At 42.6% G+C, this 72089-nt stretch overlaps 1 protein-coding gene across 1 annotated transcript; it reads right to left on the reverse strand.

Moving 5' to 3' along the window:
* Positions 1-19304: 19304 nt before the first annotated feature.
* On the reverse strand, positions 19305-56868 carry LOC115778029 (NACHT, LRR and PYD domains-containing protein 3-like). Its single transcript, XM_030726048.1, has 8 exons — positions 56744-56868; positions 51061-51236; positions 49074-50940; positions 44301-44474; positions 41287-41460; positions 21474-21647; positions 20288-20461; positions 19305-19445 (listed from the first exon to the last, which is right to left on the reverse strand). Exons 1-8 carry the CDS (start codon positions 56863-56865, stop codon positions 19436-19438), a joined length of 2871 nt encoding a protein of 956 aa, XP_030581908.1. The 5' UTR covers positions 56866-56868; the 3' UTR covers positions 19305-19435.
* Between the last annotated feature and the right edge of the window lie 15221 nt (positions 56869-72089).

A 72089-nucleotide genomic window follows, 5' to 3' on the forward strand; every position in this document is an offset into this window, starting at 1 on the left:
TTCTATTGGGTTGCTTACAAACAACATCAGTTTATATTTTGTTATTGACTGGTTACATTTTGTTTATATTATTTGAGTTTATATTGAATTGTAGTCCATATTATTTTGATTTTTGGTAATAGATGAAGACAGACGTGTTTACAAAACATTTAGGACACATGAATGTGTAAAACAAATAAAGACTCAGCAGAAGCGGGAGAAGGAAACACACTGATGTCGTCCGTCTCATGATTTTCCTGTTCTTTTCAGGACAAAATATAATCTGTTGGCAGCCCACTCGCCAGGGGCCTGTTACAGATTCTTGGGGGCTCGGCCGGGATTGGCTCTTGATGTTGGTTACGAGCTAATCCCACAATCTACATTACCTGTGACTGGTAAAGCTGGTGGCTCGATGCTCATTGCCTGAAGGTGAGCTGGTGACGAAGCGAAGGAAGAGCTGTTCCTGAGAGTCATCTGCTGCAGGAGGTTGTGGAAGACGTTAACATGGCAGACCACGAGAGGAAGAGCCTGGTGTGGGACATCAGGAAGATCCTGCTCTCGCTGTCATCCAACGAACTTTTCAAGATTGCCTCTGCTGTTGGCCCTGTTCCAGGCAAGGATGCTGCAGAGCTCTCCAGTGGAGACGCAGAAGGATGCTTTGAGTACATCCACGCCTTCATGTACAGTAAGAACTTGCTAGATTCTGAGGATAGGGGCATGGGAGAACTGCTAGCCCTGAAAGATATTGTTGATGACGTTTTTCAGTCGCAAAGTAGTGTGATTCTACCTGTTGAGCCAAATGTACATCTAAAGCCAGTGTCAACATTTGGCACCGCTCCACCTATTGAGTCAGCACAATCAGCTACAACTGATGTGCCATTAACCGATGTAATGAATGCTGCCACTTCTGTGACAACAAATGCTCAGTTAGCCACTGACATGAATGATGTTACTTGTAATGTGTCACCAGAGAATGTCCAAAGAATGCTGTTAGATTATGAGGATTTAAGCAAAAAACTGTCCCAACTTGTGCACATCCACACACCACAAGCCACAGCCCAGCTTACATCTATACGGCCTGTTCTGCCAAACAGAACCCTACCTCACTTTGAAACACAGACAGACACTTCCAGACCCTCAGGACCTGAACAAGTAGTGTCCCTAAAGGATCTTGCCTATATTCACCGTCGTGAATTTAAAGTACAGGGAGGCCAAATTGGGGACCACTCTTCTGACATTAGCTATAACAGTGTGTGCAGACAGATAGACGAGGGGTTAAAGGACAACTTTACCGACTCAGAGATTGTAAGAGGTGTGTTAAGGATAATAAAACCAGGGGACTTCAAGGACATGCTGGTTAATAAGGAAGACATGACTGTAGTTGAGCTCAGGGGGTTCCTCCAGTCACACTTGGGGGAGAGGAATAGCACAGAACTATTTCAAGAACTAATGTGCACAAAGCAAAAAGAGCACGAGACCCCTCAACAGTTCCTTTACCGAGTTATTGGGCTGAAACAAAGAATCTTGTTTGAATCAAGGCAACCAGGGACTGATATTAGATATAGCCCAGACACAGTGCAAGGTGTCTTTCTACACACAGTGTACCAGGGAATAGGACACAAGCACAATGATATTCGTCGGGAGCTGAAGCCCTTCCTTTCAGACCAAACAGTTACAGACGAGACAATCCTTAAACATGTGATGAGAGTGACCAGTGATGAGAGTGAGCGACAAAGGCGTCTGGGATCAACACAACGCTCAAAACAAACTACCGCACATAGTGTGCAGGTCGAGGGAGAGAGTGTGCAGCGACCAAGTGCAAAGAAAGAGATGGCAGAGCATAAAACTATGCCCAATGAAGTACAGAAACTTGCAGAAAAAATAGATGTGCTCACCAAATTAGTAGACTCACTGGCAGAGAAAGTGGAGAAAAAGCAGATGTGCAGCGGTCCACCTGGCAAGCCACAAGTAGTCAGGAGAGAGAACCGCTTCGGCTGTCCACAGTGTGTGCAGGGGGGTTTACAAGATTGTAAACACTGTTTTTCTTGTGGTGAACTGGGACACAGGGCTGTAGGTTGTCTAAAACACCCTAAGCATCAGGGAAACATGAACCGGTTGCTGTGGGGGGACAAACAGTAACCGGAGCTCTTCCAGAGTCCCAATGCACACACAGGGAAACTGCACCTGGTAGCACCCACAATAAAACTAGGAACAGCAAGACAAAAATAACCACTGAAACAGCTGTTGTTAACAAAAGGTCTGGCTACGAGAAAACTACTGATAACTCTTCAAAAGACATAATGGAATCTACCAATGAGCCTGTTGCTAAATTAATAGGCAGGAAGGCTTTGACCAAGTGCATTCTCAATGGCCTTGCTGTTGACGCTCTCCTGGACACAGGAGCCCAAGTCAGCATAATAGACCGACCTTGGAAAGAAAAATACTTACCTGATCTTGACATTCGTCCACTGGCTGAGTTAATTGAACTCATGGAGGACAAAAAGACATTAGAAGTGTATGCAGTGAGTGGAGAACAAATTCCCTTTGATGGCTGGGTCATCATAACTGTGAACTTACCAGGGAATGAAGACCCAGACTTATCGATCAGTGTGCCCTTCCTGGTGAGCTCATTACCATTAGAGGTGCCACTTTTGGGATTCAATGTGATAGAAGTGGTGATTCAGGGAAAACCAGAAAGGTTAGCTCCCACATTAACTCGCTTACTTGGTGGAGCAATGTCCATCCCTAGTGACACAGCTCAGACCATTGTACATTTTGTACAGACCAAAAAAACAGTTTCAGCTCAGGGACGCTTGAGGATAGGTCACCAAGAAAAAGTCATCCCAGCTGGGAGCGTAACCTGGATAAAATGTAAAGTACCACCGCAGCTTGACCCTTGTGGTTCGCTAGTATTGTTTGAACCTGAGGAAAGCTGCCCACAGCTACAACAGCTAGACATAGGTGAGGGTCTCTTAGAAATTCAGATGGGGAAAACCCCCCATGTGAACCTACCTCTGGGAAACCAGACAAAACATGACATCATTCTACCTCGAAAATCTTTGATTGGCAGTATCCAACCCATTAAAAAAATTGTCCAAACTGACTCACTCCCAAACAGAGACACAAAGATCCAGAGTGTTACCACCCCCCCACCCAATTCAAACTGCTCACCGCTACTTTGGCATCCACCAGTTGATGTAAAACACCTTACAGAGGAGCAGCAAGGAGTTGTGAAAAAGTTGTTGTATGAGGAGTCAGCTGCTTTTGCAAAGGATGCCAATGATATTGGCTGCATTCCAAGTCTACAGATGTCACTAAACCTTAAAGATGACATTCCTGTACAAAAAGCCTACAGCTCAGTCCCAAAGCCATTGTTTAATGAAGTAAAAGAGTACATTCAGGACCTTTTGGCGAAAGGCTGGATCATCAAATCAAAGTCTCCTTACGCTGCCCCTGTTGTGTGTGTCCGCAAAAAAGACGGCACATTACGCCTTTGCATTGACTATCGTCTACTGAACCAAAAAACCATCCCTGATAGGCACCCACTGCCTCGAATCCAAGATCTGATCGACACACTGGGGGGCCATTCCTGGTTCAGTATTCTTGATCAAGGAAAGGCATACCACCAGGGATATATGGCAGAAGGTTCAAGGCACCTCACAGCCTTTGTAACCCCCTGGGGGTTATATGAGTGGGTTAGAATACCCTTTGGCCTCTCAAATGCTCCTGCAGCCTTTCAAAGGAGTATGGAAGAGATGTTGCATTCATTCAGGGATGAATGCTGCATCCCCTACTTGGATGACATTCTCTGCTACACTAAGACTTTTGAGGACCATGTTGAGGGTGTCCGCAAAGTCTTAAAAGCACTCCAACATCATGGCGTGAAACTGAGACCTGAGAAGTGCGAACTGTTTCGCAGGCAGGTGAGATATTTGGGCCGCCTTGTTTCTGCAGAGGGCGTGCAGATTGATCCAAAGGACCTGGAGGCTGTGCAGTCACTCACGGCCAAAACACCTCGGACTGTTGGTGATGTGAGACGGCTCCTGGGCTTTCTCAGCTATTATCGTAGCTACATCCAGGACTTCTCACGCATAGCAAAGCCTGTGTATGAACTTCTCCAAGCTAAGCCTGGCATGACACTAGCACAGTCTCACCAAAAGAAACCCAAAAGTAACCAGTTACCTTCCAGTACACCTGTGGATTGGACTGGTGAACACCAGGGGGTGCTGGAGCAGCTTGTTGACATGCTCACCCAGCCTCCAGTCTTGGCCTACCCAGACTTCAACTTACCTTTCTTGCTACACACAGATGCCTCTGAACAGGGCCTTGGTGCTGTACTTTATCAACTACAGGATGGTAGGTTGAGGGTTATTGGGTATGGCTCCCGGACATTGTCACAGGCTGAGAGAAACTATCGCCTGCACAGTGGAAAATTAGAATTCCTGGCTCTTAAATGGGCAGTGTGCGAGAAGTTTAGAGACTATTTGTACTATGCGCCACACTTCACCATTTACACTGACAATAACCCGCTCACTTATGTGATGAGCACTGCTAAGCTCAATGCTGTCGGGCATCGTTGGGTTGGGGAGTTGTCAGACTTTCGGTTTGAGATCAAATATAGACCAGGAAAAGCAAACTCAGATGCTGACACGTTGTCCCGCATGCCCCTTGACATTAGCAAGTATGTGACAGAGTGCACTGAGGAGCTGTCTCCTGATGTGGTGCAAGCCACATGGGGTGGTGCTAAGGCAGCCCAGGAACAGGATGTAGCTTGGGTTGCTGCCCTTGCTCTCGCCACTAACACAAGCCAAGGGCCCCCAACGTCACTCCCAACCATCAGCAGTGAGGAGTTGGCCAAGGCCCAAAGGGAAGATCCAGCAGTGGGAGAAGTCATCCAGCTAAAAGAGACCAATGCTGTAATGACAAATAAGATACGACAAACAGTAAGTAGAGCAGCCAGGAGACTTCTCCATGAATGGAGCAAACTATATCTTGACAACGGACTTTTGTACAGACTGACCAGTGAAAGGCAACAACTAGTCCTCCCAGCTAGATACAAGGCCATAGTATTAAAGTACCTCCATGACGACATGGGACACATTGGCACAGAACGAGTACTGTCCCTAGTTAGGGAGAGGTTTTACTGGCCATTTATGAAGCAGGAAGTTGAGGAATATGTCACAAAGAAATGTCCCTGCATAAAGCAGAAAAAACCCGCTGTACATGTCCGTGCCCCAATGGGCACAATCAGTTCAAACTCACCTTTAGACCTTGTATGCATAGACTATCTCCACCTAGAACCCAGCCAAGGTGGATATGAATATATCCTGGTTGTAGTGGATCATTTCACAAGGTTTGCTCAGGCATACCCAACCAAAAATAAGTCAGGAAGGACAGCAGCTGAGCGCATCTTTGGTGACTTTATTCAGCGTTTTGGATACCCTGGCAGGCTGCATCATGACCAGGGTCGTGAATTTGAAAATCAGCTCTTTAAGACTCTAAGAGAGAAAGCTGGTATTGGACATTCGAGGACCACACCATATCATCCCCAGTGTAATCCTGCTGAGAGATTTAACCGAACTCTCTTGCAGATGCTTAGAACACTTGGTGACAAAGAAAAAGAACGCTGGAAAGATCACCTCCAACAAACAGTGCATGCCTATAACTGTACGCGACATGAGTCAACTGGGTATTGTCCTTATTTTTTGATGTATGGTCATCACCCCCGTCTACCAATAGATTTGTTGTTTGGCCTGATTGGGGAGAAAAAAACTTTGTCTCACAGAAGCTATGCTGAAAAATGGGCAGAAAAGATGACTGAAGCATACAAGATTGCTTGTGAGAACAGTAGACTATCCAGTGAACGGGGCAAATCTTATTATGACAAGAAACTCAGGGGTGTTATCTTGCATCCTGGGGACAGGGTCCTCGTTAGAAATTTCAGTGAGAGAGGGGGGCCCGGAAAACTCAGATCATACTGGGAAAGAAGCATCTATGTAGTCAAAGAACGGGTAGCTGACAACCCTGTGTATGTAGTGTACCGAGAGGCAGGAGATAGACAGAAGACCCGAGTGCTCCACCGTAACTTGTTACTACTTGTGAACGACTTACCAGTTGAGACTCCACCAAACATCCCTGAGCCTACACCAAGGGGACGAACAAAAAGAAAGGACCAGTCACATGACAGAGAAATGAGGGGACAGTCAGAAGCAAGCGAATCAGACTCTGAAGGCAGTAGTGAAACATTTTGGTTGAGGATTCCTGTGAGAGAGAGGGAGTCTACTCGGAGAAAGGCTTACCAGAGTACGCCTACTCCATCTCAGATAAACCCTGCAGAAGCAAACAGACATGTACCTGTATGGGAAAGAAATCACACTAATACGCTGGTCGGCCAGGAACAAGTCAGTCTGGGAGACAACCTTTCCGAAGCACTTTCATTACATGACTCAGTCCCATCAGAATGCGCAGAGGATGAAACTTTAGTCCCAAGCGAAGGAGAAGGACCTACACATCCACCTCCACTACACCCACCCGGAGGCATAAGAAGGTCGACTAGGGAGAGGAAGCCTAGACAGATGCTCACATATCAAACTTTGGGTGAACCTTCTTTTCAGCCTCACCCCACTGTTGCAATGCTTTCCCCACCCTACATGCCACCAGGGATGGTTTCCCCTTATATTCCAGGACTCTCTGGCTTCACACCTTACCTCCCATACACTTACGCACCTCACGCATACAACACACCCTTGCTTTATTAAATGTTGTTGTTGTTTGTAAAATCTTTTGGAGAAAAAAAATTAAGGTTTCAAATGTCAGGAGCCATTCTTATTTTGTCAGGGACCGTGTGACACACCGTAATGTGTGGTCACATTATGTGGTTTGACTTTGTGGTATTGTGTGAATTTTGTTTGTAATTTTGTTAAATTAGGATCTTAGTTTTCTGATTTCTGTTACAAGATAAATGGAGTGCTATCCTGAGTTACGCCACAAGGGGGCACCTTCACCCCAGTGAGATGGCTTAGTGTGGCTTCCGCTTCCGTCTTCAGACTCAGCAGAAGCGGGAGAAGGAAACACACTGATGTCGTCCGTCTCATGATTTTCCTGTTCTTTTCAGGTTAGTAAGTAGCAAAATCACATATGTGATCCTTATATTTGACATACCGAGTAACAGTAGCGCCTGAGCAGTAGCTCATCAGAGCAGAATGTGTATTTGATTACGTTGTACTTTAAAAAGTGACGTGTTGCTGCTAAGACAAGAGACGAGGAGCTAGCTTAGCTCACCACACACCCTGTAGCTGTGCGTGGGAGTTATGATTGTGTTCTTTTCTAAACCTAAGGTTTCCTTTTTTTTTGTAATGATTGAATAGCACTGCTCCTGTACATGTATCAAAGTTGATGCGTTGATAGCGATTGTTCTGTGTGCCTGTGAAATGATTGTTAATGATTAGTGTAATGTTAATCCTCTTTGCATTGCTGAGTCCATTGAAGTGTACCACTACACTAATGTACCCTTGCTGTGGTACAACCCAGGAATGTTTGTCCTGTAAACCTATGTGAGAGTAACTATGCACTTATTGTATGTAACAAACAAAGTATGTATTACAACAAGCATGTATTCTATTGGGTTGCTTACAAACAACATCAGTTTATATTTTGTTATTGACTGGTTACATTTTGTTTATATTATTTGAGTTTATATTGAATTGTAGTCCATATTATTTTGATTTTTGGTAATAGATGAAGACAGACGTGTTTACAAAACATTTAGGACACATGAATGTGTAAAACAAATAAAGACTCAGCAGAAGCGGGAGAAGGAAACACACTGATGTCGTCCGTCTCATGATTTTCCTGTTCTTTTCAGGACAAAATATAATCTGTTGGCAGCCCACTCGCCAGGGGCCTGTTACAATAACAAAAAAAAAAGCATCTACAAATGACTACAAGTCTCATCAGCTTTCTAGTCTTACCAGTTTGAGAAGAGGTTTGGCCTCTGTTTCCTCCAGATCCTCCAGTTTAAACTCCCAGAGCCTTCAAAGGAAACAAAACAGGTTTTATCTCAGCATTTACACTTCATTACAACACTGCAAAACCGCATAACAGTACATCTTAATAAAAGAAGCAAGTTCATTTAACTTAATCTGCTGAAACAGTTGGAGCCTCTCGGTCCCATAAATTAAAAAGAATTCAAAATGAATTGTTGAAGTTCTAAGTCAGTTGTTTTGAATACACTTAAATTTGTTGAGTATTTTAAGTTGTGGTAATATATTTCCACTTAGCTCCCCGGACTCATTTTCTTGGCGTTTACCTTATATCATTACAAAACATGTGAACACCACTTCATCTTTCATCGTTCAGTTGTTGTTTCTATTTCAGCTGTCAAATAATCACATACCAAATATGTATGCAGATAATTGTTAACGATCCCCCAAAGTGTAAAGCTTTGATGATGGTCATATCAAAAAGATAGAATCATTAATTCAATCAGTAACTGTGAAATAGGTTGATTTACAGAATATTCACTATTTTAACAAATGTTTGTATAGGTACATTTGTAGATTGAATTAAAAAAAAGAGGCACTCATGAGCGGCTGGGTGGCTCGGGTTTGCATCCCATCCCACGTGACTTCCCTGTCTGGAAAATAACCCCCCCTCAAAAAAATGTTATGTTTCCTTTTAATAAAACCACAACGTTTTTGGCTTTATTCATCCAAGCTGCTTTAACACAAAATCTCTGAGTTACTTTTACTCACAATGAGTCATTTTTCATGCTTTAAATGTTTGAGTTAAAGAGCTTAAATGATTCAAGGCAATCGGTTTCCTCAAATAATTTGAGTTGAGCTAAGTCATCGGGTTTTACAGTGAAAGAGACTTTGAGGTGTGAGCTGGATGGTCTGCAGGTGTCTCAGTAACTCACTGCTCTCTGACTGTTTTGTTGCTCTCCTGCACCAAAAGGTCTCTCATGTCCTCAGCAGTGATGTTAGGTGGAATCCGATTTTCCTGCTGAAGCCTGAGGAATTCCCTCATTATGGCAATCTAAAAATAAAAGTAGATATTTTATCATGACCACACAGTTTTTCAGAAATGAACATATTTGATGTCAGTTTTTGGCTTGCATGGACAGTGGATCTTACCTGAGTCTTGTAGCCTTTGAGATGCCAGCAGGTGCTCACAGCTGTCTCATATATGGCAGTGCCAAACAACACCTGCCATAGAAATGACAAGTTATTCATCATTAGTTAATTTGATTCTCAGTTTCTTAGCTTTTAAAAAACACATCAATCTCTTTAAATGGTTTAAATGCAGTACAAACAAAACCTCTCTCATACCCTGATGGGTTTGTAGATTCCTCTACTTCGTTCCATTGAGATTTTGCTGTTTTGTATCTCAGTAGGAAACAGAAATGCTCAAATACACTGTGGAAAGTTTGTGAAAATAAAGCTATACTCCAAAATACTCCGAACTCGATGGTTTCTCTCGCACAAATGAATTGTTTTTGATCTTTGAAGCAGAATTCTAGAACTGCAGGCAGTTTATAAAGTTCTCTCTTTACGACACAGCAGGTCACCATGGAAGCACTTCATGCACGTTTCATGTTGTTACATAAAAAAATCTTTATTTATTTTGCACTGCACTTTATTTCTTTCATAAATAAATACATTTATTGTATGAATAAATAAAGTGTAGGCTAGAGCCGTACTTTGGTCACTACTGTGAAAAGTTGGATAAAAATGGCAGCTGCTCAGCACCTTTTTCTTATTGTAGATGTAAGCATGAGCAGTAAAACAGTGGCTTACAAGATTTCATTGAAACACTGGGCTGTGGAGGGGAATGATGGATATATATCTGAAGCCGGACAGCATCTGCTATATATGCAGCTTTGGTCATTTGGATAAACCGGCCCCTTAAGCAGCCCAGACGTAGAGACCTCTGTGTATTCTGTAAATCCCACAGCCCCACAGCACAATATTAATACCCCAAATAATTAATTACTAATTCCAGGCTACCTGTTGCCACATAAACACACGTTTATGATACCATAATCGTACAGCAGATACTGACTTTAGGGGGGAACAGGACACATAAACCTTAAAAAAAATCACTAACAAGTTATCCACCATATTCATGATGTAGCTTCTCTAACTGAGTGTCATAGTGAACCAGCATGTGCAACGTTTGGATCAGTTGGTTTTCATTTTCTTATATACCTGTATGAAGAAACATAGGTTGATATAAGTCAATATTTTTTTACTTTGTCTGTGTGAGACTCACACTTGTGCATTTCAAATGATGCATGCTTACAGCTGCCCCCATCACATCCTCCTAGTGGGTCTGTGTTTATTCAAAAAAAAAAAAAAAGGATTTTCATCAGCTTTTCTTTCAAAACATCAGTTACACCTCATGTCCATTTTTTCTTAAGCAAAACTATTCTGTGACAGTCCCCCTTACTAACATGGTTCCACTCTCCTCACATCTGCAGAAAGAACATAGATGTGAACTCACAGAAAAAGTCCTGCATTACTTCATCATCAAGGCCCGATTCTCTCCCCCTCCTCACAGGCAAAAAAAAAACATGGATAGTTTCTTGATCGGGTATTGCCACAAACAAAGTATCCAACATTTTCCTGATGGAGTTTCTCTCATCGTTTGTGTTTTTAAAAAACTCCAAAGTTGCTACATAAGCAGTGTGTTCATCAAATCACAGCCTGCATCTTTTACTGTTTTGTACTCACTCCAAGCTTGACACACAGAACTCGTGACTTTGTAGTCACACGGCGTATTTTGTTAAGCTACACAAGTTATATAACACTCCTATTGGCTTTTGTTTAACCTCTGGATAAAAATGCTTAAACTATGTTCTAACTAAGCAACTCAGCTGAAAGGATGATCAAACCTCTGCACCTGACGATCAAAGCATCAAAGTTTTTCTATGAAATGATGAACAACAGATCGAATGGGTCAGTTTTTTCTTTATGAGTAACTGATCATAATGAACTGCAACATTTAAACGTATTAGCTGGAATTAACAGTGTCACAGTGAAACTCCTGAATACTCTGCTGTTTTATTGGAACAGAATAAAGCCTGTCGGCTCTGTGAAAGCTTTTCTTCTGCTGACTCTTAAGATCCTTTTCTAGCCACATTATGAGTTCGACTCAATAAAGTCAGAACATAAAGTAAAATCCCTTTGAAATATTGTAGGTTAAGAATAGTATTACCTAGCTTGTGCACACCCTAATAATCACTGCCATGAAGTCTGTCTTACACTGAATATGGCTTTGATTAAATTTTGCATTTTTATTATATGCTTATTTACCTTAAGTGCTTTGCTCTTGTGTTTGAGTCTGTCTCATGTAGTGAGCTCTGCAGGTGAGGATGCTTTGTTTGGCAGATTGTTTAAGATTGGTGAAGGAGATTTCTGGAGTGGGGGAATTAATGTTTGCATCCTATACTGACGCCACACCACGTGCATGTGAGAATTTCATCTTAAATTCCCACGATCTGAGCAGCATTCAATGCTTGATCAAAATATGTGTCAGTATCACTGACGTTACTTCAGATACAGCTTTTTGGGTCTAATAAAATCTCTACTGACATTGCCTGTGCAGATATCACTGTTCTCATGATGTTCAAGCTCATGTATTTGGGCATAAAAACCTCATCTCAGTTTATTTGTCAAGAAATTTCAATATGTTTGTTGTTTTTATGACAGGTAGTCTAAGAAATTAGTTGAGCACTGTACATACATGTACTGTCCATGTAGCTGGGTAGCTTTATCTATGACAACACAGCAGAATATATCAGTAGGTTCATATTTGGAAAATCCCCAAAATAACAAGCAACTAAAGAAGTTAAAGGTGCTGGTGCTGGTCATAAAATTAGAATATCATGAATCATGAATATCTGCCCACTGAAGAAGAGAAGTCGGAGAAAAAAAAAAGAGTGGGAAAAAAGAACATCAAGCAGCAAAGAAAAGGAAAGAACCAAGGAAAACAGAAGGAGAGTGGCTATAAGAGCAGGATGAGGATGAGGGAGACTGAAGATTCATCACCACGCAACCTGGAAAACCACCCAATCAGGTGGGAAGCCAGCTAAGAGCGGAGGCAGAGGAGTTCCAGCCAAGGTCAGCTAACGAAAAGCTGTCACATGCTGTTGTAAGCAGTGAATGTCCAGAGGAGGGCGATGAAGTCAGACAAGAACCGGGTACAGGGAGGGAGGACATCACTGAAGTGAGGCAAAGTGAGTCATCTGAGGAAGCAAATGAAGGAAATCAAGAACAGGTGTCCTCATCTGATGAAGCAGATGAGAGAGCCCCTGAACCCCCAGCAGCTCTCACAAGAAAGGATCCTTTTTCAATGCAGAAACCCACCAAAGACACTTTCATATAACACCTTAGGTCAGCCATCAGTCATACAAAGAATCAAATAATGTCCACAGCTAAGAGTAAAGGACAAGTTCACAGTCACATGTTAAGTTTATGGTTGTGGCAGTTTATAGTGTTGATAGTCGCAAAAGTTAAGAGCAAAAAGTTGATTATTAAATACATGCAGCATTTAAGTGGAATGGTTCATGTGAATCAGACTGTGAATACCAGAACTCAGAATATTTACACAAAGACACTGGGATGTACGGAAGGCCTACAGTAGCAGATGTGTATCAGTGTATTAGTTTACGGGGTAGAGAGTAGGTGACTTTACAGACATTGCCTGGCCAGTAATGTCTGCTGCTGGAATGCGGCATAAAGCGGGAGTGTATGTTATGCCAAAGACTGTTACTGTACAGAAAGAACATCTTCAGAGACTGACTCCCAAATAAGCTGCTGCTGTAACCTTTCTGTCAAAGACATGTGTACACTGGCAAATCTGTAATGTTGGAGGGGAGGGTGTGGGACCCACAGTATTGTTTTTGCTTATTGTTACTGTGTTCATTTATCCTCACACTGACATATACTATTTTAGTAGGGTAATTATGATTCCGAAGAGTGAAACTCACACAGGCACTGGGTGGGCCAGCTTGAGGTCCCTTCAGTAAGGTGCAGGGGTCTGGTGTCGTTTAGTGCAAGAACAGCCTGTAGAGTGCAGCTTCTCACTGAGCCCAAGTGCTTGTGTTTCTGTGTTCACAGCACAAATGACAATAAAGTGGAACTGTTACAAACTCATGCACGCCTGGAAGTGTCTTCTGTCCAAGTGTGCAACAAAGTAAAAGATCAAAAAGCATTTTTTTTTTTCAGTATTTTCAGATCTTTCAGGTTTCCAATATGTGTCCCCTCCAGGGTTATAATAGTTTTGGATTTTACATTATAGTTTAGTTTTAGTTAGTTTTTACTTTTTTTTCTCTAATTCAGTTAGTTTTAATTAGTTTTCAGAGTGGTTTTGCTCGTTTTTATTAGTTTTTATTTTTGGTTTTATGCTTAGTTTTAGTTAGTTTCAGTATTAGTTTTAGTATTTTCATACTTAATCAGGTACCCTTTAAAGATACCCTTTAAAGAAATATATTCAGCAACCAACTGTTCACAGACAGCAGAACTACATGCTAAATGTGTGTAATATTAAGGACACACATGAACATCAACAGGGAGAAACAAAGAACAATATGAACTCCAAAACTCGATAAATTCTACAATAAACTCCCAATAAAGTTCAGCCTCAGTGCAGCAGATTAACAACAGCTACATATGGTGTTTGACAAAAACAAACTCCTTGAAGGAGTCAAAGCTCAAATCCAGCTGCATCCTGATGTTCTCTCCACCTGATGCTGCTTCTGTTTTGGAGCTAGCTTGGTTAGATGCTCGCTGATTAGACTTGCAGGGTCTTTGCGGCCTATGTAGCCTACGGAAGTGTCCGACCTCATGTCCGCATTTATGCTTGCGTAGCTGGATTGCGTGTGTTAATTACCTTGTGGTTGTGTGCTGGGGTTTTTTGGTCCTTGCTCTTTGTGCTCAGTTTTTAGGGTGCAAACATATTTGTCCCTGTTTTTTCACTTTCTTCATTTCTTCACGTCCATTCCCATAGTTTCAGCAGCTCCCTCCAGGAATTTGCTGACATTTGTGAGTCCTTATATTGATGCTTTGATTATTAGTCCTGATTGTTATTATCTGACTGATAAAGTAGCCGGAAACGCACAAGGACTAAACACAACGTTGTGGCTGCGTTGACCCGACGAGTAGTCACGTTTCTCTGGAGGTGGAGGCCAGGTTGCCTTGTAGGATGAGAGCGGTTTCCGTAGCTGCCTTGTGTGCGCTTCTCAGGTCTACTTTGATGTTGGTGTTTTTTTTCCTGACTAAGAAGTGTTCCGTACATCATCCACAACATCATCCACAACAAGACACTCGCTGCTATCTGTGCTATCATAGTTAAAAAAAAACAAAAAAAAAAAAACACCACATGGGACTCTCTGAGGAGCAGCGCGGTGTGCGCACGCACGCACATGCGCACCCATTTGCCCGACGGCGTTCCGAGCTTAAACTCGGAGAGAGGAAAAAAATGATTTCATATTAATCCACAAGACTTTTGAAAAAATAACAATATCTATAATTTCAGTTAGTTTTAGTTAGTTTTGTAAACTCACAATTCAGTTTTAGTTAGTTGTCGTTTCTTCCTTTTAATTTTAGTTTTTATTTATTTCAGTTAACGACAATGTTTTTTCAATTTCAGTTTTCGTTATTTCGTTCGTTTTCGTTAACTATAATAACCCTGGTCCCCTCCAATAGTAAACTCATTCCTGCACCCCTTGCCTTCAGGCACAGCGAGGATGAGTATGGAGGAGACTCCTGCAATCAGAAGGGCTGCTATCAATAATAGTTTTCTCCTAAAAATCTCCAACAGCCATATGGAGAGTAAAACTGACAGTATTTCAAAAACACAGAAAAGGAGCCGAGTCAAGAAGATGTTCAGGTTTTCCATATCTAAATACATGCTGTAGATGGAGAGGCTCAGTGAAACCTTCAAAACGGGAGAAACACACATTTGATCAGAGAGACAAAGTCCTGCATCACGCAACCATCATTTACACCATGGCAACAGTTTTTATAAAGATCTGTGCCAACATAAAATTATTACAAATATACTTTAATTCCATTTTAATTAACTTATCCAGAGATGTTGAACTTACCATGAAGGTATTAAATACAGAAATACTTGGTCAGCAGTGATGATCTGAAGATGATTTTTATTCCTTCTTTGTTCACAGTGTCATTCATGTCAATCTGTGGCAGAAGTAATGCTTAATGTAATTTCATTTGAATATAATTAATATTAATGGGTCTTTCAAGCAATTTATTACACCTGCTGGCTTTGAATCCAAGGTAGAAAATTGTTTAGCGAAATAAAATTTTGTTTAAAATTGTGTTTTTAACTGTTTGTGTGTAAATGGGAATGAAAGCATGTTGGTTTATGTGGATAAATCTGCAGTTTTTTTCATGCGTCTGTTTAATCAAGATGCATTCAAAGCCCCTGTAAGAGCCACTTTCCTTCTTTCTTTGTATTTTATGCATTTGGACACTAGGGGGCAATTATCGTGAGTTACTGCGTTTATACAAGAACGGGTTCATTCATTTAGGTGCATTAATGTGGAAGCACAACAGTTTCTGATCGTGGTCTGTCTCAGGTATGTCTAGTGATGGTAGGATGAGGCCCCGTGAATGTGTCCAATCTTTCCAGCCAATTGGTTCACCAAAAGCCTGATCACATGATGCCCCTCATTAAGTAGTGCTGACATCTGCTGGACATTTGATGTACAGCATTCCTGCTGTTCTGTTACATGTTGGCTGGTGGATCTTTAAGCATAATTGTGCAGTCATTATGTCAAAATCTCCATCTGAGTTATTATAAAACCAGAATCAATAAATCTGTGCTGATCGTGTTATATCAAAGTATCAATAGATCACTTGTGGTATATCAATAAAAAAATGACAGTGTTGGGGGCTCAGGTAATTCCTTCTTCTTGGCATAAGTTCCCCACCCTTATGAAACTCTCTGTCACAGAGGACTGAAGAAGCAGGCGCGCTGAAAGTGAAGTTCAAATGTGTACAGGTGAGGATCCAGGTGTTTCTGATTATGCACAGTGGATAACAGTGGATCGGACAACTGATGGGTCGGTCGTGAACTATCCGGGACTTTGATTCCTTTGATTGCCTGTCACTTCTTTTGTCTTACACTTTTTAAGAAGACACTGCACACCAGCTAGTAGCTCTTTGGGAATCACATTGTTGGTGCAAAAATACTATTTTATTCCTTTCAAACTGTGTTATCTTCATAGATTCAACAAAAGTATCGAGACAGATTGAAGCTTTTTTTCCTTCAGCTATTTGCCTGCAACAATGTTAACAAGCAAGCAGTCCAAGGTCAAGCAGATAGCTGTAAGTTACCTACACTACATGAATCCAGTCATGGTTAGTCTGATTTATCAGCCAGATCAGCCCCAGAGGGTAGTTAACCTTACTCATTAGACAGCTCACAATAATATGAATTACAGTAATCAAGTTTGTTTTCATATCACAGAAAATCAGTGTCGAAAATGCTTTACAAAAACACACGATACACATAATAAAATACAAACTGGAAAAATGTTAAAATAATGAAAAGCACAACTGGGCTGGCCTTCTTTTCTTATTGCTGGTGTCTACCTTTTTCAGGTAGCTAGTAGGTGGAGCTCACCCAATTTCAGATGTAGCACAACTGAGCATGTCAAGCTCAGGTGTGCTATCAAGCAGTCCTGCCTGAACCTACTGCAGACTCCTATTTGATCCTCTTGGCGGCTGCTTGGCTGACAGTGTTTTGGCACATTCTCACACATACATCATCTGTGCATTCAAACGTGGGATGCACACTGATATGCTGACAGTTGTTCTTTATCATTTTTATTTTTTTAAAAACTGTCAAATTAATGTTTCCAGAAGCTGTAATTGTTCAAATAACATTTTGTTTAAAAATGGCAGCAAATTGTAACTTTAAAGTCTTGTTGGTGGCGCGCACAGACGCAGCGGCTCACGGCTTTTCCTTCCGCTGCTCTTTATTCAATTTTAACATTTCTGTAAAGGCTATGGACAGAAAAATTGACATTTCCATGGAGTGACTCTTAAATCAATTTATCTGAAAATCCAGTTTTTGGAACTTGTGCTTCTTTCCCAATACACACAGTTGTGCATATTTTCAAATATCTGCACCTGTCCAAGTGGTTACTCTTTCTGATTTGAACATTTTATTGTGTTAGACCAGGACAGCTCTGTTCCTAAATAGACTGCTCAGGATTTGATCACTAGACAAACATTGTGCAAACTTCTACTTAACTGTAAAACACACAGCAGGAAATGCTGGAAGATGTTTATGGTTCTTATCAGCTTTGCAGAGTGTAAATGCTGCTTTTGCTCATGTTCTTAAGTCCTGATAAATACACTGATGTCCTGCCATGAACAGAATTTCATTCTAGACACTAACAAAGAATTTACAATGTAACAGATGTGAAGCAAAGGTAATATTTATTGAAAACTTGTGTTTAGACAGAAGGAAAGAATAGAGAAAAAAAGTGGGTGAAAAAAGTCATAAAGATTGTCAGTCAGTTGTTGTAGGATTGCCAAAGCAACAGCAAAGAGTTCTACGCAGTTTCTGGAAAAACCCCATTTCTTTCTTCTTTTTCTTTTTGGGTTTCATTTCTTCACTGTTCACTGAAAAACTGGAAACTGGTACAAATGTTTCACAAACTGACAGGAGCTGAGCAGGAGGTTCCTCTCTGACATCCACTTCAGATAGGGATGGAGGTGAAGCAGGAGGTTCCTCACTGGCATCCACTTCAGATAGGGATGGAGGTGAAGCAGGAGGTTCCTCACTGGCATCCACTTCAGATAAGGATGGAGGTGAAGCAGGAGGTTCCTCACTGGCATCCACTTCAGAAAAGGATGGAGGTGAAGCAGGAGGTTCCTCACTGGCATCCACTTCAGAAAAGGATGGAGGTGAAGCAGGAGGTTCCTCACTGGCATCCACTTCAGATAAGGATGAAGGTGAAGCAGGAGGTTCCTCACTGGCATCCACTTCAGATAGGGATGGAGGTGAAGCAGGAGGTTCCTGACTGGCATCCACTTCAGATAGGGATGGAGGTGAAGCAGGAGGTTCCTGACTGGCATCCACTTCAGATAAGGATGGAGGTGAAGCAGGAGGTTCCTCACTGGCATCCACTTCAGATAAGGATGGAGGTGAAGCAGGAGGTTCCTCATGTGAATTCGCTTCAGATAAGGATGGAGGTGAAGCAGGAGGTTCCTCATGTGAATTCGCTTCAGATAAGGATGGAGGTGAAGCAGGAGGTTCCTCACTGGCATCCACTTCAGATAAGGATGGAGGTGAAGCAGGAGGTTCCTCACTGGCATTCACCTCAGAAAAGATTGGAGGTGTAGCAGGGGATTCCACATAATCGTACAGCAGATACTGACTTTAGGGGGGAACAGGACACATAAACCTTAAAAAAAATCACTAACAAGTTATCCACCATATTCATGATGTAGCTTCTCTAACTGAGTGTCATAGTGAACCAGCATGTGCAACGTTTGGATCAGTTGGTTTTCATTTTCTTATATACCTGTATGAAGAAACATAGGTTGATATAAGTCAATATTTTTTAACTTTGTCTGTGTGAGACTCACACTTGTGCATTTCAAATGATGCATGCTTACAGTTGCCCCCATCACATCCTCCTAGTGGGTCTGTGTTTATTCAAAAAAAAAAAAAAAGGATTTTCATCAGCTTTTCTTTCAAAACATCAGTTACACCTCATGTCCATTTTTTCTTAAGCAAAACTATTCTGTGACAGTCCCCCTTACTAACATGGTTCCACTCTCCTCACATCTGCAGAAAGAACATAGATGTGAACTCACAGAAAGAGTCCTGCATTACTTCATCATCAAGGCCCGATTCTCTCCCCCTCCTCACAGGCAAAAAAAAAACATGGATAGTTTCTTGATCGGGTATTGCCACAAACAAAGTAACCAACATTTTCCTGATGGAGTTTCTCTCATCGTTTGTGTTTTTAAAAAACTCCAAAGTTGCTACATAAGCAGTGTGTTCATCAAATCACAGCCTGCATCTTTTACTGTTTTGTACTCACTCCAAGCTTGACACACAGAACTCGTGACTTTGTAGTCACACGGCGTATTTTGTTAAGCTACACAAGTTATATAACACTCCTAGGCAAACATAACTGCTGCTCTCATTATAAATGTTGTGAGTGATCATCTGTCTGTTTTTGAAAAAGACCATTAAACATCTGAGGACCAATTCAAAAATCAATTCAAACTTATTTTCTGCACAGAAATACAGCTAACTTTTCTTTGTCCTTTAATGGAGACACAAAGTTCATCAGAAGATCCAGAGGAACACACGGGGATGATGGAGGACTCTGGATCATCAGGACACAGCTCATCCTCTCTCAGCAGACACACCGTCCTGCTCACTCTCATCAGGACAAAGATCATCACCTCCACCTGTAGAGAGAAGAAGGAGCAGAGGTGATTAATGAGTGTTTCCAGAGACTCTCCGTCAGCTGTCAGTCAGTGATGCAGCACGTCCAGTATAAAGAGCAGCAGTGGAGCAGCTGTGGCGTGTATCCAGCTTCCTCTCAGCTCTCATGTTAACATGTTGTAGTGAACACGCTGAGCTGGAAGCTCACAGACCTGCAGAGACTTTTAGCATCAATTCTGTTTCCTCTGCAGATTTCACTCAAGTCCACAGTTGAAACAAACTGCTGAGAGTCCTGAACGCTTCATTACTGCACAAACACGTCACTGATGGATTTACTGCACAAGGACACACACACAAATGTGACTCCTGGACTTTAACAGAGGTTCTGCTCTGTAGAAAGACCACATGGTTACTAAATATAATGATGGTTCTCTGATATAAGAGCCAGTGATCTGCAGGCTTCAGTCAGACTGATCTCAGAGCTGTTAGAAGAAACTGATCAGCTGTTTAGTGTTGAAATGAGAGAACAAACAGTGTGAGATCAGATGTGATGAATGAGGACCACTGTCTCTATACATGTAAGGCTGTGAGCTGGAATCCAGCTTTATTTCCTGGAGACATGAACACAACAACAGCAGTCGTCTTCACATCATCTCAAACACATGATCACAACAAGCTTCTGGCTGATCTGATTGGCTGACTGTTGTGTGTCTGTCACCATTCTCCTCTCACAGCTTCACTGAGGAAAGCAGCCACTGAGAAGGCTGCAGCTTTACAGGAAACACTGGATCTTTGCTTTCATACTAACTGTGTTTAGTACAATACTCCTGAGAGCAGCACAGACTCACTCCAACCCTCTACTGACCTCAGATCCTTCAGACTACAGTGTGCACTCTCCACAAGATCAGACAGCTGCTTCACATCTGGATCCTGCAGGTTGTTTCCCCACAGGTACAGAGTTGTCAGATGGGAGGGGTTGGACTTCAGAGCTGTAGTCAAAGATGAACAGCTGATCTTTGTCAAACTGCATCCATACAAACTGAAAAAGAATGAAAGATGCAGATAAAATCAGTGATGATGCACTGTGATGTGTTCAGGTGTGAAATGTGCAGCTAAGCATTACTGTGTCCTAATCAATGAACTTTTCTCTGAAATGAGAAGAGCGACTTTGTGCTTCTGTTATTGTGGATCATCATCATGTCAGCCTTAAACACACCTCATATAAATGTCAGCACAACATTTATCCATCTTTTCATGTCAGTACAGATCAATCACATGCTGCTCTGTAGGATCAATATCAATGATCAGACATTATTTGTGAAATCACATTGAAATGAACAGAAATAGAAATATTTCTGCATCAAGTAAACTCTCATTTTAAACTGATCTGAGTTCAGAGGATCTTCTGCACACAGATGAGACTCTTCATCAGAAATTAGAAGCATTCACTTGGCAGTAATGGTGTATGACTACCACCTTCTGGCAGTAATGGTGTATGACTACCACCTTCTGGCAGTAATGGTGCATTACATTCTACCAGCCAAAGAAAATATGTACACACACATATTTTTAGAGAAATACTGGCATAAAATATGGAGATTGTTTAGGACTTGATGAATATTATTGTAAAAATCATGTCCATCCCTAGAACAGATGCTGATAAAATGGCTGTTTAGTGCCTGCCATCTTCCTCTTTATACAGTCTATGTGTGGAACACTTCTAAAGATGTGTCATAACGGCCTTAACTGAGCATGCTCACAGTGACAGCAGATATTGGTCTTGTTTGTGGAAACATGAGGACACAAACATCTTTCTGCTGCTTTTTACACTTTTGTTTTTGTTCTGAGCTGGACCTGTGTGTCTGAAATAAGGCATTTATCACCATCACTGACACACTCGCCTTTCATCAAAACACACTTCATTTCAGACAAGAAAAAAAGATGAAGAAGAAATTTCCATGTTGAAGGGAAGTTATGTCTGAAGACAAATGAGGTTCACTTGGTAAATAATCAGATAAGACAGAGAATAGAAACACAGTCAGTGAACTGACCTCAGAGTCTGCAGTCTACATTCTGGACTCTCCAGAAAACCACACAGCTGCTTCACTCCTGAATCCTGCAGCTTGTTCTCACTCAGCCACAGCACTCTCAGATGGGAGGGGTTGGACTTCAGAGCTGAGCTCAGAGACACACAGCTGATCTCTGACAGGCTGCAGCTCCTCAATCTGAACAAAGAATAAAACAAAGAATGGAGAACTGAAACACCCCTGGGGGGCGCCAGTGCTGCTTACCAATGTACCTGGAAGAGCAGAGTTGAGTTTGACTTGCTGCAGCCTATTGGCGAGGATAGAGTGATACCACCTGATTAAAAAGGGGTTTACTTTCATCTGCACCAACTTTTCAAGGAGAATGTGGCTGAACTGAGTTAAAAGCTGAGCTAAAATCAACAAACATGAGTCCAGCATATGTACCTGGCTTTTCAAGCAGCTTTAAGATAAAATACATTGTTGACATGGCATCATTTGTACTACGTTTTCTTGTGTAGGCAAACTGATACCTGTCTAGCAGTGGCCCCACATCACTTCTAAGTTCATTTATCATGAGCCTCTCAGTGATTTAAACACATTTGAGGTAAGTGCGACAGGCCTGTAATCATTGTCCTCCTGAGGACATGCCTTTGTTGGAACGGCTATTATGATGGATTGTTTCCAGATTTCTGCCACAGTCTGTGTATCAAACAGCTGAAACAGCTGGTGCTGAGCTGGAGTCAGTTCCTCTGCAAATGTCTTTAAAAGGAAAGTGGACATATTATCAGGAGCAGTTGCTGTTTTCCCTGCATGGATCTGAAAGTTTTTGTGACAGCATCAATTAAAATCCTTCACATCACAGCTCACATTCTTTAAGACAGTGGAACACTCTGGTGTTATCAGATTCAAAACACATGTAGAATGAGTTCAATTCATTTGCTTTTATGATTTCATCATCAGCAAACAGAGGCTTCCTTTTAGCCTCCATGTTTGTCATTACTCTGATAGAGTCCCAAAGTTTCTTGGAGTTAGACATGAAAGATCCTGTTCTTCTTTATAATGCAGCCTAGCTAGTCTCATTTGTTGATTCAGGTCCTTTAGAGCTGCTTTAACTCCTTCAATGTTTAATTTAAAGCCATTCTTTTTCCTCTTAACGCATCCTTAATGCCTCATGTGACACAGAGATTATTATTCAGGGGTCTCATAACAGTCTTCTGTAGTATAGAAGACTGTTATGAAGAGACACAGGCAGTTACTGATTCAGCTGCACAGTCCATATCAGCCTCCTTAAAAAAGATTTCTGTAGAGAGGAAAGATCCTTTCAGGTCCTCAATTTTGTCTCAGGAATAGATCTTAATAATTCCTATTTCTGACTTACGGGACTTAAGAACCCGACCTATACAGTATGTGGGTAACAAATGAATCACATTATGGTCTGAATGGCTAACAGGAGGTTTAGCTCTGGTTAAGCCTCCTTAATGTTACCATCACACTTATCCAAGATTTCCTGCTGTGTGACGCAATGATGCACTGTCAGCTCACCTGTGCAGGTCTCCCTCTTCATCTTCTTCCACACTTTCACTTTTCCCTGCAGATCGCAGGTGGGGAAAAGAGACACACGGGTTTATCTCTGATATCAGTGAACAGGTCCTCTGCCTCCCACCTGTTTTCAAAGCCCACTTTTGGTTTGTCCATTTTTTGGGGTCAGGTTAGCTTAAATGTTGCTGTAAAAAGTGCTGACCGATGTTTTTATCCACTGACCACTGATCAGTGTGTCATTGGCAATGCAGGAAACACATTAGGTCTTGGCCTGCATGGCAGCTGTTGCAGTGCATTTTGGGATTTGTAGTATACGTAGTGGTAGTGCGATTTATCTGCAGGGCATTAATAATAGCTATATGAAATCATTGGGTTTGAATTTTTACTCTATGAATAAAATTAGAATGCTTAAGAGTAAATTGCAGGAAATTAATGAATAAGTAGTGGTAGAAAAAAACAGATCAGGGACATGTGAGGGCAGGAAGGCATGTGTTTCTTTTACAGAGCTCTTCCTGCTGATTGGAGGAAGCTGTGGCATGAGGCCAGCTGCTTTTATGGTCTGTGATTTCCTGAACTGACAGTGCCCGTGTACATTTCTGGCTGCTCTGGGATGCATCCCAAAGTATCCCTGGGCAAGATACTGAACCCCAAGTTGCTCTGCAACGTAGGACTGGGCGATATGGACCAAAAGTAATATTTAGCTGAATGGTGATATATGATATAGATCTCAATATTTTTTCTTCACAAAAGGTATAAACAAAAAGGCACTTCTGAGTCAAAGTTACATGTCTCAAACATCACACAGACATTTTTATTAACATTCAGCTGTAGCTGTACATGAGAGATTGCTCAAAAATAAACTATTGGCATATTTAAATCATAATGCTCCTCAAATAAATTAATGTTTTTTTCCTCTATGAAAAAAGACTCAGCTGTGCTATTAAGAAAAGATACAGAGCAAAACAGCAAAAGGCTGACTTATTCTTTAAAAAGAGTCTGGTGAAGTCTACTTGGCTTGAAAGTGCTTCCTCCTGTGTGTACTCCTGTACATCTAGTACTCTGTACAAAAACAACAAAACATGTAAACAGACTGAATGAACAAAATTCCATCCTTCAGTCAGCAGGGTTCTAGACAGGAAATCCACAGACATATACGCTGACATATCACAGCAACGGGCCCACCCGCTGATTGCGGCGTCTGCAAGCACACAAAAAGACCCACTACCACTATCAAGGTCACGTGACTTATGGTACAAACCACTTTCTGTTATCTAGTTGAGGTATGGCCAGGGATTCTTGGGGGTCCAGGTGATGCCAAAGCACATGAACAGACGCAGTACGAAGGCTGTATGTATCCAAAACACAGCGACAGTGGAGGCTTTCAGCTTTCCAAAACTCTCCAAAAGTCGCAGACGTCACTGGGAAAAGTCGCTACATTTGTCACGAGTTCCTTTTAGGAAAAAAAAAAGTCTAAATCTAGCCACAACGTTGCTAAGTTGGCAACACTGCCATGCTGTCGCTTCCTGCATGATTTACGGGTGAAGCGGTGAGAGAGAGAGGCGGGGCAGTGTGAACTTGTACAGAGACAAACTGGTAGAAAAGAAAGGTGAACTGGTGGATCTACAAGTATGAGTGTAACACGACTATATTGATATAAACTACAGTGGCTTGCAAAAGTATTCATACCCCTTTGAACTTTTCCATATTTTGTCACATTACAACCACAAATATAAACATATTTCACTGGAATTCAATGTGAAAGACCAACACAAAGTGGTATACAATTGTGAAGTGGAACGAAAATTATACATGATTCAAAACATTTTTTACAAATAAAAAACTGAAAAGTGCAGTGTGCAAAAGTATTGAGCCCCCCTGAATCAGTGCTTTGTGGAACCACCTTTTGCTGCAGTTACAGCTGCAAGTCTTTTAGGGTATGTCTCCACCAGCTTTGCACATCTACTGACTGAAATTTTTGCCCATTCTTCTTTGCAAAACAGCTCAGGCTCAGTCAGATTAGATGGAGAGCGTTTGTGAACAGCAGTTTTCAGATCTTGCCACAAACTGTCGATTGGGTTTAGGTCTGGACTTTGGCTGGGCCATTCTAACACATGAATATGTTTGGTTTGAAACCATTCCATTGTAGCCCTGGCTTTATGTTTAGGGTCGTTGTCCTGCTGGAAGGTGAACCTCCGCCCCAGTCTCAAGTCTTTTGCAGACTCCAACAGGTTTTCTTCCAAGATTGCCCTGTATTTGGCTCCATCCATCTTCCCATCAACTCTGACCAACTTCCCTGTCCCTGCTGAAGAGAAGCAGCCCCACAGCATGATGCTGCCACCACCATATTTGACAGTGGGGATGGTGTGTTCAGAGTGATGTGCAGTGTTAATTCTCTGCCACACATAGCGTTTTGCATTTTGGCCAAAAAGTTATATTTTGATCTCATCTTATATTGCATATGAAACTATATCGATATATCTTAAAAACTCGATATATTGCCCAGCGTTGCATGCAAGCGTTGGAGTATGAACGTGTGGATGTTAGACAGTAAGCTCTTAGGTTAGTTTCATTGTTTGAATGGCTGAATGCAAACAAGTTGTATAAGTTCTTTGAGTGCTCAGTTAGAGTAGAAAAGTGCTAGATAAGAACTAGTCCTTTTACCACCACCTGTTTTTAAACAGGTCCAGCAGTTGATGAACATTTTGGTTTTCTACTCGTGCTCTGTCCTCTCTGTCCTCTTTCCCACCAACAGGGTTCCAGAACCGGTGCCCTTAATTGAACCGTTAGGCGGGTTTTCCACCGCGGAAGCACTCGGTGCTCGGCTGAAAAACGGGTTCATTCCGGCCCCGCAAACTAGCTGGTCTCGAACCAAGAACGCGTGACGAAAGCGGCAGAAGGGCATGACTCTGCCATCTCAACATCAAGTTTTCTACCATATTACATGTGTATTACATGAGAAAAGCGAAGCGATTTTCACGGCTGTGAATTAGGTTGGGCTCTAAGGCTGAACTTGCTGCTTTGTATCAGTTCATATCACAGATAAAAGGACACAAAGTGCGTACTTGTGGTCTTGCTCTAATGGCTGTCTGTGTTTACCTCTGTGCTGCACACAGATGCTGCAGTAGTTTGGTTTGGACCCTAAAACGTATTTGCAGCACAAGAAAGGGGAGCGTGTTCTCCACGTTTGTGCGCTTCAGCTTCCGTGTCCAGTCGAGGACCCGCCCACACTCATACGTAAAGGAGCAGTTCACAGAAACGCGGTGGAAACGCGGGCCCGTTCTTAAGCGTTTCGCCGGTTCATTGGGAACAGCACGAGCACTGGCACGAGCACCAGCTCCTCAGCGTCGGGAAAGTAGCATCTGTCCCCTTTTTCCATTTTCTCCCCTGTCTTTTTTCTTTCTTGCTTTTCTCAGCCTGTCAACTCCGGTGTTGCTACAACACATTTATATTTATGTCAAAAATGACACAAATAAATAAATAAAAGGACAAACACTAACAAGAGGAGCTTATAGAGAAGCAGGGTTATTATAGTTAACGAAAACGAACGAAATAACGAAAACTGAAATTGAAAAAACATTGTCGTTAACTGAAATAAATAAAAACTATAATTAAAAGGAAAAAACGATAACTAATTAAAACTGAATTGTGAGTTTACAAAACTAACTAAAACTAACTGAAATTATCGATAAGCTGACTTTCATTTACTTGTTTTTTTTTTTTTTTTTAAGCCTTGTGGATTGATATGAAATCATTGTTTCCGCTCTCCGAGTTTAAGCTGGGAGCGCCACAGGACAACTGTGTGAGTGCGTGCGCATGTGCGTGCGCTCACCGAGCTGGTCCGCAAAGTAATGGCTGCGGTCTGCAGAGAAAGTGGCAGAGTCCCGTATGGAGGTTCTTTGAGTACAAACACCTGCACACGACCACAAGGTAATTAACACACACAATCCAGCTACACAAGCATAAATGTGGACATGAGGTCAGCAAGTTCCGTAGGTTGTGTACAGAGGCCGCAAAGACCCTGCAGGTTTAATTAGCGAGCATCTAACCAAGCTAGCTCTAAAACAGAAGCAGCTTCAGGTGGTGAGAACATCAGGATGCAGCTGGATTTGAGCTTTGACTCCTTCAAAGAGTTTGTTTTTGTCAAACACCACTTGTAGGTGTTGTTAATCTACTGCACTGATGCTGAACTTTATTGTGGAGTTTATTGTAGAATTTATTGAGTTTGGGAGTTCATGTTTTTCTTTGTTTCTCCCTGTTGATGTTCATGTGTGTACTTAATATTACACACATTTAGCATGTCTTGTGAACAGTTGGTTGTTGAATATATTTCTTTAAACTGTATCTTTTGTCAAGTTTTCATTACACAATAGTCACTTTTGCGCCTTGAATCGTGCACCTGATTAGGTATGAAAATACTAAAACTAATACTGAAACTAACTAAAACTAAGCATGAAACCAAAAATAAAAACTAATAAAAACGAAAAAATCCACTCTGAAAACTAATTAAAACTAACTGAATTAAAGAAAAAAAAGTAAAAACTAACTAAAACTAAACTATAATGTAAAATCCAAAACTATTATAACCCTGTAGAGAAGCTATAGAGCTCATCTTGGAAGAGCAATTATGTTTGACACAACAGTTCATTCAGATCACATGACAGGATTAAAAAAATTCCCACCAAATTTCCTGTATCAAAGGGGATATTTATTTATATTTTCTATGAATCTAAATGTGCAAACTAATGTTCCTAAAGCCTTAAATAAATATGGTCTAGTACACCCCATGCCCCCCCTTTAGACTCACTGCCATATAAAGCAGGACCGCTGCCATCAGCCTTCAGCCTGATTTAAACATGGTGTCAGACTAAGTTAAAGTTCATCTGCAGATTTTATTGTAACTTCTGGATCTTTACTGCAGATTTTCTCTGTGTGGAACAAACGGCGGTGGATGGAGCAGCTACAAAGTTCTTTTCTTCAGGCTGCAGTTTGTTGATCAGGTGGATGATGAAGGAGCTCCAGCTGTTTCCCAGTAAAGGTTTAATGGTGGTTACAGGAACAAGTGCTGCTGTTTAGGATGCTAGAAAAATGTTTTCTTTGGCTCCACCTGAGCTCACGCCTCTTTGCTCTGCACCATGTGATTGTAGACAGACTCAAGTTAAAATGACGTCAACACCTTTGGTGCTGTTATTGTGATAGGTTGATTTTATTATTCTACTGATTATTAATCGAAATTCATAATTGAGGTAAATATCTCCATGGGATTTGTTAAGAATACAACCTATCATTCTTCCATCGGTGATCTACTTGTTGAGCCTTTTTGGTAATGTGTGGGATATGTGATCATTTAGTCATACCTTGGACTGCAGGAAGGGGGCACTCCGGCCGCGGTGCTTCATTCTCAATGAAGCTGCATCGCGTTCGAGTGCATTTATTGATTTCCTTTCCCCTTCTCAGGTATGTGATGAGTGTTTGTGCTCCTAAGCTGTGGAGATATGTGCCGAGTTTTGTTTGACTGTCTGTAGACTGACGTTTTGAAGTGTTATTTCTTTTGCATTTCTTGTAGCATACTGTTGGCCAGCTAGCTGAGCTAAGTGCTCTACGCTGCCGCTAGCATAGTGCACTACGCCACCAGAATGTGTGCATACGGTGATGGCATATGCATGTTAGTTCTGTTTGTACTGAACAACTATTGTAGAGAGAATAGGAATAAGGAAAAATGTCTGTTGATGTGTGTATATAAATGGTATTTTCAATACTTTTGAGTTTGGTGATTTAAATTTGTGTTTAATAATTTGCTTGGGCATTTATGTCATATTTGGGTTTACCTGCAAGGGAGGACGAGGAAATTGTACTGTATCTTGGTTGAAATTGTTACTTACCTGTGAAGACAGATGAAGGGAGATCATTTTGTGATATTGTCCTAGAACTGACTGTGTACTTTTGTTATAGTGTTCCATATTGATGTTTTGTATCTATGTGTATACTTCAAAATAATTGTATATTCTCAATGAAGCTGCTGAAGGAGAAGCATCGCGTTCGAGTGTATTTATTGATTTTCTTTCCCCTTCTCAGGGTGTAACATTTTGGAGGCACCGCTGGGATGAATGTGATGAGGGTCCGCTGTCCCAGATAGATGCCCTGGTCATCATTCAACCCCTTCCATCTACAAACGGGCTGAGAGATACGGTGTGGTGGTTCCGTGACTGAGCGAAGGGATCCGCATGCGATCTGAGGTCATCTGCTGGTACCAGGAGAGCTGCACTGTCTATTCTACAAAGAGAAGGTCCTGCATCACACTAATACATTGCAACAACTAGAGACTGAAATGGATTCTTCGGCATTAGAGGACTTAGAAGTAGAAGTTTTTGGTGCTTTGTACACATTGAACAAGGACACTTTGATTGAAGTTTGTGATTTTCTGTGTATTGGTGGTTCAAAACTTGAAAATGTATCAGGTAGATGCCGCTCCTCCCTAATTTCATATGTCATAAGGCACTTAGAAAGAGAGGAGCTGGGTGAGCTTGAGGATCAGGGTATGGCTGAGTTCCTGGTTTTGAAAGATAAAATCGCTGAGTTGCAACAGGCTACTCAGAATAGTACACTGGAACACATAACCTCAGATGCTAACCTGACAAATGAGACACAAGAGCAGGTCATCCAGCCTTCAGAAGAAGAGCGACTGAAAAGAGAGATAGAGACACTCCAGTTGGCTTTAGCATTATCACGACCGGAAAAAACAAAGCCAATCAGTGGAGCCAAACAGTCTGTGAGTGGGAAGGATAACCATGCCAAACAGATCCCCCAGCCCTGCCTATCATTACCATGGTGCAGAAAATTCAGAATAGCAGGCCAGATTGGTGAGCCAGGTCAAAAAGACAAACTGTCGCTACCTTCATTGATCTGGTGACTGCTGACTGATCACATGACTACAGATGCAGCCACCTAATGTTGCCGCATCCAGCCAGACGTCGGCCAGCTGAAGTCCAGCTCCCAGCTGGCCGACGTCCGGCTGTCGTCGGGCTGGAAGTCCCCCTCCTTCTCCTGGGCGTATCTACTTTCCAGCATGAACACACCCCTTTCCCTCAATTGTAGACTGTCACCAAAAGGTGGCGCCTTCTTAACAAAAACGTTGAGTTCTGTGATTCAAAAAAGTTTTGGTGAAGTATCAAGTTTTGAAAACCTAAAATAGATGCCTAAAATTTTTGTCAGTATGACCTTTCACACATTTCCATTGCGAATCACCAAAAGATTCCTTTGTTTCACTTCATCTTTTAACTAAATAAGTAAATAAATACAGTAGGTTAAAAAAGAAGCGGTGCTGCGCTGAGCCAACCCGGTCTCACGGCAGTTCGTGCAGTAGTCACGAAATTTAATCTATTGATTCGTGCTCATGAACATGAATTCCCCTTTTTTCGTGTTACTCGGCACGACTTCTAACCTGCCTGAAATGCAGTGGGATAAAGTTCGTGCCTCTGGGCATGGCTTCTAAGCTGCAGTATAGTTTGTTTTTTTTTTGCCCCTGTCCCCCTTTTTTCCCCCTTTTCTTTTGAACTGGAAGCTCAGAAGCTGAATTATGCCTTTAATTGCGATCCTTAAGCGCCACATTTCCTTTTGACATGAATTTCTCCTTGTTTCATTTAATGTGGGGTGCTGCTTATGGTTGTAACGACGACATTTGTGGGGCTTTTTAGGTCTAAATTTATATTTACGTGTTTATGGTTAGTGCTATATTCGGTGTCCAATTTTTTCTGTGAGTTCCGTGGTCTGAAGCCGTTTTTCCTCTGTGTTAAATCCATGAACCAACGATGAATAAATAAATGAACTACAGTACCCATGACCCCCATCGGCCGTAACCATGGTCACGCGTATTCCCGTTGCTGTCCAGGTAAATTGCATTAGTTCACCCGCTTCGGAAGTTATCAGGTAATTACTGACTTTATTAGCGGTTTTCAGGCCTGTAGATATGGGCCAGCAAGGGCCGTCTGCACCTCGTAGTCAGTCGAGAAGGTAGTTATCGTTCTAACGGAGGATCACTGACAGAGGGATGAAGGACTACAGACGAAGGACTACAGACGAAGGACTACAGAAGCCATGCTCGCTGACTTCCGGCGGATGCTACAGTGTTCAGGTAAGAGGATTTCAATGGACAGCGTTTATATAGTGATATTATTAAGGCAGTGAGTTCAATAAGCACTTGAAATTAGATTAATGTGGTGTAAGAGAGCGCTGATATCCCAACTCTGAGATGCATTTGTAGAGATTATTGCGGGTTTTGCCGTCTTTTGTGCAAATGTTAGCGGATATCGTAGGAAAGCGTTCACTATTAAACAATGTTATGACAGAAATATGAGCTTCTGGACTTACTAGTTAAGTAAAATGATTATTTTCAGCCACAGATTCCAAATAAATATCCTGATGAGCTTCAGTGCATCCATATTCAATATCTGCGAGTACAGTGCTTCATTTAATCTGCACTGAACTGACCCAGGGTTATCACAATGTAAAATAAAATGATACTGGTCTGAACACAGTTGCTGGATCAGGTGACCCTGAAGCCTCTCTTAGTTATGCTGCTATAGGCCTAGACTGCTGGGGAGGTTCCCGTGATTTCTTTATATTCACTGTAAACAAACCTTATATTAGCAAGTTTCTTATATTCACTATTTAAACAAAGAGCAGTCTGTTTATACTTCAGACTGCTGGCTTACTTGTGGTTCCTATGATACTTAAGAGTAGAATGGGATGCAGAGCCTTCAGCTCTTCTGTGGAAAGAGCCTTGAGGTGACTGTTGTGATTTGGCGCTATACACATAAAACTGAAAGTCTGGCTGCCTTTTATCCTCTGTGACAAACCTGAGGATCCATGAAACCTGCCAGCACCTGAGAATGAGCTGAAACTTACAGTGTATTACAGTGTATTACATTCCCATCATGGAGAAGCTTCCAGACTCTGGGAATCCTGTCAGTGAGCAGGGACTGATTCACTGTCCTCAGCTTTAAACAAACCCAGTCTCCATCTCAGGTTTTGACTCAGCCTGCTTTGGAGTCACTAATCTAGAAGCATCAGGCTACTTTCAACACCATAATTTTGTTACTGATTCATTAATATGTTTTACATTGTTGTTGTTTATCAGTGGAGGGAGCAGATTTGAGAACAGCAATAAGAACCACTAAATCTTTTTTTTTTTTTTTTTTTTTTTTTTGTGGAAGAGGAGGTTCATCTTTAATACTTCAGGCTATATCAGCTACCAGTTTATAAACCTGTTTTGTGCTGCAGCAACAATCAAACATTTCCACTTCATACATCATTGTAGTTTGTGTCTTTGCTCTTTCAGAACTGAATTGGAAATCCAAAGGTGCTGGAAAGCTTCTTCTCCAACCCTCAAAGCCAAACTTCACCCATGAGAGCTGACAGCATGCAATCATTTTGAGAAGTGACATTCTCATAAATAAAGGTGAGCAATGATACTTAATGTGTACTTTTTGATTATCATGTTTAAAGGTTTGTCATTGCTCACAGTGGCCTTGTATTCATTAGGCATTTCCAGAATAGTATCCAGCAGTTTCTTGTGAGCTGAGCTGAATCATTTTTCTTTTAATACATGTTTAACATTCACTTGAGTATTACTTGTTGTACATAACTGTGGCTCTGAAACAAAGGCTCTCCTGAAGGAGAAGAAGAGAGCCTTTAGATCAGGAAATAAGGAGGAGCTGAGAGCTGTGCAGAAGGATCTCAGAAGGAAAATCAGGGATGGAAAAAACACCTACAGAAAGAAGATGGAGGACCAGCTACTGCAGAGCAACACCAGTGGAGTTTGGAGAAGCTTGAACTCAAGTTCAGGCCACAAACCAAGCCCTAAGGTTGTAGGAGACTGTTGTAGGAGGTTGGAGGAGTAGGTGAACAACTTGGACCACTAGAACTACCAGCATTTTCACACTACTCCTTTTTCTACCAAGCGCCTCCAAATGGCAGTTTACATCTCATTAGGCCACCTTTTGTTATGTACACGGGGCCAGTAGATCGGAATGTGTGTGGGATGGGTGTGGGGGTGGGGATGGGTTACCAATGATGACCCAGGGTCGCCAGGTGTATAAAAAGCCAGGTCACAACACATATTTCACCTTTAATAAGAACATATTTGTAATTGAGATCCCAGATTTGGAAGAGATGTTTTGTGTTCTCCGTGCTTCAGGTTCACAGCAGATGGAAGGAAACTCAAACAGCCACTAATGTAGCCTTTGTGCTGACTGTAGACTGAGGGATCTCTTCAAATTGTTGTATTCCTCCTCTTCCTCGTCACCCACTGCTTCAGATCTCGCTGACACCATCAGACTGCAGCAGTTATGTTATTTAGCCATGAAACATGTCGTCACCCTCCCTTGATTTTTTTCAGGCTTTTCAGAAAACACAAAAAACTGAACCGAATGTTGAAAATTTAATTTAGACAAAAATAAAATTTAAAAAATGTCTTTGACCATTTTTTTAGGAGGGTGACGATATATAACCTTGTTCAGCCTGTTTAGGAATGCACTGAGATCAATAACCTAATTTCCAACACAGATCTGGAGAAACAGCAAAAACCAACGGGACCCTACACAGCCACAGATGCTGCTCCAGAGCTAGAAGTTCTAAACCATAAACACCAACCTGGGAAACTTGCTAAGTGTGACAGGTCCAACATAACCCCAGATACAGCCCAGCCACACGGTGAACCAAATCTTTCAGATAATGACAACAGAGAACCAAACGCACCTCCCTCCTAAACTCACCAGCCTGCACCAACCTGACATTTCTCCTCCCTGAGTTAAATAGATGAGTGGAAGTTAAGTGGTTACAAACATAAAAAACACTGGTCCACAGACAGGAGCAGTGAGCTGAAATCAACAAAAAGCTACCTGAGAGGCTGTATTGAACTACTATATATAATTTAATCATTTGTCCTGACTGGTTTCACCTCAGATGTTCTTCTTTCTCCTTTTGGTAGATTTCTCCCACCTCTGTTTTGATGCCAAGAAGAAGAAGAAGCTGCTTCAGAGAAGTGTGCTTCATGGTCTCAGTGCACAGGCTGCCAGTCACACTCACACAGCAACATGTGTTTTCACTGCCACAATCAAAACATTGAACAAAATCTATGTATTGTTGTTTGGAAATGTGTCACATTACTACATGCTAAGGTGTGTTATTAAAGAAAAAAATGAGTTCTATTTTTCTGGTTTGATGATATCCCAAGCTTTTGATTCAAAACGTTTATTTTCCACTGGACAAAATATTTACTGTTACACATTTATTTCTCATAGGGATTTTTTTTTCCATATTTCAGTCTCTGGTTCTTGAGAGTCATGGCTCTGTCTGGTCTCTGACAGAGATCCTTAAAAATATTATTGGAAAGTACCTATTCATTTTACTTTCAAACAGCTTTATGTGAATGTTATCTTTTCATTTATAATTTTTAATATATTGATCACAGTGTAGTGTACCGTAGAGGCATCCAAAAATGATGAGACTGGGCTGCTTGTGTGTGATTTGGAAGGTTTGTGTCTGTCTGTGACTCTGCAGAGGTTAAAGCTGTGATCCAGTCTCAGTCTCTGACTGAAGGTTGCTGAGATTCTGATTAGATACACAATGTGAAGTTCACAATTCTCTAAACAAATAAAATGGTAATGACAAACATGAACAGCTGTACTTATTTCAGAGACACGAATGTTTACAAACATAATATTTATTTTAAGGATTGGACTTCATAAAGTGCACTGATGTTAGAGTGTGTGTTCATATTTAAATCATTTTGTAGGCTGAAATTGTAACGGTGGACCTGAGATGGTCCAGAGAAAGTAAACACATGTTAATTGGAGTAATATCAACAACAGACTGAGACAGACAGCTGTGAAATGCGCACACAATGACGTCACCTCATTCACTGCTAGCTACACTGCTAGCTACATCGTATCATTCATGATCATCTATGTAAACAATGTTCAAAGATGTCGCCACAGCTCTGCGGCTGTAACTGTTTCAAATCATATATTTTTGCTCGTTTGAACTCTGAGGATGTTTTTAAAACGGTCTTAAAAGGCTGTTGCTTTGGTGGTTGTCATGGACGCCTCAGTAGCTTCTTAGGCTAACCTGGCGCGTCCGGTTCCTGCTGCTAGCTGTCTGCCGCAGGAAGGCTGCGTCCCATTTCAAAGAGCCGCCGCTCCGCCGTAACTGTGGCTCAAACACCACTTTATCCTTTAAGAAAAGGCCTTTTATAGCCACTGATGACACACACACTAATATGCACGTCACTGTCACAGTGTGACTTCACGAAAACCTCTAAAGTATTGTTTATAAAATGGAAAATGAACCTGCAGGGTCGACCTGATGATGGAGACTGGGGGGTCTGCAGCTGACGTTTCACAATCCTGATTGACTCGCTGTACATTCATATAATTAATCAGAGCAGAGTTTAGACTGCACAGTGCACTGCGCTCACTGTTACTGTGTCAGCTGCTGCCTTCATATATGTTTACTGCTGAGGTTTGATGAAGCAGGTGGAGGAGAGTCTAAGAATGCTTTGTTAGATTCAGCAAAGGTAATATGGATGACATTTAGTCTGAATTACTAACCCTAACCCTAGCTCAGCATACAATGACGACTGCCAGTATTACTAGTTTGAGAAGCAGAGTCATTTTGGTCGCAGTTTTGATTATAAAATAAAAGCGAAAATATAAACAAACAAAAAGCTTAACATTGGGAAGACTTGGAAGAACAATGTGACACTGATGAGAGGATAAGGCTTCCCAGGTCATTCCCAGGCCAAACCAGCTGGTGATCAGAATTATTTTATTTAATTTTTTACCCAGTTTCGCTGGCGGTGCAGCGTTCACAGCCTGTCCGAGGTCCCGGGCTGAACTTCAAGCCCAGCCCGTCCCTCCAGACAATACTCACCGCTCCACTATAATGACCGCTTTAATCTCATCTTTCTATTGTTTTTAATGGACAGTTCCGCTTACAATTACAGTTCAATGATGTGAGGATCCTTGGTACAGTATACAGCGGACTGTAAATGAATGCGCTTCCACTATTACTGCTCCTCCTGGTGGATAAACAAGACATTACCACCATTTTCCCCAAATGCTGCTTAGGGGCGTTCCCACCAGTGGCCGGAATTCCTACGTCATTAGCGGGGGATCACGTTTAGGCCAAGGTTCGGCCACGAATCGGCCAAGGACCGGCCAAGGTCACATCACGGATCGGCCTGCCATTTTCGGTGGCTGCATCTGTATGTGGTGAGAACATCAAAAGAGAAAATCCTTGTACCCAAACACACCTCTGTGCAAATTGACTGTAGGGTGCAGACAAGCCACTGAATAAAGACACTACCCTTCTCTTTGAGCCTGACATAAATCCTCAGTGGGCTGAAGGGCTTGAGTTTTGTGAGACTTTGATAACACTCAGAAAGGGTGTTCCTCCTTACATTGCTCTCGATGTGCAAAATCCCACTGACCATGATATTGAGTTATCAGGAAAAACTGTTGCGGGCACCTTACAAACAAGTCCAAGCTGTGTGCCCAGCTACAATTTTAGAGAAACCAAATCAGTGTCCCCCAGCGTTAGTCAATCACGTGGATGCAGAGAGTGGGCAGGTTCCTGACACTCCATGGGATCCACCAATTGATCTGAGCCATCTGAGTGAACCTGAAAGAGTGGTGGTACAAGGGATGCTTCGTGATGAATGCGCTTCCTTTTCTAAATCAGATGATGACATTGGGCGTATCAAAAAGCTGAAACTGAAGATATCACTGAAGGATTTGGATCCTGTGGCACGCACTTACCTGTCAGTACCGAAGCCACTATATAAGGAGATGAAAGAATACCTGCACAACCTTATTGCACAAGGATGGGTAAAAAAGTCCAACTCATCTTATGCCTCACCAGTTGTCTGTGTGAGAAAAAAAGAGCTGTGGACTGTCATGGGTTTGTTAAGCAGTATATACAGGACTTCTCCCGTATTGCAGGGCCCCTTTATGACTTACTGAAAGGCACAGCAGAAGACAATAATGTGCCGCAAAACAGGACAAACACAAGACAGTCTACAAGAAAGAGCAGAGTTGTGCCATCCCATAAGCCAATTGTGTGGACTGAAAAACACCAGTGCATATTGGAACGTCTAATAGATTGTTTGGTTGAGCCACCAATCCTCGGGTTCCCAGACTTCTCTAAACCATTCATCCTCCACATTGATGCCTCAAACCAGGGCCTCGGAGCAGTTCTTTATCAGCAACAGGATGATAAGCTCCGTGTAATAGCTTATGGTTCCCGAACATTGACTGCAGCTGAACGGAATTATCACCTACATTCAGGAAAATTGGAATTCCTTGTACTAAAGTGGGCAGTCACAGAGAAATTCAGAGACTACCTCTATTATGTGCCTACGTTCACAGTGTTCAATGACAACAATCCTCTCACCTACATTCTGTCAAGTGCCGAGCTCAATGCAACAGGATGTAGATGGGTGGCAGAGCTCGCAGACTTCCATTTCACCATCCGATATCGTCCAGAGAGAGAGAATGTGGATGCTGATAGCCTGTCAAGAATGAATGTTAAAATAGAGGAAATGATCAAACACTGCACAGAGGAAGTGGGATCAGATTGTGTGGCAACAATAACCCAAGCTGTTGAGACACAAGAATCTAACTTAGCAAATGTCTGTACAATGCTTTCCCCTCTCCAGTGTACAGCAGTCAGTGAAGAGACACACAAACCATTCCCGGTGGCAGAGATTAGGCAAGCACAGCAGGATGATGAAAACAGTAGCCCAATAATGCAGTGCAAAATAAGGAATGAAAGGCCATCAAGACAACAATTCAATGCATTAAGCACCCAAAGTAAGTGTCTTCTGCGTGAATGGGAAAAACTTCATATTGATGACAATGGCATTCTTTGCAGGAAGACAACAAACAAGACACAGCTTGTACTACCTGAGAAGTATAAAACCACTGTACTGAGAGAATTGCAAGATGAAATGGGTCATCAAGGCACTGACCGAACAACATCGCTGGTCAGGGATCGGTTCTTTTGGCCTTACATACAAAAAGACATTGGACATTATGTGACAAAGACCTGTACTTGCCTGAAACAAAAGCCACCATGTAGAGAAACGAGGGCCCCTCTCACAAGTATTGTTACTACACAGCCATTTGAACTGGTGTCAATAGATTTTCTTCACTTGGACAAATGTAAAGGTGGATACGAGTATATCTTGGTAATCGTTGATCAGTTTTACTCGTTTTGCACAGGCTTATGCCACCACCTCTAAGTCTGCCAAAACAGTGGCTGATCGAATATTTAATGATTATGCCTTGAAGTTTGGACTGCCAGCACGGATACACCATGATCAGGGTGGTGAATTTGACAACCAACTCTTTTCCCAGTTGAAAAAGAACTGTGGCATAGTAGGATCCCGAATGACACCTTATCACCCACAAGGAAATGGGCAGGTTGAACGCTTCAACCAAACACTATTACAAATGTTAAAGACACTTACTGATCAGCAGAAAACAAGCTGGAAAGAATCCCTGAACAAGTTGATCTATGCATATAACTGCACGCAATGTGAGGTAACTGGTTTTTCCCCTTTCTACCTTCTGTTCGGAAGGTCCCCAAGGTTACCTATTGATCTCCTGTTTGGTCTCACCACTGAGACAGGGAAAACAGACCACCTAACATACATGGAGAAATGGAAACAATGCAGGAGGCACATGAAATAGTACGAGAGAACGCAAAGAAGGCAGCAGAGAGAAGTAAAAAACATTATGATGGGTAAGTAAAAAGCTCTGTGCTATGTCCTGGCGATTGAGTCCTTGTTCGAAACCTGACACCTAGGGGCGGAACTGGAAAGCTTCGTAATCACTGGGAACAGGATATTCATGTTGTGATCTGTCAGGTTGCAGAAGGCCTCCACCAAAGCAGGAGAAAAGAAGGATGAAGGAGACAGAGACAGAAAATGCAGATCAGAAAGAGGAAGATGATGAAGAGGAATGGGTGTACTATTACAAACCAGTAATACAGTCTCAAATGCCCCATGCAAACGAAGTGATTGAGAACACAGACACACAACAGGACAGTGGTCAGGAGAAACAAAATTTGAGTGATGATGAATTGATTGAAGGAAGGCTCATAGCAAACACAGATTAGTCTGAAACACAGCAGGAAAATGTGCCACAGGAAGAGGACTATCAGAACAGAGATGGAAGCTTAGTTGGAAAAATAGTGGATAAATCTCCAGCATTCCAACATCCAGAGCCATCCAGAGGGGAAAGAGACCAGATACATGGTGCACCAAGGAGGGAAAGACGAGCCCCTAAAGTCTTCACCTATGATCAACTTGGGACTCCAACATGCTATAATGCAGCATATGAAAATGAAAGGCTCTACCAACATCAGCCCATACCACATCAAGATATTCAACCAGCGATCCTGTGGACCAATCCATTCCAGACCTACCAACCTATAATTATGCAAGAATACTAGACTCAGATTCAGTGCCGAAAATGATGAATGAAGAGAACAGATCACTAAATTTGGGTGATTAATTGGCAGTACCCTCCCATGTACTTAAATATGAAACAATCACGTGGTTGAGCCAACTAGGACATAATGACTTAAGAACCCTTGGTTTATGAGTGCTGTGATGTCGGGACGACATCTAACTTTGTAGGGGAGAGTGTGATAGGTTGATTTTTTTTATTCTATTGATTATTAATCGAAATTCATAATTGAGGTAAATATGTCCATGGGAATTGTTAAGAATACAACCTATCATTCTTCCATCGGTGATCTACTTGTTGAGCCTTTTTGGTAATGTGTGGGATATGTGATCATTTAGTCATACCTTGGACTGCAGGAGGGGGGCACTCCGGCCGCGGTGCTTCATTCTCAATGAAGCTGCAGAAGGAGAAGCATCGCGTTCGAGTGCATTTATTGATTTCCTTTCCCCTTCTCAGGTATGTGATGAGTGTTTGTGCTCCTATACTGTGGAGATATGTGCCGAGTTTTGTTTGACTGTCTGTAGACTGACTCACTAACTGTTCGAGACGTTTTGAAGTGTTATTTCTTTTGCATTTCTTGTAGCATACTGTTGGCCAGCTAGCTGAGCTAAGTGCTCTACGCTGCCGCTAGCATAGTGCACTACGCCACCAGAATGTGTGCATATGGTGATGGCGATGCATATGTGTGTTAGTTCTGTTTGTACTGAACAACTATTGTAGAGAGAATAGGAATAAGGAAAAATGTCTGTTGATGTGTGTATATAAATGGTATTTTCAATACTTTTGAGTTTGGTGATTTAAATTTGTGTTTAATAATTTGCTTGGGCATTTATGTCATATTGATTTCCTTTCCCCTTCTCAGGGTGTAACGTTATCAGTCTTTTTGTTGGAAAACTGGGGGCTGCACAAGCTTAATGTTGTAATACTTATAATACTACCTATCACAGGTCTGTTTTTAGTCGCTAATGTGGCTGAAACACTCGCGCTGACATGGAGACACCTGAGCGCTGCAGAGTTTAAACGAAGCAACAGATTGTGTCGACGATTTTTTATAATGGAATTATTGGAGTTACTCGATGAATCGTTGCAGCTCTGATCTCAAACAGCAGCTTGTAGCAGCTGCTCAGGGTCTGCTAAAGTCAATATTATAATATATTGATGGATATTAATGTAAAAATCATGTCCATCCCTAGAACAGATGCTGATAAAATGGCTGTTTAGAGCCTGCCGTCCTCCTCTTTATACAGTCTGTGTGTGGAGCACTTCTAGTTTAGCAACAATGAAACAGCCTCAGGTTAGACACAATGATGCATTCAGGATTTGGCTCAAGCTTCCAACATGGACAAGTGCAGCCACGTGTTTGTGACCAGTCATGTTTGTGCATTTCATGCTGTGTGGAGGAATTTATGTCCAAATTGATGTCGACTAACTGATTCTAAAGATGTGTCATAACGGCCTTAACTGAGCATGCTCACAGTGACAGCAGATATTGGTCTTGTTTGTGGAAACATGAGGACACAAACATCTTTCTGCTGCTTTTTACACTTTTCTTTTTGTTCTGAGCTGGACCTGTGTGTCTGAAATAAGGCATTTATCACCATCACTGACACACTCGCCTTTCATCAAAACACACTTCATTTCAGACAAAAAAAAAAGATGAAGAAGAAGAAATTTCCATGTTGAAGGGAAGTTATGTCTGAAGACAAATGAGGTTCACTTGGTAAATAAGCAGATAAGACAGAGAATAGAAACACAGTCAGTGAACTGACCTCAGAGTCTGCAGTCTACATTCTGGACTCTCCAGAAAACCACACAGCTGCTTCACTCCTGAATCCTGCAGCTTGTTGTTATTCAGGTTCAGCTCTCTCAGATGGGAGGGGTTGGACTTTAGAGCTGAGCTCAGAGACACACAGCTGATCTCTGACAGGCTGCAGCTCCACAATCTGAACAAAGAATAAAACAAAGCGATCAAATCATTGATGTTCAATCAGATGTGTTCAGGTTTTAAATGTGCAGCTCAACATTATTATGAGCTAATCAATGAGCTTTTCTAACAATGAGGAGCATGAATTTGTCCTTCTGATACTGTGAATCATAATCATGTCAGCTTTCTACACACAGCATCCAGATGAAGTTTTTGGCTCAGTTCAATCATGAAGATCTACCTGCTGACCCGCATTCCTGTCATTGGGCTGCTTCTCTCTTCTTTCCATCATTTCCTCTTTCCCACACCGTCAAACTCAATTCTGTCCTCATCAGCTGTTCCAATAATCTTACCCGCCTTTGTGAGTGCATCACTTCCTGTTTCCTGTCCTTTCAAACTCAGAGTCATTCTGTCATTCTGCCTTTCACACTCATTTGTGCAACAGCCGTCCTCAGAGAGCCTCATCCAAACAGACTGCTCTAGACTGCTATGTTTGGGTGGGCAGCTAAAAATTATTGGGGGGCAACTTTGTTGAGATGAAGACTGGAAGTTTGAGCAGCCGACTAGTGACCTGCAGGTTGCTGGTTTGAGTCCCTGTTCAGATGTTGCCATCTCTGTATCTCTGTGTATCACAACACATCCAACCACAAAAGCTGCTACAACAGGTCAGTGAGAACTACACAGAAAAATAAAACTAGCAGAAAAACTAAACTGGCTCAGCTGCACATGTTAGAGCAGGTTACAACTCTGTGTGTGTGTGTGTGTGTGTGTGTGTGTGTGTCTGTGTGTGTGTGGGGCTGTAGGCTGACCATCCAATCAGACATTAGAAACTGTATTCATAGTTTCTGTGCTGCTTTTTCCTCTGGCTGAACAAAGGGACATTTTTAGCTCTTGGTGGGCTCAGTTCACTCTGACCCACTGCTCCAACCTGCCGAGCAACCACGTCTCCATCTGCTCCACTGCCACCATCAACACGGAGACTCCAGAGGCGGCATTACGAAGCAGGATTCCCTCCTATCCAGATAACTTCAGGGTTGACCCTGGGTTTTCTGCACTATGAAGGTGGCTCACTTCTTACAGAGGTTTATTGCCATGGGAACATATGCTGTGAACCTAACTTGCTCCACAGCAGGTTACTGACCAATCAGCTCTCTGGAAAATAGCACCACCATTCCTGAAAGATGTCTCAGAGCTCTGTGTGCAGACAGTAGGAGGGTCTAAAGTCTTTGTGTTTCCCTGATGAGCATCAGTAGATTCTTAGATGAAACTTTGTTCATTGAGTATTTGCTGCTGGCTGCAAGCAGTTTGATTGTTTTATAAGCAATAATTAATGATCCTAAAACAGGACACCTACACTGTATTTGCTGACCTCTGATCAGCTTTGCATGTAGTCCAAGCCTACATTTGAATTCTGGTTTTATTCTCTCAGACCGTTAAACACTACAGAGGCTGCAGCTGAAGAATCAAAACTAAAATCAGATTTGAAACTTTGATGAAATAATTATAATCCATCAGATTCTCCCATGTCTCAGTGATAGAGTTGTGATATTGATGAGTCTGTTAACGCTTTCTTTCCTGTCTTCATTTAGCTTCATCTTCAATAATAAAGCAGGTCTTTTCCAGACTTACTGGACAAAGTGTTTAAAGTGCACACTTTTAATATTATGTTACTCTGCAGAGCGTTTCCTCTCACACACACTCAAAGCACTGCTTTGTCTGCAGTAGCTGTGTTGCTTTCTGTCGTACTGTGTGTGTAATGTCTTCAAATTTTTCCCATAGTAGAGCATCATCTTCCACACAGGGGAAACCCTGGGTTAACTTAGCCAGCTGATTACCAGCTTGGTGTGACTGCTTATCCTGATTGCCAATGTTAGGATAAGTGAATCCAGATATCGGAGAGATATCCTGGGTATGTTGAAGTGGCTTCATAGTCCAGGCCTCAGGGGTCCTGTCCTCCTTTCTGCACTCACAAACACACACTACATTTAATATTCTCTGTTTGCAAGGCTGCGAGCTGCTGTGAGTTTTCAATCTTTAAAAAATGCTTCCCACAGGTTTGTGAGGTCGGGAATGCATTCAGTGTTTGTTAGCTTTAAGGACAAATGCATTGTGTTTTTGTCAGCAGCTTTGGGTGTGGACAAATGTGCAACTGTTCACATTGAAATTATCAAATGTGAGAAAAGAGACATTTTACAGGGTTTGGTAGAGGCTGCAGCTGATTCAGTCCTTTAGACTGAAGTGTGAGTGCTGCTCAGATGGAGTCTAAGCCCTCAGCAGTACTCGGGCCGCTCCTTTAGAAAGCTGCTGCTGCTTCAGAAGCTCCACAGAGAATCATTCTCCTCTCTTTAACAATGGGGCTGCTGGCCTCCTGCTGCTGAGGCTTCATACATCACACCTGATTCTGCTGTCATCCTCTCACTTCAACAGGTACACTGAGGTAAGTACAGCATATAGTTCTACTTAGAGTTCAGCATACAGCTCTAAGAGCTCAGTACTCACTGGAGTCTATCGGCCAACATAGTTTGATTACACAGGCTCGTATTACTGCAGTAAGTTTTGGTTTTACTCCTGACTCTTTTCTCCTTATTGAAACGAGGCTTCACTCTGAATAATTCCCAACATGTAAATGAAAATAAGACGTGGTCAGAGCTGAGATCAGATGAATTAATGGTTATGGTTTTGATCTGTTTTTATTAAAGAACAAGATATGATCGTGTTAATCAGCACATATGTCTCTGCTCTATAGTTTAAACTCTTTGTGATCCTTTTTCTATCAGCTCAGAGCATTTGTTGTAACCTAAAAACTCTGTATCTCCATTTTTCATAACTCTGTTAATCAGCAACTGTCAGTGAACTCACCTCAGAGTCTCCAGTTTACAGTTTGGACTCTTTAATCCAGCAGACAACAGCTTCACTCCTGAATCCTGCAGGTTGTTCGAGTTCAGGTCCAGATATGTCAGATGGGAGGGGTTAGACTTCAGAGCTGAAGCTACAACTTCACAGTGAGTCTCTGAGAGTCCACAGTTAGAAAGTCTGAAACACAAGAAAAGCAACTTAAAGTGATTTAGAAACAAAACACAGAACAACCAAAGATAGGAAAACATGACAAACTTTTTTAAAATAATAATAGTAATAATAATAATGATCATGGTCCTCCAGCATGACCTATCTCACACAGAGTGTAGCAGCTCATTTGCTGTTCTTAGAATAAAATTACAAAATTGAGATAAAATGCCATAAACAATATCAAATTAAAGAGGAAAGAAGACCCACTTTGTTATATCACAAAAGTCATTTAGCTCAGCTGGAAACTTTTTTTGGTACCAGTTTTAAGCCTAATCTTAAAAATAGAGAGGGTGTCTGTCTCCTGAATCCAAGCTGGGAGCTGGTTCCACAGAAGAGGGGCCTGAAAGCTGAAGGCTCTGCCTCCCATTCTACTCTTAAGTATCTGAGGAACCACAAGTAAGCCAGCAGTCTGAGAGAGAAGTGCTCTGTTGGGGTGATATGGTACTATGAGGTCTTTAAGCTAAGATGGGGCCTGATTATTCAGGACTATTAAGGCGATTGGCCTATAATTAGCTAAGACAGCTGAGTCGAGTGATGCCTTCTGAAGTAATGGTTTAATTACTACCACCATAAAAGCATGTGGTACGTATCCCATTAATAAAGATCAATTGATCATTTTTAAGATTGAAGCATTAATTAATGGAAGGACTTCTTTGAGCAGTCTTGTAGGAATGGGGTCTAATAAACATGTTGCTGGTTTGGATGAGGTAACTGTTGAAGTTAACACAGAAAAATCAATCAGAAAGAAAGAGTCTAAATAAATATCAGCAGTACTGAAAGTAGCTGAACATAAAGATACGTCTGTGAGATGGTTATGAATTTTTTTTCTACAATGGTTCAAATTTTATTTGTGAAGAAATGAATGAAGGCATTAATAGTTAAAATGAAAGGAATACTTGGCTCAACAGAGCTCTGACTCTTCTTTTTAGGACTACGCTTCCTCCTCACACCCAGCCAGGAAAAGGATTTTCCAGGGTGTGGAGCTGAGCCTCCAATTCACTGAGTCTGGCCTCCAAGGCTACAAACAGGCTGCATATGTTACAAGTATCCTTACTGCTAAAGGAGACCGAGGAGGAACTAAACAACTGACACACAAAGCAGAAAAGTGCAGGAGGGACAGGCGAGGAAGCCATTTATACCTAGACGCCACATTGAGCGAGTGGGCCTGTTGCTGTGACACGTCAGCACGTCCGCCATAATGGATGTGGCAGATATGCACTGTAAACTAATACAAATGAGCAGAACTTGGACTGAACTTCATAAAGTGCCTTTCTACAAAGTTATTTAAGTTATTTAAGTCATTCACACATTCAGATATTTCTTTGAACAAGAAAAAGCCACCGGCAGAACCAGGCTCAGGGAGGGGCAGTCATCTGCCACGACGGGTTGGGCTGAGGGGAGAGAGACAGGACAAAAGACATGCTGTGGAAGAGAGACAGAGATTAACCCTTTAATTTGGAACCAGTTGCCAGCGACAGGATTTTTCAGTGTGTTTTTAAATTACCGTAGCTCTTGAACCATTTACTCAATTGAAACAGTTTCTGAAAAGGAGAGACTCTGCACTTTTCGGCAATATTAGGGTCATTATGGTAATATCAGGCACTGGGTTCGATTCCACCTCTGCCCAGGCCTCTCTCTCTGTGTGGAGTTTGCATGCTCTCCCCGTGTCTGCGTGGGTTTCCTCCCACAGTCCAAAGACATGGACTTACTGGGCTTAGATTAACTGGCTACTCTAAGGTGCCGTTTACACGAAGCCGTTTTCACTGGAAACGGTGTCGTTTTGATGCGTTTCAGCCTTTCGTTTACACGATGGCGTTTCAGAAACGATCCGCGTTTACACGAGGACATGTGAAACGATGAAAACGATGTAGTTCCCATGCCAGGCCACAAGTTGGCGTTGGTTTTCTCTTTGCAGTTTGTTTACGCAAGACGCGCATGCATGGAGTGACACAGTAGGTAGTGCAGCAAATTGTTCATTACTTACAAAACGGCCAATGTGAGAGGTTTTGTGTGGACAGATGATGAGGTTGGATCGCTGCTGCACACAACGCTGAATTACAAAACGGTAAAAACACAGGAAAAGCATAAGAAGCACTCGTGAATCCGCGAGTACTGTTTATCAGTTTGCGCGTGCGCGAAAAACTGGCCGTCGCAACCATAGTGCGCATGTGCGAGTCGAGCGTTTTCAAATCACCCCGGTTTCAAGTGTTTACACGAAAACGCAAGCCGGTGCGTTTCTGAAACGCTCCACTCTGGACCCCGTTTCTGAAACACATCGTTTTCACTCTGTTGTCGTGTAAACAGAAGGGCGAAACGCATCAAAACGACACCGTTGTCGTGTAAACGCAAGGCCGAAACGCATCAAAACGACACCGTTTCAAAATGAAAACGGTCTCGTGTAAACGGCACCTAAACTGCCCACAGGTGTGAATGAGAGCATGAAGGTGTGTGTGGCTGTTGTCTGTCTCTCTGTGTTGGCCCTGCAGCAGGCTGGCGACCTGTACAGGGTGCATCCTGCCTCTCGCCCTATGTCAGCTGGGATAGGCTCCAGCCCCACCTCCCCACCCCCACCCCCCGCGAGCCTGAACAAGATAGGTGGAAGTGATTGGATGGATGGATGGTTTCACAGCAGTCCCAGGAATAACTGTTGACAGAAGTGCGAGTGAGTGATAGTGAGAGGTCTCAGGAGAAAAAATACATTTTATTGGACATATGAGTGTTTTTTACAGTTTTTGTTGATTGGGTGATTGGGTTTATGTTATCAGGGTGACAACATAAACTTTTATTTACATAGAAGACAATGTCTAACAAATGTTCCGGGATGTTTGGGAGAGGAATGCCAATCCTTTGTTCTCTCAGTCTCTCTCCCAGAACAATGTTAGTTCCTAGCTTATATACCACAGAGTTCTACCCCCAACATGTGGTTTAAATTGCCCATGCTCTATGCCTAGAACCAGTTTCAGCCAGTTTTCAGCAAAGACAGGAAGTCTTGGAATACCTTTCCTTATTTGGTCATAGGAGAAAAGGTAATAGGTAAAGGGCCTCAGCTAAGAAGTCCACAGCTATAATCCATATGGCTTAAAATGATAAATAAAACTAAATGATTTGCTGGATTCCAAGCTTGCCCTGATTTAATTTTATTTTTGTTTTTAATAAATGCATGCTTTTTACTTACTCCTTGGTTGCCTCCCACTTTTTTTTTGTTGTTGTTTTTTTGTTGTTTTTAAGCTGCCCTCTGCCTGCTTTGAATGAACCGCCCCCTCTTCCACGTAACAAATGGCGTTGTCAGCAGGATCAGTTTCGAGGCAGCTGGGGGTAGCCAAGGAGGTTAGCTAAGATTGTAGTATCTGTGTTCCTGGTGCTAACCATGCATTTAGATTAAATGCTCTGTTGGAAAGACTTAAAGATGAAGATGATGGAATGTAATGGTTGCTGTTTTACCTGGTTGAAGTCTGTCAGAAAGGGATGTGTGGGGAAGAGTTTCATTTGGCACAGATGTATTTAGGTAATGTCCAATCATGGGGACGTCATCAAAGGAGCTGAGCCTCAGGGAGTGTTTGGTTTAGGATCTTGGGTTGCTGCTGGGCAGCAGTGCTTGAGGAGAAGCATGGAGCCCAGGCTACACCTGGTGAGACGCCAGCAGTCCTTGACTGTGAATAGCCGGTGACATGAAGATCCCTTATGCTAGCTATGCTAAATAAGACATGAAATCAGGTGATGAACAGGTTACCTAAATGTGGAAATGAGACTATATCACACACCTTTTGCTTTAACGTTCTCCCAGGATGAGAAAATTGCTGAGACCAGACTGTAATTAATGCCCTATCTGACACTCAGTGGTGAGTGTGGCAGGGACTGTGAAGATTTTAGTGTGGGGGGATGTGATGTGGCAGAAGTAATTTTAATGTTTTATTGGGTTTTTTAATACTTGCATGTTTTTTAAACATATTTATTTCATGCTTTTATTGTTGGGTTTTGACTTCCTGCCACATCAATTAGGGGAATGGGCACCACCTGCTGGGGCACCTTGATAAAGAATGGAGGAGCAGCAGAGGGATGAGCAAGCAGAGGAAGCAGCAAGACGGCGCTGCAGGGAGGACACAGAGAAATGCAGAGAAACCATAAAAGCATGGACTGAGGGAATGGACCCAAGAGAAAGAGGAGAGCCAGCAGAGCTGATACACCGGTGGCCATGGGAGAAAACAACAAGGGACTTCATAATGTAGTGAAGGAAAAAGAGAACTGTGTTACAATGGCCATGGGGGAAGTAAAAAAACTGAGATGTGAACGGGATAATTTGCTGGACTCCAAGCTTGCCCTGTTTTAATTTGATTTATGTTTTTAATAAATGGCATGCTATTTTTACTTAATCCTTAGTTTCCTCCCACTTTTTTTTAAGCTGCCCTCTGCCTGATTTAAATGAACCGCCGCCTATTCCATGTAACAATAATACAAGTATGATGCTATTTTTACAACAAACACCTGGAACACTGTTATATGAACACTGAATATTTAAAGAACTACTAATCTGCAATAACTGATAATGTTAATCACATCTGGACTCACTCAGCCTTCCTGCAGTTCCTCACAGCTGGGATCAGTCTCCGTCGTCCCTCCTCTGATGTGTTGTACTTCTTCAGGTCCAACTCATCCAGAACCTCCTCTGACATCTGCAGCATGTAGGCCAGAGCTGAGCACTGGATCTCAGAGAGTCTCTTATATCTGTTCTCTGACTTCAGGAACTCTTGGATCTCCTGATGTACTGAGAGGTCCTTCATCTCCATCAGACAGTGGAAGATGTTGATGCTTCTGTCAGGAGAGATTTGATCACTGTTCATCTTCTTCAGGTTGTTGATGGCTCTCTGGATGATTTCTGGGCTGTTCTCTGTCTGACCCAGCAGACCTCCTAAGAGTCTCTGGTTGGACTCCAGAGAGAGGCCATGAAGGAAGCGAACAAACAGGTCCAGGTGGCCGTTTTTACAGCACAAGGATTTCTCCATGACTCTGTTCAGAAAGACATCCAGAGATTGGAAACACTGATCACTGAGTTTGAGAAATCTAAAAAGCTTCTCTTTAAATGACTTTGGCTTTGAATCACTGTTTTCTTTTTCTTTTAAGAAGTCCCACAGGAAGTCCACTACAGCTGTTGTCTTCCTTTTGGTGAAACAGTGGAACATGTAGACTGCAGCCAGAAACTCCTGAATGCTCAGATGAACAAAGCAGTAGACTGGTTTCTGGAAGATCACACACTCTCTTTTGAAGATCTCTGTACAAACTCCTGAGTACACCGAGGCCTCTGTCACATCCAGACCACACTGCTCCAGGTCTTCTTGATAAAACATGATGTTTCCTTTCTCCAGATGTTCAAACGCCAGCCTCCCCAGCTTCAGAAGAACTTCCCTGTCAGTCTCCATCAACTCCTGTGGACTCGTCTCATGTCCCTCATGGTACTTGTTCTTCTTCCTCTTTGTCTGAACCAGCAGGAAGTGTGAGTACATGTCAGTCAGGGTCTTGGGCAGCTCTCCTCCCTGCTCTGTAGTCAACATGTGCTCCAGAACTGTAGCAGTGATCCAGCAGAAGACTGGGATTCTACACATGATGTGGAGGCTCCTGGATGTCTTCATGTGGGAAATGATTCTGCTGGACAGCTCTTCATCACTGAACCTCCTCCCGAAGTACTCCTCCTTCTGGGCATCAGTGAAGCCTTGTACTTCTGTGAACCTGTGGACATGATTAGGAGGGATCTGATTGGCTGGTGCAGGTCGGGAAGTTATCCAGATGAGAGCTGAGGGAAGCAGATTCCCCTCGATGAGGTTTGTCAGCAGCACAGTGACTGATGACTTCTGTGTGACATCAGACACGAGCTTCCTGTTGGTGAAATCCAGTGAAAGTCTGCTTTCATCCAGGCCGTCAAAGATGAACAGAAGTTTACAGACAGCGAGCTTCTCTGCTGGGACCTTCTGTAATGTTGGATGGAAAACATGGAGCAGCTCCAGAAGACTGTACCGCTGATCTGGGATCAGGTTCAGCTCCCTGAATGAAAGCAGAATCACCACACTGACATGTTGGTTCTCCAAGCCCTCTGCCCAGTCCAGAGTGAACTTCTGCACTGAGAAGGTTTTTCCAACACCAGCGATGCCGTTGGTCAGAACCACTCTGATGGGTCTCTGTTGGTCAGGTGAGGCTTTAAAGATGTCGTGGCACCTGATTGGAGTGTCATGGAGGGTCTTCTTCTTGGAGACTGTCTCCAGCTGCCTCACCTCATGTTGGGTATGAAGCTCTTCACTCTGTCCCTCTGTGATGTAGAGCTCAGTGTAGATCGTGTTCAGGAGGGTTCTACTTCCTGTTTCATCACTTCCTTCAGTCACACGTTCACATCTCCTCCTCAGACTGATCTTATGTTCCTCTAAAACCTCCTGCAGACCAGGATCTGCTAAACAACCAGAAAAACAATGAAAGCAAAGAGAAAGAAAACTCTTTAATATCTGAACATCACAACAAGAAGTCCAGTTTTCAGAAATGACTCCATCAGCAGACAGATGTTCAGTCTTACTTTGTACACAGCTGCTCTGACTGGCTGTCTGCAGTCCAGCTCTGGTTCTGGATCTTTCTCCACACTGGGGTCCAGGTTCATTACTGAAGTCTGGAGGAAAATCTTTGGACTCATCACTCTTCATAGACAGACAGCTGGATACTGAAGACTCTGCTGTGTGTCTGTGCTGCTGACCTCTGGAAACACAAACACAGAATAAAATCATAGCTGCTCTTTTACATGTTCATGTTGTTGGGCACTGAGCTGCTTTCCTGGCAGGAAAAAGGCTGTGAATCTTTTCCTGCTTCTAACAGCTGGTGTTTTTCTCCTAAATCCTGATCGTAGCTGTGAAAGAACTGATGTGTTTGAAGTGGAAATGTTGGAGTGAAGCACTGAGAGAACAGATGACACAGCCCCTCCCTGCCCTGTGAGCAAATCTCTCATTCACAATAGTTTGAATAGATTCAGTTACACAGTTCTTCTGTTTGCCATCAAATGTGTTTGTTTCTCACTTTATTCATATGTTCATGTTGGTAATGTTTGGAATTCAGACTGAATTGATTGTTATCTGCTGCAGCAGCCTCAGCACCCCTCCTGCCCACAGCCTCTCTGGGATGCTCTTTTTAGACCAAATCATGTTAATAATTGACCTCATCAGCTGGGAGACGTTCCTCATTTCAGGATCTGCACATTCAGTCTCTGTTTCCAGCCTCAAGTTGTTTGACAGCAGAAACATCAGTGAAGAAGCTCAAGTTTCCTCAGTCTGATTTCAAACTGATGGAGCTGTAAATGTGAGCTTTAGCTTTCTATGAAGCCAGCTTTGGGCAGAAGGCTGTATGGTACAGCTGCACTACATGGCAAACATTTTTCTTTATCAAAACTTATAAAGGCTCATAAACTTTCTGATGGACTGGCTGAGGGCTTTCTGTGGACCAGACTGTATGTGGATCTATGACACTTCCATTGTGTGTCCAGTCAAAGCGTGTGTGTGTCCCTGAATGTGATTCTCATTTCCCAAAGTGGTCCTGAGTGACCCTGAATGTGACAGCCCTGCTTTAACCTCCTCAGACCCTGCGTCCATATGGAGACGTTACATTTAGGCTCTGCTGCACCTCATACTTCATTCTGCTCAACAGTGTTTTAGGTGCCGTTTACACGAGACCGTTTTCATTTTGAAACGGTGTCGTTTTGATGCGTTTCGGCCTTGCGTTTACACGACAACGGTGTCGTTTTGATGCGTTTCGCCCTTCTGTTTACACGACAACAGAGTGAAAACGATGTGTTTCAGAAACAGGGTCCAGAGTGGAGCGTTTCAGAAACGCACCGGCTTGCGTTTTCGTGTAAACACTTGAAACCGGGGTGATTTGAAAACGCTCGACTCGCACATGCGCACTATGGTTGCGACGGCCAGTTTTTCGCGCACGCGCAAACTGATAAACAGTACTCGCGGATTCACGAGTGCTTCTTATGCTTTTCCTGTGTTTTTACCGTTTTGTAATTCAGCGTTGTGTGCAGCAGCGATCCAACCTCATCATCGGTCCACACAAAACCTCTCACATTGGCCGTTTTGTAAGTAATGAACAATTTGCCGCACTACCTACTGTGTCACTCCATGCATGCGCGTCTTGCGTAAACAAACTGCAAAGAGAAAACCAACGCCAACTTGTGGCCTGGCATGGGAACTACATCGTATTCATCGTTTCACATGTCCTCGTGTAAACGCGGATCGTTTCTGAAACGCCATCGTGTAAACGAAAGGCTGAAACGCATCAAAACGACACCGTTTCCAGTGAAAACGGCTTCGTGTAAACGGCACCTTAGACTTTGTTCATCCATGTTGACTTTGTTGTGTTATGCTATCAAATAAAGCCATCGTCCCATCTGAGGACATTTTTACAAAAGTATGTAACAACCATGGAACAAAATCCAACTTCCTGTTCAAAGAGGAAGTTGAGTTTATCTGCATATCAGGTCCATGTGATCACAAATATGTAAGAGAAATGAAAAATGCCTCAGAAACAGGAGCTCAGGTCTCAGGAGGTTAAAGTGTGAATGAGGTCTGCACATTCTCACTGCTCATTCCTCCTTCATGAACAACGGTTTGTGCACGGGAAAAGTCACACACATGCTTTTTGTCACACATCATTTCTACATCCAGCCCAGGTGATTTTTAGCATCACGAAGTTTTTCTCTCACAGCTTTCTTTGAAACGTGTTGCTGACATTAAATTCAGAATGAGGCTTCAGATCAATCTGTGTCTGTGCCAGTTTGAACTCAATATCAGCTTTACATGATTTAGCTTTGCATTTGTTTCTACTTTCATTTCTCACACAGAGAAACTCAGCGGTTGTTTACTGGTCAAATCTCCTTGAATCCAATCAAAGCATTCAGCATTACATTTGGACTTTTACAGGAGAATAAAGTTCCATTTGAGTTTCAGGCTTTTACTGTACTGAGCTTCAAGAAGAGCTTTTCCAAATGTTTAACCCACCATATTTACACAATCACAAGCATCATTTTGTGTAAAGAGGACACTGGATGCCATTAGCTGCAGTTCAGAACAAAGCCTTTACTAAACCCCCAGAACAAGTACAGTCCAAAAAAACATGCAATATCGAAAAGCATTATGGGAAATGTAGTCCCACTACTACACATTTATCATCCCGTTCAACAACTAGAAACACAATGATTCACAATGTTTCTGATTGGATTAAACTGCACAGAGAGTTTATTAAAGGATATGAAGTCATTAGAATTAAACTCAAGTGTAAATAAAACTGATTTGTGTGTCAATAAGGGGAACTATGTGAGAGTGCTGTTTGTAGATTACAGCTCAGCATTCAACACCATAGTTCCCTCCAGGCTGGTCTCTTAGCTGCTGGACCTGGGCCTGGGCCCATCCCTGTGCAGGTGGGTTCACAGCTTCCTGACCAGCAGACCACAGGTGGTACGAGTGGGTCACCTCACCTCATCCTCCCTCACCCTCAACACTGGATCCCCCAAGGCTGTGTGCTCAGCCCTCTGCTGTACTCACTGTACACCCATGACTGCGAGGCCACGTCAGAGTCCAATGTCATCATCAAGTTTGCTGACGACACTGCTGTTGTGGGACTAATCTCCCACAATGAGGAGACAGCCTACAGGAGAGAGGTCTCCCGCCTGGAGAACTGGTGCCAGGAGAACCACATCCTGCTCAACGTCAGCAAAACGAAGGAACTGATTGTGAACTTCAGCAGGAAGCAGCAGAGGGACTACCATCCACTTGTCATCAGTGGTGCTGAGGTGGAAAGAGTGGACACTTTCAAATACCTGGGAGTGACCATCTCACAGGACCTGTCCTGGACTCATCACATAAACATCACTGTGAAGAAGGCCAGACAGCGTCTCTACCTCCTCAGGCGGCTGAGAGACTTCAAGCTCCCACTCAAGGTGCTCAGGAACTTTTACACCTGCACCATCGAGAGCATCGTGCATGGGAGCATCACCACCTGGATGGGAAACTGCACCAAGCAGGACTTCATGGCCCTAAAAAGGGTGGTTCGTTCAGCTGAACGGACCATCAGAACCACCCTCCCCAACCTGCAGGACATTTACACCAAGCAGTGCAGGCTGAGGGCCATGAAGATCCTAAAACAGCCCAGCCACCCCGGACACTCTCTCTTCTCCCTGCTCCCATCAGGCCGGCGTTACCGCTGCCTGAGGGCTAAGACTGAAAGGTTGAAGAAGAGTTTTTACCCACAAGCCATCCGTCTGCTCAACTCTGAGCCCTAACTGGACCATTATTGCACAATGTAAATATTATAATTTATAATCTATAATTCCACGTAAAAGTGTGTATAGTGTATAGTATATAGTGTATAGTGTGAATTACTTTTTTATTTTTATTCTTCTTATTTATATGTGTGTGTATATATGGTTGCAGGTACAAAATACATTTCACTGTGCATTGTACTGTGTATAACTGTGCATGTGACAAATAAACACTATCTTAAATCTTAAATCTTAAATATTTATGTACCAACATGTGACATTAATATCTTTTTAAATCTGGGAGCTAAAACTTATTTTTTTGTTGGGAAATATTTTTATCACCCCAATGCTGATATTTAAAGTTATTTTTCCTGCTTCTGTTTGCTTGCGGCTGGGCTGCTTTCTACACTGTAATAAATGCATATTGTGTGTCTAAAAGTAGTAGGAAGATTTGAGGCCTGTTCGAGTGGCTCTTATTTGTGTTCAGGCACCAGAAGCTCTGCTACTCCTCCCTAGCAGTCTGCTGTGGCCAAGCAGACCCTCTCCTTTATGACCCTGCCCTTTTTGAGTTCATATATAGGACACCAGTCATCCTGTTTGCCCATTTTTCGATTTATACTGGTAATAGGGATGAATCTGTCCAGTGGACCTAGCCATAGGCTACTTTATGTAGCACAGCCAAAGATTTTGAAAATGCAAATCAAGAAAGTGTAAATCTGTCTAAGAAACAAGTCTAGGGGCAAATTGGGCCTCACTTTCTCCCTCATATCTGGTCTGTGTAAGTGTGGGCAGTTGTAAATCCTTCTCCAGGAGTACTATAGGATGGCCACAAGGAGGCTGTTTCTGACAAATTATTGTGATGAATTTTTCTTACTGTCTTTTGTTGATGTATTGAAGATGCTCCGGGATGTTTGTGCCTTTTCAGATAACGTCAGTAGAATTAATGACAGTTTCTAATGTAAGCTTACAAAGTGCAGACTCAGCACAAATCTTAGACAAAGAAAGGGAAAGAGTATAAATACCATGGTTAGAAGAGGAGAGAAAGAAGAGAAGAGAAGATGTAGGGATAGTCTTTGTCCGTGTTGTCCTTTTTTCCAGCAGCTACTAAGGCACAACCTCCCGGGAGGGCGTCTTGCTTTTACTTTTTGCTTTTTGTCCTCTGTTTTTTGTTTGTATATTTCTAAGTATTAGTAACTTTTTGAAACAGAGCTTGCTCATCACCATGGATCATTTGGACAGTTTGATTTTATTTGGACTCACACTTAATCTCAGCACGGGCTCTCCTCGGTCGGAGGGTGTGATGAGGAAGCCGGGGCATGATCAACCGGTTCTTTCTTCTTCTCTGTGTGTGTGTAACTCAGTCTTCACTATGTTACTGTCTGTGTCGTTTTAACTATTTGTGTGCTGCTAAGATGTCTAATAAACAGCCTGCATCAGAACCAGCTCAACCCTGTGATTCGTTGTTAACTATGGTTTTAATTGGGTTTTAATTTGCAGTCAAAAAGGAACATGGAGACCTCTAAAATGTATCCTACAGTTTTTATTATAATCAGTTTGTCTCATAAACACCAAGAATCAAGCTGAAGATGTGACCTTTGACTTCCAACATTGTGACTCAGTGCTCTGTAATAACTGTATTCCTCAGGTATTCTAATGTGGGATTTGATGGATCTAATATGTGACTCATATATGACTCCTCACAGAGATTGAGCTGCACATGTGTACAGATACAAACAGGTAGAAGAACTCCTTCATGTGTTTCTCAGTGACTTTGATGATGTTTTCAGTCCAAACTAGTTTCTCTGTGGGAAAATAACCTGATGTTGATCCTCACTGAAGCTTTGCTGTGTTAGTGGGAATGCAACAGTTCAGTGAAGCTGATCTAACAGACAGCAGCAGTTTGATTCCTGCTCAATGAATCATCTTCACATTTACAGCACAAACAGGCTCTTACTTTGAGTCTGACGCTTCATTACTGAAGTCTGGAGGAAAATCTTTGGACCAATCACTCTTCATAGACAGACAGCTGGATCCTGGAGACTCTGCCCTGCCCTCCTCTTCCTCCAAACCACTCATCTTCAGTCAGTCTGAGAGAGAAACCAGCAACACCGTCTGAGAGCAGAAGAAGAACCAGAAAAACAGGTCTGGTTTTCCTCCTCCTGCTCTGACTGTAAAATGGAGTCTGAACTTTGAATTCTTTCAGTTCCTCCCTCACCTGTAATCACATGATTGGAAGTGGATAATACACAGATGTGTTTCTTAAAGAGACAGGAGCTTCTCTCGTCTGATTGCTGTCTGTCTGTTTCTGTGCTGCTGGATCAATAATTAATTTTTATGCTTTACTGATTCAGACTCTCAGCTGTTGTTATGTAGTGATGGGGATATATCTCAGGACCTCCTCCATAATGAGCAGAAACATCTGCAGGAGTTCATCCTAATGAGCACGTTTGAACTCAGAAACAGACTGTAGGTCATGTTGCCAACACAGCAGGGGGCGCTGCAGGAAGAGTGTTTGGACACAATCCCAGCTGACACACACATGTTTAAGCTGCATTACTGCCACCTTCTGACTGGAGAGTGGCTCAAACAGAAGTTCTCCTTATTCTCCTGCTGTTCTCTAAAAACTGGGCACTGCTTCACCTGCACAGAAGAAACAACATCAGAGCTGATTTTAGAATGAACATCATCTTCCTGAGAGCGCTGCCACACTGTCAGACTGGCATAAATACAATCAGAGCCAAAATCATTCACAGTGATATTATTGTGATATCTATAGAAGATTTGATCTGAAAGCTCTCAGTGAAATTCATCTTTAACTTTGTTTATTGTGTTTTTTGCCTCTTTCAGCATTTTGTCAGCAACAGAAACATGAGCAAAACCTTCTGAGTCTTCCTGTTTCTTCCAGTCTGTCCTCACCTGTCACACAGAGCAGCAATGGGCTGCAGAGCTCGGTACCTCTGGACCTACTCAGGTCTTCCACAAGAATCCAGCTGGCAGAGTGAGAGCAGCCAGCTTTGACCTTAATGAGTCATTAACACAGAAACACTCCAAATCTGGTGGTGCTGAACAGGACAGGAGCAGAAGCACATTTACTGAGATTCAAAGCCCATGAAATGAAACACAGGCAGGAAGTCTTTGAGTTTAACTGAATCCTTCATCACGCCTGCCTCTGATGCTGAAATCAATCAGGCAGGAAACAGCCCACTCAGGGAATCTGCACTCTGTCTCCATATTTTATACTGAGAGATTATAGAAGCCCAAACAGCCCCAAAATGTGCTGAGCAGCCAAACATGCCTCCAAACATGTGCAGAGTCACACTGACATTATTCCTACAGAGAGCAGTGAGAGCTCTCAGCAGCTCACTTCAATAAGAAGGACAAACAGGGCAGAAGGAAGCACCACATGGAGCTCCCACTAACAGGCTGATATTCCTGTGCTGCTGTTCCTACAGCATCATAACTAATGTGCTTCCAGGACCTTCATTCAAACTGACCAATCACATGTTGTGACATCACGTGGCCACTCAGGGAAAAAGAGTGGAGAAATGCTAAATGCTGAACCTCAACCTGACCTGAGAAACAGTCAAAGTGATGATTTCCACAGTGGGTGTGTCTAGTATTGGATGGGTGAGGCAGTACTGAGGGTTCACAGATGGGAGAGGCCGCCCCTCAAGTAGTTTGGACACGTAAGAAATTTGTCTTCAGGTTTTCTGCTTAAAAAAGTTTAAACACATTGTAGCCCTGTAGGAAATGGACATAAATAAGTTGATTGAATGTGGTTAAATGCATTTATGTGAATGTTAAAATTTCAAATGTTAAGGTGTTAGGATAATTAATTTGCCATAAATATTCTATTTTATTTGTTTATTTCATTTGTTGTGAAGGAAAGCCAATCTAGTGTTTCATTTTAGTCACCTGTTTCTGTACTGGCTGCTGATTGGAGGTATTGGAGTGTGCGCGAGGGAGAAGGAAAAAGAGAGACCCGAGAAGAGAGGTGCGCTAGACTGTGACTGGAAAAGCGAAAGTTTTATGGCGAGTTAAACTGGTACTCCGTGTTCGGACATCGGCCAGGTGGACGGAAGGAGGACAGTTTCATTTGGTGCAGCCTATGCCTGTAAGTGTTTGGACTTGAAAGTCGTGGTTTGCTCGCTGGATAATCGAGCAGAAATTAGCCGCGCTGATCGTCTGAAATCTGCGGTTGGCTAGCCCGGCTAATCGCTACAGGACTCGGCTGACTCTTACCGCACACAGACAAAAGAGGATCCCAGATAGCGCTCTGAGCTACCTATAGTTCAGAGTTCCTCTGGCTACGCGGGAAACGGCGACCAGATGGGTATTCCCTGTGCTTCTTACCTGTGTGGGAAGGACAACGTGGACTGAACGTTTGCACCGCCATATTGGAAAAAGGTACTGTTGGCTTATTATTTTAATTTGGCTCTAATTGAGTGAAAGGACCGCAAAGTTTCTGGTCTCACCGTACCCGAGCTCCGAATCAGGCCTGCAACGGGTTTGTTTTGTTGATAACATTATTTGGGACTGTTGGGTGTGGGGATACATGTATATTTGAACCATTAATTGACCTGAAAGAACTGAAATATTGATTTAAGTGTGTTTTTGGTGGTTTTCTAATTAAAGTTTGGTATTGTTAATTCCAATTGTAGAGTGTGTGATGTTATAGTGGTTAAGTAATTAATGTCGTTGAATACGAACTCAGGGCCCATTCATACCGATCAGTAGTATGTGGGTTACATAAATGGAGGCACCGCTGGGATTGTGTTATATTTGATGTGTATAAAAACAAAAAAAAAAAATGTATTGAGTTCCTAACTGTATTACATGAGGGAATGTTCTTTGACATGGATACCAACCTAGTGACCAGATTGAAGAACTGGTGTAGGGGAGAGACATTAGATGAAAGTCATGCTTTACTGACTGTAGTTCCAGAGCACACAGAGATTGCGCAGATAGAAGATGCACTACAGACTATCAAGTGTCTTGGGCGCGTAAGAGTCAGGACGAATGCTAAGTGACACAGACAATCAAGTGTTAGTGCTTTGTGAGTGTCGACAAAAAGTGACTGACTCAGCAGTCCCAAAAGAAGTTCGCTCTCCCGATGGATTGACAGCATGGCCAATTTGTGTAGTAGCTGAAACTCCTGGGGTTGAGGAAGATTTTGCTGGTAAACTGAAAGCTCTGTTGGAGGCTGAAGGAAAGTCTGCCGAGGATGTGCAAGCTTTATTGGCTGGATCACAGCCAGTGTCTCCTACTGAGTCCATCTTGCGTGCTGTTGGTGACCTGCTGGACAAAACAGTTAAACCGTCCCCAGAGAATGCAGGACACCGACGCCTGAGAATTTTTTTCAGGTAACATCCCCACCCCAGCCTGGGAGGAACAATTTGACCACTGGTTAGAGCAAGCATACCTGCTGGTCAAACAGAGTCCTGGCTCTCCAAAAGAAAAAAGGAGGAGAGTCATAGAGAGTTTAAAGGGGCCAGCGTTAGATGTGATAAAAGCAGTGCGTTTATCTGATCCTGATGTGACCCCTGAAAGATGTTTAGAGGCGTTAGAGAGTGCCTTTGGACTGGCAGAGTCCGGAGATGACTTGTATTTTGCCTTTAGACTGTTGCAGCAACAACCTGGGGAAAAGTTGTCCCCAGTTAGAGCGTGCTTTGACAAAAGTTGTACAAAGAGGTGGTATCCCAGTTAACAGTATGGACACCGCACGTGTTGAGCAGCTACTTAAAGGTGCAGTAGATGCTGACTTAATGCTAATTAACCTCTGTCTTAGAGAGAGGAGGACCAAACCCCCAACCTTCCTTGAACTACTGCGAGAAATTCGCATAGAGGAAGAATATGAAGCTTCCAGAGTTAAGCTGAACCGCTCAGTGAGCTCAGTTCAAGTAAAGCCACAAGCTGACAACAGGCAATCTGAGATACAGAGCCTGAAAGCAGAACTCAAAGAAGTAAAAGCCATGTTTGCAGCACTTGCTACCCATTCTCCTGCAGAAACAGAGAAGGGTGAAAAGCAGTTGGATAGCAGAGAGCTAGCTTCAGAGAATAATGTGGACCCTGAAGTGGTTTTCCTAAAGAAACAAGTGAAGCAGTTGCAAAAGAAAGTAGGTACACGGCTGTCCTGTCAGGCTGGAGCTTCTCCAACTGTCATGGCGGTGGGGACTCCATCAGCAAGGCAGTCACCTGACTCAGAAGAACGCTTTTGTTACCGCTGTGGGGAAAATGGCCACATAGCGCCAAAGTGTAACAAGCCTGAGAACCAGAACAAGGTTATTCAGAGACTCCTTGGAGTTCTCAAGAAAACCAGGGGTAAACGCCAACCAGCTACAGGTAAAACCATCCCCGAAGAAGTGGCTGGTACAGTTAGGAAAAGTGCAGTGGACGTGTTGGAGTCCCATGGGCTTCCAGAAGGCCTGATTGGGCCACCATCTTTAGAGCCACTGAAAGTGAATGGGCACCTTTGTAATGCATTATTAGACAGCGGCTCAAGAGTCAGCAAAATCTTTGTGTCTTGGTACCAGAGATACCTATCAGATATCCCTATTCACCCTGTGAGTCAGCTAAACATTTGGGGATTGATTGATTCAAGCTACCCATATCGTGGCTATGTGGTGGTGGACATAGAGTTTCCAAAGAAAGTAGTGGGAGCACCAACCACTATGTCAGTCCTAGCACTGATATGTCCTGACCCCCCAGGCCCTGACCAGACTCCAGTGATTTTAGGAACCAATGCCAGTGCCAACCTTCCCAAGAGGCTAGCCCAGCTCTGTGAGGGTACCTCAGGTGTGTCTGTTGCACCCTTGATGGTGCACAGCGCTTGCCCTGAGGAAGAAGATGATGATGAAGTAGGGTGTGTCAAGTGGCAGGGTCCTGGTTCTCTTGTGCTACCTGCAGGGAGCAGCTGTAAAGCAACCTGTAAAGTTGAGCTAAAACAGCCCTTGCCTCATGAGATCTTGATTGTAGAGTGTGTGATGTTATAGTGGTTAAGTAATTAATGTCGTTGAATACGAACTCAGGGCCCATTCATACCGATCAGTAGTATGTGGGTTACAACATGGTTCACATTTGATTTGAAGCTGAAACATCCTGAAAAAATAAAATCACATTGACTTCTGTTTTCAAGTATTTCTGCCAGAAAACGTCTCCACTGCTTCACAACAAGGTGACGGCTCAGTTTCAGTGATGCTCCTGGAACAACATTAATGATGATGTTAATGAATTATGATTAATTATGATGCTGAAACACACAGATAAACACACTGTAAGGCTGCATGTATGCATGGACAGGTCAGCAGTCCACCACAGGGTAACTAGCCGTCTGTAACAGTGTGATCAGGTTCAGTCCAGCACTCAGAGTCTGTTACTGGAACACTTTGGTTCTCAGCACCTTCATTCAAGCTCAGCATGTTTCTCCAAGTCCAGCCAAACTTTCTGCACTGCCTTAAATGTGGAGCTGCAGCTCTGTGGATGCTCAGAGCTGAGAGTGTAGAGCAGATCAAACATCACACCAAAATCTGTGGCAGTCAGCCAGGCTCTGAAGGAGAGCTGCAGCCTCCACCGAGACAGCAGCTTCAACTGATCCAGGGGCAGTCTGCTCCTCCAGCAGCTCCTCCATCACGGCTCTGATCCAGGACTCCACAGGAGCTCCATTATAAAGAAAACTGGAAAGTTTGGATGTTGTTCAGCAGTGTGGGACACATTTCAGAGAAGATCTCAAAGAACATCACTGAAGCAGAAGCTAAACATTATAATGCAACTAAAGCAAAATAATCAGAAAAAAATAGCGCCATCAGCTAATGTCCAGTTTAATTAAACATTGCTATCAGACAGTAAAGGCACAGTAAAAACACTGCTCACTTTTTGGCCTTTAAAAATAGCTGCTGATGTCAGATGTTGTTAAAAATATGCTCATACTGTCCTCAGATCAGCTCAGCTGGTGGCTCCTCATGATCAGCAGAGCTTCTTGAAGATAAAGGATGAATCCTTTAGTGCGTCAGTTCCAGGATGAGGATGTCCGGGGTCTGCAGAAACACAAAATCCACAGCAGCTTCAAAACAATTACCGTATTTTCCGGAGTATAAGTCGTACTTTTTTTCATAGTTTGGCTGGGGGTGCGACCTATACTCCGGAGCGACTTATATGTGAAATTTATAACACATGAACCAAAATACTCCAGCCACTTGACATCTCCGTGAACTGCAGCTTTAAGGCAGTCTTGCGTAACCTGTGGGCGCAGTGGATGATGGATGGAGAGCACAGCTTAACGGCAACTGGGAGAATGCGCCACCCAACTTTCCTGGAAGTCATTGGATGGATCAAGAAAACATGGGCTTCAGTGACAACCAAACCATCCTGTTGGGATTCAGAAAGGCTGGAATAAGTGGAACTGCAGCTGACGACGAGTCTGACGAAAGCGACACAGAAGAGGAAGCGGCACTTCGTCTACGTACGGAGTTGTTTAGAAGTGACACCGAGGATGAAGAATTCAATGGATTGATGGTTTGTTTAACTTGTTAGCATGTTCTTTATGCTATGGTTATCTGAATAACTGTTAATGTTACGTTAACATACCGAACACGTACTCTGTTCGTTGTGCGTCATGTAGCTGAATGTGTTACGTTAGCATAACGTAGGCGTAACCGTGTTCGCCCTGTTCTTTAATCCATTATTATTTTAAATTGCGTTTCAAGATGGAATTTCTGCTCTGGGTCTTGGATTCTATCAAATACCCCCCCCCCCCCCCCCCCCACCATACAATGTCCACAAGAGGTCTCTGTAGACCACAAATTGGCAACCACAGAACACGACTTAAGTTGCTAACAACAAGGAACAACAACGGCAAAAATAAATAAATAAAATAAGCACAGTTCTAAAGCAAACCAGTTCCTCTCTGCATTCTTAACATAGCTGGATGTAATCATCACCAGGGAGTCTAGTTAGTAAACCTACACTTGAACAGGATGTAGCTAACATACTATCAAAACCACAGCGAATACTCTACTAACAAACATATGATTAACATGTACAAATGTTATAGCTGTTATCATGTGTTGAAACCGACCTTCAGCTTATTTCCTCCTGGTTTCAGCATGTTTGTTTATCAGAAATAAATTACACAACAATGGAATAAGGAGTCAGTTATTACATTTAATTAGAAACTTCACACAGGTTACAAATCGATCTGGACCAGACAGCGAACCACGATGGCAGCGCCTGTGGATGGGTGCTCTGAAACAACAACAATAATTTGGCCCTAAATTGACTCTAAATTCTAAATTTATGTACAGCACTTTGGTCAAACTCTTGTTGTGTTAAATATGCTAAATAAATAAACGCGACCACGAAGTCTGATCCCCTCCTAAGTCAGGTCCAGGTTCATATACTCAGAGCTTATCTGCTCTGTTACATCACGCAATAAGAAACGTGTGAGATGAAGGATCCCAGCAGCCGCGTCTTCGTATGACCTCGGGGTTTCTCCTTGTTGGGTCTCCTTGTTGTCTCCTCTGGGCGTCTGTGGCTGACCATCGCCACCGCGCCAGCGCCTCCTGACATGGGTTGGTTATCAAGACATCCCCACAACGAACACACTGTCCCTGCCTCGCACCAAACATTTTGTGCTTCTCTGTTGTTAAAGCAACTATTTTCTTTGTTTTATAATCTAGCGCAAAGTTTCTCAGGCAGATAACGGTACGATAGCAAAAGCAAGCACATAGCTGATTCTAATCTGACTGAAGGTGTGAATGTGAGTATGAACAGTTGTGTGTCTCTCTGTGTTAATGTTGCCTCTCTGAGGCCCTGTTTCCACTGGAAACAGTGTCGTTTTGATGCATTTCAGCCTTCCGTTTACATGATAGCGTTTCAGAAACGATCTGCGTTTACACGATGACACGTGAAACGATGAAAACAATGTAGTTAACATGCCAGGCCACAAGTTGGCGTTGGTTTTCTCTTTGCAAAGCTTGTTTACACAAGATGCGCATGCGTGGAGGGACACAGTAGGAAGAGTGGCAAATGGTTCATTACTTACAAAACGGCCAGTGTGAGAGGTTTTGTGGGGTTGGATCGCTGGTGCACACGATGCTGAATTACTAAACGGTAAAAACACAAGAAAAGCATAAGAAGCAGTCATGAATCCGTGAGTACTGTTTATCAATTTGCACATGCGTGGAAAACTGTGGCCGTCGCAACCTTAATGCGCATGTGCGAGTCACCCGTTTTCAAATCACCCCGGTTTCAAATGTTTACACGAGAATGCAGGTCGGTGCGTTTCTGAAACGCTCCACTCTGGACCCCGTTTCCGAAACACATTGTTTTCACTCCGTTGTTGTGTAAACGAAAGGCCGAAATGCATCAAAACGACACCGTTTTCATTTTGAAATGGTGTCGTGTAAAGGGGGCCTAAGGCTGTGGTGAGAGTGCACTTCAAGGCTGCATTCACAAGAACCTCGACAGATGAAAGGAGCTTAAACCTGTCATGGTTAAAGGTGGCTGTATCCACTCAGCACCTTTTCTGCTGCTTTCTTTCTGTCTGCTCTGCTTTATGAAGGCTCTGATGGACATGTCTGTATAGGATCATTAATGTTGGTTCAGTCAGAGCCTTGGTTTGTCCCCTCCTGCTGTTTGAAATCACTCTAAGATGGTTCTTTGGTGTCTGCTCTTCCTCAGCCTTCTGTACTCAGCAAATTAGATTTCAATGGAACATTTGTTAAATGTGTATAAAACTGAAGATCTGGTTTCCTTCAGTTTGGCATGTATTTCTTTAATACAATTATCTACATGTTTATAATAAAAGCGACTCATAGAATTTGAATACTGCCATTAATTGTGATTTATTATAGCCTCATCTTTACTGACAGCACTTCTCTGAACATGCTTCAGTATCACTGAGCTGAATGTGAACCAACGGCCTTCCACTTTATTCCCATTTACAAACATGGCCATGAAGTCCCTGAGCTCGGACAATATGAGTCTGAATATTTCCATAAACTTCACTGCACATACACACACACACACACACACACACACACACACATACACACACACACACACACACACACACACACACACACACACACACACACACAGTTTCAGCATTATTTGGGGTTTTATATTCCTGTCACATCCCACAGAGTGACTGCTGTTAGTGTATAAAGCACCACAGACCCACCGCCCATCTTCTTCCACTTTTCCAATTCAGGCCACAGGAGGGCTGGAGCCCATCCCACCTGTCATAGGGCGAGAGGTGGGGTCCACCCCGGAGAGGTCGCCAATCTATCAGCCAATACCAATACTGACTATTAGTAAATGATTAGATAACCAATATTTGGAGCTAATATGTAGCTGCAGTAATAAATAAACATGTTGGTTCATATTCATCACACTTTGAATCTAATTTGATGTCGTTTTGTTTGGGATTATTGTCAGACTTTGTTTTATTGGTGTTTGGATCAAAACTGCATTCAGAGTCCAGTGTGATCACTTTGGGACCAACAGATTCAGCTGATGCTTCTCAACATCATCAAATAAATGATGCTGAGACATTAGGTGGAGGAAGAGGTTCATTCATTTCTTCATCTTTGATCAGCCTGGACAAATGTGGGCTGTGATCTTTCCTCCTGCTCATTCTGGAAACTGAGAGACTTCTTTAAGGAAGAAGGAATCAAATCCGTGGACATCAGTTTGTGTGTGAATGTGTGCACAAGTGTCTCTAAAGCTGACACTGTTTTGTAGTCTGGAGCCCTGTGTAACAGGCCCCGTTACAGCGGGCGTGTAAACAGATTACACTCCTGTAAAACAGGAGAAATAATGAGCAGAAGAAAACGTGCTGCCATTCGCCTGGTCAGGCTTGCCAGAATTTATTCACATAAAATAAACATCTGTTTCTTTTGTCACTTACTTCAGCCACAATTCTGTTTCTTTACTGTTCAGTCCATTAACAATGTTGACATTTAAGGGCACATACCAATACAAATAAGATTAAAATAAAGAAAGAAAAATATACTTTTCACATGAACAAAAATGGAAAAGAATGCATATCATCATGTTAAATGACTAATTATAAAGGAAGTATCTTAAATCCCTTTTCAGATAATGTACTTTTAACATTTGTTGACAATCCCCACATTAGCTTTCTGGCTTTGTATGTTCTCAGGTAAGTTAGCTCCTGACCAGAGGTGGGAAGTAACGAAGTACAAATATTTCGTTACTGAAGTAGATTTTTCAGGTATCTGTACTTTACTTAAGTATTTATTTTTCTGACTACTTTTTACTTTTACTCCCTACATTTTTACACAAGTATCGGTACTTTCTACTTCTTACATTTTCAAACAGACTCGTTACTTTTTAACACTTCAGAGAGAAGTTTGCATTTCCGGTCAGTGCGCCGTCAAACATCAAACGATCTGAGCCTAAACGGAGGAATAATAACATATAAGAGACAATCGTACTGGCGTATCCTCCATCATCGGGGCTTATCTCGTACAAAGGGATTAAATACGCAAACCCATATAATTAATGTATCATTTATAGCGCTATAATGGGGTTACAGCAGGCCGGACCGAGTCCGTAAGTTGCGCTGCGGCACATAAACAGCTTAGCTAGCGCTACTGAAGAGGAGCGAGCATGAAGGGAGTAACGTGTGGCAGGTAAATGTAACGTTTCTAAATGCTCAACAAATATAAGCAAACACACAAAGTGTGTGCAGTTTGTCACACAGTGTGTCTGCTAGCTAAAAGAAGAGCTGCTGCATTTCAGGGAGAGCAAAGAGAGAGAAGTTCACTCAGAGATGGAGAAAGAGGACAGGAGAGGAAGAAGAGAGGCTAGATTTAAAGGTAAGGACTGGAAAACAAACTGAAGTATGCTGACTTTGTGTAATTGAAAGATTCTATGAAAATGCTGCAGTTTAGTGTTTAATAAATAGGTTAGTTTGTTGTACTGTATTTACAGTAAAGCTCTGTGTTGGACTGGAGCACAGTGTTTGTGTTCATGGTCAGAGTTACAGGTTACATCAGTGCAGCAGAGATGAGTTTGAATCAAAGCTGCTGATGCTGAGATTCATTCACTGAGTCCAACATTTATGCAGCCTGTATGCTGTCAGTGTAGGGGATGGAGATCAGCTCAGATAGCTGTGAAATACTGGGTTACATCTTTGTGAATTCAGTTCATCCACACAGAGCAGTAAACCTCAGAGCAGCAGCAGCAGGTCAGCTGATCACAGCCTGCACACCAACATCATTTACTGCAGCTCACAATAGAAAGCTGTGATTCTTCTCCCCATGCAGAGCCACTACAGCTGATCTTAGGGTTCCTCCACCTTCTGAATCCCACTGTAACCCCTGAGTATCCTCATGTTGGTGTTTAGGTGGAGGCACAGTCACCCTCTGCTATGGAGGACACAGAGAATAGAGCTGTGTTTAAATTCCCTTTCACAGTTTGTGTCCTACATAAACTGAGTGCACTCATTAGGATTAAAATTTAGATTGGAATAACATTTGTATTCTCATGTAATATTATTTTATATTATTACAGTAATATATAATGAGGTTCGGTTAATTTTACACAAAAATAGCAGGTAGAAACATCCTCCAAAGAACTACTTTTACTTTCTTACTTTGAGTACATTTCAGAGCCTGTACTTTTTTACTTTTATGTAAGTAGAGAAGTTGAACCAGTACTTTGACTTTTACTAAAGTATTTTTTAACATAAGTACTTGTACTTCTACTTAACTACAGAATGTCAGTACTTTTGCCACCTCTGCTCCTGACAGTATTCAAATGGCAATCTTATTAAGGACCTCAGACCGGCTTAACATATCTTACAAACGTACTACACATAAAGATTTAAAACAGAAAAACTAAGTAGACAGGAACTGTTAATGTAACAAGCTAAAGTAAGAGAAACTCCATGTTTGTGAACACTAGTGTTCTGTGATGGGTTCAAAGAGATATATACGGTTGAGTTGTAGCCGATCAGGGTTTTATTGTAAGGATTGTTAAAGAAAAAAACAGTTAAAGCTTATTGTGTTAAAACAAGGGAGTTGAACTTAAAAAAATGATTTGTTTATTTCATTATTTATTGTTAAAAACTATGTTTAAAAAGCATTATCAGTTATCTACAAAAGGGGTCTGAATCTGGTCATCCGAGATCGATTGCTTTTGTCTCCGCCCACTAGCCTAGGGGAAATCGCGGTGTTTTCCTCATTCGAGTAAACGTTCTCAGTGAGGAAACATCGGATCATCACTTTTGTGATTATTTCTCCCCTTCAGGTATGTTGATGTGATCGATGCTACTAAGATAAGTTGTATAAATAAGTATGCTAATACTGTCCTAAGCATTCGTAAAAATATGCATATTGGTTCGAAAGTTTTGCATAGTGTGTGTGTGTGTGAGCGAGGTCCCGCTCGAGAGTTATGCTGAGCCTATGGCAGCGCCAAGTCATGCCTGTAAATGTATTTTATTCAGTTCTGGATTGTGTATGTCTTTGAAATACTTTATTCGAGTAAACGTTCTCAGTGAGGAAACATCGGATCATCACTTTTGTGATTATTTCTCCCCTTCAGGGGCGTAACATTTTGGAGGCACCCCTGGGATTGTTCCTCAGATGTCCAGCTCCCACAACCTGGTGGCTGAATTCTGAGGCAACAGAATCCCCCACACAATTCAACCCAGGCAGGCGAGGAAGGTGTTGCTGTGAGGAAAGCTGGAAGTTGGTGGTTGAGTAGCTGTTACCTGAGGCCAGTCAGAGATCATCAGGGACATTAAAGACCATCCCCCTTCAGAATGAAGTCCTGCACAGTAAAGTTTTTCTGCGTCCTGTTAACATGACGACTGTTTTGGAAGAGCTGCAGGAAGAAGTAGTAGCAGAGCTACACACCCTGAGTAGAGACAATTTACGCCGAGTTTGTGATTTCCTGAACATAGCAGGTGAGCGGAAAATAAATGTGGAAGGAAAATCCCGTCTATCACTAGTGACTCATATACTGAAACATCTTGAAAGAGATGAAGTGGCAGAGTTAGAAGATGGTGGTATGTCAGAATTGTTGCTACTGAAAGACAAAATGGCTGATTTAGTTGCAAGTACAGCAAACGGAGCTGCACAAACTGTTGAAGCTGCGGAAGGAGCAGGGATTCAGAGGGAAGCAGCGAAACAAAGGACTGCAATCCAACATGAAGTTTATGAAGGAGAACAATGTATCCCTGCTGATACTATTCCTTATGAGCCCCAGCACCATCCCCAGTCTTATGCTAGTCAGCAAGTCAGCACACAGCCCTCAGCCACTGCCCCGCCCCAGCAGCTGAGTCCATGCTGGCGCAAAGATTTCAAAATCTCAGGTCAAATTGGTGAACCAGGCCAGAAAGATAAATTAACATTTTCCAGCCTTGCTCATCAAATCGAGAATGGAATGAGTAGAGGCTGTGATTCGAGCTATTTCTCCAAGCTCACAGCTACGCAGCTACCGTATTTTTCGGACTATACGTCGCTCCGGAGTATAGGTCGCACCAGCCAAAAAATGCATAATAAAGAAGAAAAAAACATATATAGGTCGCACAGGACTATAAGTCGCACTTTTTTTTTGGGGGGGGGGGGGGGGGGGGGGGTGATAGAATCCGAGACCCAGAGCAGAAATTCCATCTTGAACGGCAATTTAAAATAATAATGGATTAAAGAACAGGACGAACACTCAGCTACATGACGCACAACGAACACGTGCTCGGTATGTTAACGTAACATTAAGTTATTCAGATAACCATAGCATAAAGAACATGCTAACAAGTTAACCAAACCATCAATCCATTGAATTCTTCATCCTCGGTGTCACTTCTAAACAATTCCGTACACTCCGTAGACGAAGCGCCGCTTCCTCTTCTGTGTCGCGTTAGTCAGACTCATCGTCAGCTGCAGTTCCAATTATTCCAGCCTTTCTGAATCCCAACAGGATGGTTTGTCACTGAAGCCCATGTTTTCTTGATCCATCCAATGACTTCCAGGAAAGTTGGGTGGCGCATTCTCCCAGTTGCCGTTAAGCTGTGCTCTCCATCCATCATCCACTGCGCCCACAGGTTACGCAAGACTGCCTTAAAGCTGCAGTTCACGGAGATGTCAAGTGGCTGGAGTATTTTGGTTCATGTGTTATAAATGTCACATATACGTCGCTCCGGAGTATAGGTCGCACCCCCAGCCAAACTATGAAAAAAATTGCGACTTATACTCCGGAAAATACGGTATTTAGAAGGGAAACCCCACCTCACTCTTCCCACACTTCGGCGCATTCTGCGCTCCCACTTCCAAGAAAAGAGTGCCACAGAGCTTTACAAGCAGCTAGCAGAACAGCAAAGAAACCCCTCAGAGTTTTCTCATGTGAGTTTTAGATTTGAGGCAGAAAGTATTGTTCGCTTCCCAAGAGTCAGAATCAGGGCTTAAGTATGATCCCGCTCTAGTCCAGCGCATGTGTTTGCACACATTACTTACTGGTCTCCACAATGACAGTATTCAAATAGATATGCAGCCTCTCCTGTTAGATGCTGAGACCTCAGATGAGCTTCTCCTAGAGAGGTTGAATGTAGCCTGTGCTACTGAGAATGAGAGAAGAAACAAAAAGAAACTTAGCAACACACAGTCATCCACAAGTGTAAGTGTAGTGCAGTCAGAAGAGAGACTACCTGTAAAGAACCCAGTAAAAGAAGCCCAAATAAGGGTTCCACCTGAATTATTGTCAGAAATACAAGAGCTTAAGTTGGGAGTAGCTTCCTTAAAAGGCCTCAGTGCAGAGATAGCCCAAATTCAAGAAACCTTACAGAAGACTAGAGCTCAGCCACAGCCCTGGGGTCCACAGACAGTGAGGTCAGAGAGAGACTCCCAGTCACCTGTTCCACAACAGCAGTCCTACAACAGCTACAGTCAGTCTCAAGTACCCCCAATACAGCATTAGTATGGACCTAATCAGTACACAAATTACCCTGTTCGTGCTCCACGAAAATGCTTTGTTTGCCAGCAGGCAGGATTGAATGAGCGCTGCATGCACTGCTTCCGGTGTGGAAGTGGAGAACATTTCCAAGCTGGGTGTAAAATCAGAACAATCAGACCGCCTAGAGAGAATCCTTTAAACAAAAGTGGTTACCACCGCAGGACAGGTGTTAACCATAAGCAATAGAGAGTCCCAGAAATGCGCAAACTGTGGCACTGGTGATTTACCTGACAAACTGAAGCAATACTCATCCTGTAAAAAGACATTCTACTGTTCGAAAGCATGTCAAAGACAAAATTGGACTGATCATAAGGGGAAATGTA

The sequence above is a fragment of the Archocentrus centrarchus genome, unplaced genomic scaffold (genome assembly GCF_007364275.1).
Source record: "Archocentrus centrarchus isolate MPI-CPG fArcCen1 unplaced genomic scaffold, fArcCen1 scaffold_96_ctg1, whole genome shotgun sequence".
Lineage (NCBI taxonomy): Eukaryota > Metazoa > Chordata > Actinopteri > Cichliformes > Cichlidae > Archocentrus > Archocentrus centrarchus.

Bases quoted from the DNA above. Each gene is read 5' to 3' on its own strand.
- LOC115778029 (XM_030726048.1), bottom strand. From the start codon at position 56,865: ATGAGTGGTTTGGAGGAAGAGGAGGGCAGGGCAGAGTCTCCAGGATCC. The intron at 21,648-41,286 runs GTCAGTTCACTG...TTCTTTGTTCAG, and splicing joins TGTAGACTGCAGACTCTGAG to ATTGAGGAGCTGCAGCCTGT. The intron at 20,462-21,473 runs GTCAGTTCACTG...ATTCTTTTTCAG, and splicing joins TGTAGACTGCAGACTCTGAG to TTTGTATGGATGCAGTTTGA.